This window comes from Lepidothrix coronata, unplaced genomic scaffold (genome assembly GCF_001604755.1).
Source record: "Lepidothrix coronata isolate B3197 unplaced genomic scaffold, Lepidothrix_coronata-1.0 Scaffold32, whole genome shotgun sequence".
Taxonomy (NCBI): domain Eukaryota; kingdom Metazoa; phylum Chordata; class Aves; order Passeriformes; family Pipridae; genus Lepidothrix; species Lepidothrix coronata.
In genome coordinates, this window is record NW_016690212.1 from 6,169,273 (window position 1) to 6,240,886 (window position 71,614).

Consider the following 71,614-nt stretch of genomic DNA (forward strand, 5'->3'; position numbering starts at 1 on the left):
AAAGTGAGAAAACTCACTTTTAAAAGTGATGAAGATAGTTTAATAGGTAAAGAAAAAGCCATCCATGCAAGCAAAGGAAAACAAGGAATTCATTCACCACTTCCCATGGGCAGGCAGGTGGTCAGCCGTCCCCTGGAAAGCAGGGCTCCATCCTGCGTAACAGTTACTTGGGAAGACAAACACCCTCACTCTGAACATCCGGCTTCCTTGTTCTTCCTCCAGCGTTATGTACTGAGCATGATGCAATATGGTATGGAATCTTCCTTCAGTCAGCTGGGGGCAGCTGTCCTGGCTGTGTTCTCTTCTTAACTTCTTGTGCACTCCCAGCCCATTTGCTGAAAAGGCACTGACTCAGTGTAAGTACTGCTCAGCAAAATCAAAAATATCCCTGAATTATCAACACTGTTTCCAGCATAAATCCAAAACACAGCCCATACCAGCTACTATGAAGAAAATTAACCTTATTCCAGCCAAAACAAGCACACCTAGTGCCACAGGCACACAGACACCAAGATTCAGTGGCCTTTCATCTAGGCTTGAAAACATGTTCCTGATCTAAGTTCTTCATTTCATAGAATCATAGAATGGCCTGGGTTGGAAGGGACCTTAAAGATCATCTAGTTCCGACTCCCCTGCCACAGGCGGAACATCTTCCACCAGTCCAGGTTGCTCAGAGCCCCATCCAATCTGGCCTTGAACACTCCCATGAATGAGGAGTCCACAGCTTCTCTGGGCAACCTATTCCAGTACCTCAACACCCCTGAAGTAAAGAATTTCTTCCTAATGTCTAATCTAAACCCACTCTTTCAGTTTGAAGCCATATTACCCCATATCCTGTCACTGCATGCTAATGTAAAAAGTCCCTCTCCATTTTTCCTGTGGGTCACCTTTAGGTACTGGAAGGTGCTCTAAGGTCTCCCTGGATCTTCTCTTTTCCAGGCTGAACAGCCCCAACTCCCTCAGCCTGTCTTCACAGGAGAGGTGCTCCAGCCCTGTGATCATCTTTGTGGCCTTCTCTGGACTCAATCCAGCATGTCCACACCCTTCTTACTTTGGGGACCCCAGACCTGCATGCACCCTTTAGGGTGAGAATCCCCTCCCCCTCAACTTGCTGCCCATGCTGCTTTTGATGCAGCCCAGGATACATTTGGCTTTCTGGGCTCTGAGTGCACATTGCTGGGTTGTGTTGGGCTGCTCTCAGTCCATCCCCTGCCCAGCCTGTACTTTGCTTGGGATTTCCCTGACCCATATGCAGGACCTTGCACTTGGCCTCATTGGAACTTCGTGAGGTTCACCTCACAGGGGTCACGCTGCTTTCAATATTGAAGAATGCTGAGGCCAGACTGACTTACTAATCCCAAAGTTAGACATTCAGTGTTTTCCAGCAGAAACTGGCAGCTGTGAGGATGTGGGTGGCAAAGTTCTAGATAAAGGAACCAGCAAGTGCTAGTACTGACAACATATCTAAAGCTGTTGAACCGGGAGACATATGACTGACAGTCAGTCACTTTATACTATAAAGGCCCAGTCTCACTTTTGAACAGCAGGGTCTTCTAACATACCCCTTCTGGAGTGTGTGTGGAGATTCCTCCCTCAAGTGGGGATGGCCTTCAAGGTTACTCCTTGAGGCTGAGCAAAAGAGATTTGCCCACAGTCATTGTATAGGTGAGTAACATCAATTTCCCTAATTATTTTAGTAGCTTTAATATTATTGCTTTAATTTTGATTCAATACATATGCACTAAACTAGTAGTTACAGCTACCTATACTGTGTAGTAAATAATTCTGATTAAGGTCTTTTGGTCTTATCATTATCATCATCAATTTAAATTAATAATTTATTTTATTCATATAAATATATTTGGGGTGCCATCCTTATTCCTGTGGGAAAGAGCTCAATTACACCTATATAATCCTTTAGACATAAACCATTGACCAAATCTGGGACTAGGACCCAATGCAGCTGCACCCAGACCCCTCTCTGAGACAAGTTTAGAAAGTAAACTTGTCATGTGGTCCTTACTGCACCTCATGACTCAGTGGGGCAGAGGGGTCTCCCCATAAACTTTGTCTGCAGCTCTCCTTTTGCCTGTGGTCCTCTTAATAACCATTATCTTTTATTAATTAACATCGTTATCTGATTCTAAAAGCATTTTCTATGGAAGAAGCTTACCACTGTGCAGCATTTTAATGTAAATGACTTAGCATAAATGCCTGTATCATTTATCATTATTAATTCTTTTAAGAAAAACCTATCTATAGCAGAATAGTTAAAGAAGCATCAGTCATTTCCCAAGTTTTAAATAATATATAAGATAATTACATTCCCTCTAAGAAAGACAATGGCACTTTTACACCTCTGTTACCTTCATAGAGTTTACATTGTCAATAAACCGCCAGCAGCAATTATTTATGCATTTTAAGTAACAGTTGTGCAGTTCTGCTCTGGTTTTGCTAAAACCAAAAGACTCGGTTCAGATGCATCTGTTTTCCAGTGACGTCTATGATTACATTCTTTCATTTATTCAGTGAACCAGCTGTGTTGACTGATGTCTGAGAAATCAAGTTCACTCCCAGAATAATTTCATTGTAGTCAATTTAGTTGCAGCAAGGACCAATTTGACCCATGGAGCTCAGTATATTGTAGAAGGTCACGCAGCTTGTCAGTAGTTCAGACAGGATTTAAATAGAGGATCCTCCTGAATCCCAATTCAAATGAGCCTCTTTTGACATTATCATAGTGCCTACACATTCAGAGTGACAATTTGTCACTCAGAGCACTGCTCATCTGTTGCCATACCAAGAAGTGACCATCGTGGGGCTTCAGTCACATGCCCTCATTCTTTATTTCCATTTATTTATAACTCTCTCCTCTATCCAGTGCCAGCTGTTAAAACCAAAGTGGATTTCCTTTCCCTCTCCCTCCTGGGAGCTGTGGATGAAGAAGAGGTTTCAGACACATTTCAGGAGGGCAGTAGCAGAGTGCTGAGGTCAGCCTGGGAACCCAGCAGTTTCATTAGTGCCAGAGCAGCAGCTTAACAGCTGAAAGCAGCTCCATGTGGCCCAGAGCATGCCTGCATGGGATGCTGACGGTTACAATAATACTCCAATTATGAAAGATTCCCATTGAATATAGTGGTTTGGACTATGGGATTTCTTGAAGCCCCTTCTACCCCTGTATTTCTATGATACTTATATGATAAATCTACAAAAACAGTTTATGGAGGCAAGGAAATGTGTCTATGAATCTGAATATCTAAAAGCAATCACAAGGAAGCTCTGACTTACCCCATTGTTACACACCTTCTTTCCCAACACTAATTTTATATGATTTAAAAAGTCATTATTTTTTTCTTGTTTTCCCTTTTCACAACGTATTTTTCACTGTAATCTAAAACCTAACTTATTTGAAATTATGCAGAAGGTCTCAGCTACAATACCATCATCGTGATCTGATTTTAGCCATGTTTCTTGTGAAACCATGCTCTGTGCCTTTGTGTGAACTAGTTGGCCAATTTCAATGCTATTTGAAAAAAGGAAAGAAATTTCAAGGGCTTTCTCTGGGTTGGGAAATCTTAGAGCAATCCCTGCTTTCTTAGTGAAGGTTGACAACTCAAGTGCATCCCAGTTCACACTGTGAAGAATCCTGGGTGTGCATTTGTCCTTTTCCCTGTAGCCCAGTTTTCATAGGAAGCAAAAATTAGAAATTTCTGTTTGATGGGGAAAAAATTATGCTCCCAAGGCATCTGTTCTGGTCAGTCAAGGGCTCAAGGCCTCAGAACATAGCAATGGTGCTACTTCCTTACTACTGTTCATATATTATAAATCCTGATTTACTAATAATAGGAATAGCAGGGGAAATAATAATACACCACTGAAGTAAGCCTAATACAGCCCAAAGTAATTAAGTCCTTATAACTTTCTTTAACACCAGCATCTAGATATAGGACAGAGATTTGAATTAGTTACATGAGTATGGGAAAAGTAGGCAGAACACAACAGCATGTGCTATCTGAGCATGAGCCAGTTGGCAGTGGGCACGAGTACTGGCTGGCCAGTCTGCCTGCACATATGACTAACTGGGGTAACCACAGCACACGCTGTCTCTTGCCCAAACAGATGCCATGGAAGGCATAGGAAGAAGAGGGCTTGGATTATTGCACTGAGAGGGTGAAACTACAGAGCAGTAAACAGACATGAAGATAGCAAGCTTGTTCAGTTCCGTTCTTTCTCAAGAGGTCTGTTTATATATGAATTTATGTTCCTGTATGGATTTGTGTCTCTACTCAAAGCATATGAGTAAATGGTAAGTAAAAGTTAAGACCTTCTCAATTGCCAAATTCACATTCAAGGCATAGCACTAAGGATAAGAAACATTCCCTTAAATAAAGAATAGTACAAACTCAACCAATTTTAGTATCAGTCTAAAATGATAGGAGGACGCTTTTCCATAATGCATTTATACACAAAGAAACAGTTTGTCCCCATCTTGCCTGCAATGAAAACAGCACAATGTTCTACAATTTCTAATTCACAATTAAAAGTCAAAATATCCATAACAAACTGTGTTAGGAGCTACCCTACATATTCTTATTTTTTGTCTGCTTTGTAAATCCAGAATGTTTTTTCTTGTTCACTAAACATGTTACTCTACCTTGTGCCCAATTACAAATTCAATTATAAAAGGGCAAGGAGTTTTCTTACTGAATAGTCCCACTCACAAAGGAATCTGGATCAGATCCAACCTTTTAGACACAGTAATTGGACTTCCTAAATAAATTTTAATGATAGCAATTTTGCAAAATGTTATGGAGTAACAATACATTATCAGGTACTGACTGTAACAGCATCATCTCATGCTTGTTCACAATGACACCACCAAGCTTCATCAGTTTTGAAAGAGACTTTCAACTTTAATTTCTTCTGAGGCACAAGGATAATCTCAAAATCAGGTGTTGTCTAAGGCTAGATGTGTTCCAGTAAACTACAACACTTGCCTGGATGCTACTGCACTTCAATAAGCATTAAATCACCAGCAAAGTTGCTACCTGAGTTTTGGCTCATGCCAACGAGCATTCTCCCAGAGAGTGCCCAGGCATGCTTCAGGGATTAGTGTGGGCCTTGTAAGAGTTTCAACAGCCATTCTGCTGCAGCCACCTGCTTTTCAGAAAGGTTTATCTGTACAAAAATACATGCATTGGAGACTTTGGCGTCAGGGCTGGAGAATGCTCCTGGCCCCCTTACTGGTATTGCACAAAATAAATGTCTCTGTTATGGTCCCAGTTGATTGTCTTCCCCAGTTTTGTTCCCTAAGCAGAAGTTAACAATACATCAGCTAGGCATCAGAGAATATTTCACATAAAACAAAACAAAATGTGCTTCTTAGTATTAACTGTAGCTCCTAAGTTCCTTCTCCATAGTCCCCAAAACTGTCGAATTCTTTATCATATAAGAGGTTTGGATTTGTAATGGTAAACATAACATTTACAGTCATTTAATTAAGTATTATATATTGATTATACATAAATTTTGTACCTAGGTCTATTTAATGTTTTGATTTAACATTCCTGGGAAGCATTTTATACCTATATGTATGTATATATATATATATATAATACACATATATTAGCTGGTTGTGTAACCCTCTTTCACTGGTTAACTTAACATCCAACATGATTTGAAACTCTGCTTGCCTCTGTCTGCAACAGGTGCCAAGTAACTTTTCTCCCTTCACTTCTCTCCAAAACAGGGTGGATACCATAAGGATGGTTACTCCTCCAAACTGTAATTAGAAGGGCTAGGTTAGGTGTTTTGATTATGTCCCAGTATTGGCCAGTTTTGCCAGAGAGTATTTTACTAGCCTAGTAGAATTTTGTTTGGTGCAAAATTTCAAGGCTAGTAAAAATTCCAGTATAGCCAATATTAGAGGGATGAAAGGCTTTTTTTTGCTAGGATAGCTTATTTCACTCAGATATCCAGCACAAACTGTCCAAACCAAGTGTGTTTTTTTGCTGCAATAAACTGCATCTGCACTGTAATAGTAAACATTGCCTAGTATATAGCAAGCCTCGGCCTAAAGGGATTTTGGATTATTACTTGATGTTCTAGGATGGAGCGAGAGATGGTACAACATTTTTATTTTGGTATCTGAGAGGATTTTCAATCAAGACAGCTCAGTTATAAAGCTACAAAAATTTTAACTATAAGAATTTCTACTTGTTCTTGCTTTAGACTGTGCTTCAGTTATTGCTGAATATGAGTACCAATGGTTTTCAATGAGTATCTTGCTCTGACACAGTTTATGTCAAACAACTAAATTAAACTTTGTGAAAAAGACATTACACTTGGAGATCTAAACAAAATACTGATAAACTTCAGTTGCATAGAAGGTTAAACCTTTCATTGAGAGAAATTTTATAATCAACTTAGTTGAGCTGTCCTGCCCATGATTAATGCAAACACTATCTCCAAGGGAAAGACACCACTGCAGATACAATTCATGAAACACTAACTGTGAGATTCTAATTAAGATACAGGTTGCTGCATTAAGCAGATTAACCTATCTTAAGGAACTTACCCTTCCAAGTAGTTAATGAAATGGTATATTCCAAAACCTTCTTCAACAAAAAATTATTCTGTTTCAGGTGCTAAATTTCACTGTGAGAAAAATAAAATGCACTGACCCCAAAATAACCCCACTTTGCTACACCTCAGTATCTGTGCCTCTCTGCAGTACAAAGAAGCTCCCATAACTTTTTTATTTCCATATATATTGGACAATATATAGGGCCAGTCTGAGCAGTAAAAATGCCAGGAGTGCATGCCACTGATGGAAATAAAATTATTAAAACTCTCTTTCTTAAGACTAGTGCCAAGCAAAAACTCTTACCTCATGCACAGATGGCTGTATCCTTCCCATCTGTTAGTAACTGCTGGCCTCCAACTCCTGCAGGATCCTAACATCAGTCCTCTAAGCATATTAGTCTGGGGTATATTAAGAGTCAGAGAGATCTGTTCTGGGTTTACACAACTTGAGCACAGATTGGGACTCTTCCTCAGTTTAGATGTGTTTGTGCACATAAGAGATTGAAAGATCAAAACGTGCCAAAGCAGCAGGACTAGACTGAGATTGTAGTTGGCTCCTGGGAATACTGAAAATAGTTTAAAATCCTTGTTCTGCTGAACAGCACCTATGAAGTCGAATTTTCTCATGTTGTGCAAGCTGGCATGTCACAGTTGGTAAAAGGAGCTGATATACACTTCTAGTAGTGTCACAAATTACTTGAACAACCATATAATTCTTCACCAGTTGTTATACTAGAAGAGAGATGTTTCCTTTTCAAACTGAAAATTGCATGCAGCACAGACACCAGGTGTCTTTACTTACAGCCTCCAAGTGTTGACATCTCTATTTGAAGTACAGACAAAACACATTTACTGAAGCAGAGCGTCCTGAACTTTGTTTTTTGCAGCACTCCACACGTGGAGGCAGGGCTGCCTACCAGGAGATACTCAGGTGAAGTGTAGGATGAGCATCCCAAATCTGCTACTGTTGACAATCAGTTACTACCAGCACTTACCTAGTGGCTTACACAGATTTCTATACATAGGCGCTAATTATTACTGTGAATGGTCATTGATCAGAACAGCTTTATCATCTAACTCATTTAGTAAATCTTAGATTCGATACAGTAACAGTAGAAATAACTTTAATCAATACAGATTTGTATTTAATAATTTTGAGTGAAAGTCATTGCTACTACAAGGCTGGCTTAACAGTAGACATAGTGACAGGAGATGAAATGATCAGGAAATGTCAGACAAGAAGGACCGAAAGTAAGAAATAAGTCGGCAATTTCCACTGGCAAAGATCAGCAAATCTGCCTGACCATACGCAAAGAATACATACCTGTATCGGTATGTACACAACAGAGATAACAGATAACTTGTACAAAACAAGATAACTTGTTAATAACATTTTTCTTTTACCTTAAGGAAACTAAGAGAATGATAGACTAATCAGAACAGTAAGGGTCACATTTCTAATCTCCCAAGGCCTACCATGAGAACTTTGGCCTCTAAACATAAGTAAGATTTCTTCACCAATGAACCTTCATTCCTTCATGAGCTTTAAGATAAAATGTACATAAGTGTATTATCAGAGCTCCAGAGAGTCTTAGATTTCATATTACTGCTATATATGGGGGGAGAGGTGGTGTTTTCATATCACACCTGGATAGCTTTGTTCTTTTGCTTTCCAGTGTGCTTAAAGAGGTAAAGAAAGATTTAAAAAATACATATTTATTTCTGGGTTTATTTCTTTCTCTGGGTTGGGTGCCTCAAATGCCTCACTGCTTGGCCCATCATCTGGAGCTGCCTGCGAACTCCTCACAGGTGCAGAGACGGGATGAAGGGGATGGTTGTCATCCAGCACGTAAAGTGACTTGGCCATGAATTTTACTTTCCTAAGGTGGGGAAATGACAGTGGGGATACAGGGCCCTGCGAGGTGGGAGGCGGCCTCGCCCGTACACGGCACCTCCCGTGGGTGTCGGTACCCTCGGGGATAAGGCACTGCCTGGGTTGTTGAGGAAACCGAGACCAGGAAACTTTTCACCGCAGCATAAACGGGACTGCGGGCAGCGTTTACCAACCACCGGAGCCGGCCAGGAGCACAGCGGAACGCTTCCCTTTTCCGGTGCCGACGAGCAGCCCGGCCTGCAGCGGCGGGACGAGCCGGCAGCCCTCACACTGTCCCGCCGTGGCTCCAGGACACCTCACCGCGGGCCCCCCCCGCCGCCATCTTGTGAAGGCGCTGCCGGGCCGAGCCCGGGAGCGGCGCCTCTCCACGGCGAGGGGCCGGGCTGTGTGGAGCCTCTGCCCGCCACAGTGAGGGGCTGGGCGCTGTGCAGCCCTGCCGGCCATGGTGAGGCGCAGGACGGTGTGGAGCTGGTCCCTGCAGCTCGCCGCGCTACCGGCGGCGGCGGGCTGGTCAGGTGGGACGCCGCAGCCGTTCAGCAGCTCCTGCTGGAGAGCCGCGGAGCCGCCACCGTGCAAGGGGTGGAGCGGCACCATGGAGGAGGAGGAGGAGGAGGAGGAGAAGAAGGGGGACGAGACTCCTCAGGGGCGGCAGCAGCAGCCGGGGAGGTGAGCGGCGCTCGAGCGGCAGCAGCGCTCCGGGGGCGGGGGTCGCTGCCCCGCGCCTTGCTGTGGGCAGGGAGGGACCGGACCGAGCCGAGCGGCGCCTCCCGCCCCGTGCCCGTCCGGAGGGGAGCCACTGCTGGACTTGCCGCCGTCAGAGCCCCGCAGGCGGCCGGGAGGAGCGGAGCACCTGCTCCGAGCGCAGCAGCGGGGCTCGCCAGACACACACACGGTACCGGGGTCCCGCCGGTGAGTGTGGGCGGGATCGGGCTGAGCCCCTGTGGGAGGCGGGGGGAGCGGGGCAGAGCCGCAAAAGTTGGTGGGTGGGTGCGCGGGGTAGTGAGCCCCTCTCCCGGCCGGGCAGCAGCAGCAGCACAGCCCGGCGGCCCCGGAGCTCGGCGTGTCCCTCTGCCCAGCCCCTGCCGCGCCGCCCTGGCTGGGCACAGACGCCGACGGGCACCAGTTTAGACGGGTGGCCCCCATCCTTTCGCACCGGTGAGCGAAACCTTGGAAGAAAAAGTGTTGCGTTCGTCGCCCACCTCCCAGCGGCGAGCTTTCGGTTTCCGTCAATTGACAGTAACACATGCTGCAGCAGCGCTCCGAAAGAAACAAGTTATATAATCGCTTAGCAAAAATCCGCTTCATGGTATCGGCGGTTTACTGGATGTTTTCATTCGGAGAGGAGACACGGACAGATGTTTATCGCAAGGGCGGAGGGGGGGGCGGAGAGAGGGTTCGCGTTGCATAGTGCGAAGTGGAAGATGTTAACGAAGTCATTTAATGTAATTAGTGCCGTCAAATAATCTCAATGATCGTCAATTATCTCTAGTAAGGATCTGGGGAAAGCGTTTGTATGTCTTGACGGCAGGCAGTGAAGTTCATATTGGACTTATGCAGAAATGGTTCTTCTAGTGACGATTATGATTTCTTATATTTGCTAAATGGCAATTATGAAGCAAGTTTTCAGTTTTAAAGAAAAGTACTATTTATGCTTAAATATTTTTTCTTTCATTTTCAAACTGCACCAACTAAAGTAGCATCAAAATTAAAGGGAGTGACAGGGAAATCACTTCTGTTTTCCGGCAAAAGACCCTTGAAAAGACTAATGTATTTTTTAAATTCATAGTAGCAGCTGTATCAGTCAAGAAAGAAGGAAGTCTGATTCATTTTGTAGGTAAGATTTTGGGAAAGACAATAAGATTTTTTTTTTCTTCTTAATTCAAGAATTATTGCAACAGTTGCTTTAAAAATGGCCCAAATTATCTGAAATTGAAATGCCTAATATAGAAAGTAATGGCAATTTTTAATGCCTGGAGATTGGAAAGCCCTGTCTTGGTTCAGTTGTTGTGATGGAAGAGGATGTGTTCAGGAGAGGAAGAAGAAAGAGATGACAGTGAAACAGTTGAAATATAAACACAGTTAATTTGACTTCAGCTTGGCCCAAATCAAAAGATATGTGCAACCTTTTTAGGAGGAAGCAACCATTATTATTATTATTTTCTTCACTTGAATTAACTAAGTAGATTTGAAGAAAAACCTCAGGAGAAATCTGCTATTTTCTCAGCCTTTATATGCTCAAGATTGAATAAAAATGGCTAAATCTTCATTCAAAAACAGCTTTTAAGGGTTTTTTTCAGCAGATAGGAAAGCAATTATTTTGTCTGTGATGAGAAAAACAGAAATGCTGCCATATTAATTAGTGTCCTTTCACCTGCTGTGAAATTAGTTTCACTTTTTGTCACATCTACAAATCCCTTACTGATTTCACTTGCATTATTTTCCAGTCAGTTGCTTTAACTTTATAGCTTGCTGTGTGTTGGCTAGGTAATCAGAATCCTACTTCTAATATTCTGAGAGCCAGGACCATGGAAAATCACTTGATCATCTTGTATCTAAATGCAGATTTGAGTAAAAAGGATTTTTGTGTAAACCATATGTTGCACTTGGTTTGAACATTCTTAGAAATGTAGGAAAGAAGGTGCATATTATATGCTCTTTGCATGTAACATCTTGGTGTTTAGCAGCTGTACAAGGAAGGGTTTGAGTAGCCAACAACTGTGCCCAAGCAGATAAACCTTATGAAGCAGTTCAAGAAAGAGAATGGGCATTGCCAAGTGACACAACACTGCTGCCATTGTGTTCCTACTGTGAAAAACAAGATTTGGTAAGATGATGTGTGAGTGAAAAATCAGGTGGTAAAAACTGTATCAAGAGTTACTTCTTCTCTAAGACCTGTTACCAGGTTGGAGCTGGTAGTGCTACTGTCTGGTAAGTAAGGTTTGCCATAACATTTCAGGTTTTATTGCTCAAAATATTTGGAAATAGGTCATTTGTTAAGGCAGAAATCTCCCATGCTGTGGAGTGGTTTATGAGGGTTGAACCTCACTGGTTTCAGTGAGGTTCACCTGTTTCCTGTAATGAGATTGTGTCAATAACAAGTTGTTTATGTGTGCCTATGCAGTTGGGTTTAGGTGAAACACTTTGTCTCCTTAAAACACCTACATATTTAGGATGGTGCCTTGAAAATTAGTAGATGGCTCACATTTGTGTTGGAACTATGCCTTGACTCTGTAATAAGGGTAAAAAAAAAAGGAACCAACAAACCAAACAACTTCTCATATTAACACTTTTGTTGTTGACTAACAACCAAAGCACTTCGCCTTTCATTTAGAGTACATGAAGAGACAGTGTAATCTAAAGTTGTGGGGATGGAGTTGAAGGCTCTTTATAAGGAAAAAGTGTTGTAGTGAAAAGCATAAGCATATTGTGACATTTCCAGTTTGCTTGACTATTGATGTTTTGCTGTGTCTAGTGTACTGCCCCTTGGAATTTCTTTTTTAATGGGTGTGTTTCAGTTGAAGAACTATAAGGGTGCTGTGTATTTTCTGGCTTTCCAGTATGAAGTTTTGAATATTCAAAACTTTTATTATTTGGAAAGGCTGATGACCTTTTGGCTTAACTCATGTGAAAGATGGTCTTTGAACAGTTGCATTCAAGAATAGCATATATTTCCACAGAGAAAAATTTGTAATTTCTTAGCTGACTTAGAAATTATTTGCTTGGATTTCAATAAATTTGAATTCCAATATTATAAATAGTTCTGTAAAATCCATATATCCATGGGGTGCTTGTAGATACATACACAGGCAGAGGGAGAGGGAATGTTGTTGGGACAAGCAAAAGTAGAGTTTATGTTGAAATTTAAGTAGATTTAGAAAGAATTTGGGAAAGTATTTTCATGTTGCAGAGAAATTACATTGGGCCTTATGTGCTTGGACTTTGAACTCAAAAGAGGGAATCAAATAGACAAGCATTTAAATGAATATAAACAAAATTTTAAGACTGTCTATTAACTTGAAAATAAAATTGAGTTTAGTACTTGGGTGTTGCTGCACTTCCTGGACAACTGAGGTTTTATAATGTTTTAAAGGCTTATTCTTGGTGTGAGTCTAGAGAAAGTTTGCATAGGAGTTTGTTCCTTCCTGGCATGAAGGAAAAGGAAAAAGAAAATTAAAAGGCTTAGTAAATGAGGTGGAGATAACAATTACACAGTTGCAGACATAAAAGTTCCAGAGTTGATGATAAATGGACTTCAGATCCTGCTTTGCCGTGTAGATCCTCTGGATCAAAGTCTTAACGTGATTTCTGTGCACTTTCACGGAAACAGTTCTTACACCAACCACGTGCTACAAAGGAAATCAGTTTTATCCCATTGCATGTTCAAGTGGAGCCTTAATTTCATTACATGTAATAGTACTTGGTTTTAGTCATATCTAATTGACATTAAGATGTTAGATATAATAATAATATTTTAAAAACTTTATTTTAGTTAAGAAAAACCTGTGCTAACAGCTTCAAGAGCATAGTAACTTAAAGTACCAAAGCCAAGATCCATAGGCTGTTATCACACAGGAGGGGCTAAAGTGTGTTTTTAAATGCTCGACTTCAAAGTTTGGCAGTTTTTTCTAACAGTAAACCCCATCCTGGCAAGCTGTGCCTGTGTCATTAACTGTAGTCACATCAGTAAACCAGTTGAAGCTAATGAGCTACTCATTTGCATAAATAGTTACAGGAGTGGAGCTGGTGCCAGAACGCCTAAGCTGGGGACTGGTTCGTAGCTGGGCTGGTAGGAGTTTCATGTTTGCTCTTTTAGAAAAGCATTATTGAAATTCTATATAAGTGTGAAGGGCCATCCATAGAGATTATAGTTATTGTTGGAATCCATGGCTTACCTGGGCAGCTGTGTGCATGTGCCATCTTCACTTATTTTACCGTTGATTTAAAAATTGTCTGTTTGATTTACGATCTATTGTCTTGCACACCATCACAGCTGTAATACACAAGCCTTGCTTCTGTGTGTGTCAGCCTGAGTCCTGCAGAGCAGGTAAGAAAACTTTCATTCCAGTTCTTGTGCTTTCAGCATTCTTCCCTGTACATTAAGTAGTCATATGAAATTAGTTGTTTAGGGAGAGCAAAGGAAAGCAATTTCCGTTCTGGTGTAGGGAAATTTGACTCTGCCTTCCCTTTGGTGGCTGCTTCAGCAATAGCATGGAATTACACTGCCTTAATCATAATGATAGTCTAGGCTGCTCTTTTAAATGTGATGGCCACATGCCAACTTTTGGATTCTTTTATTCAAGACTGCAGTAAAAGATGAGGGTAAAGAGGAAAATAACTTATTGCAATAGGACTGTATTGCTAAAGAAATTGGCTCCTAGATCTGTCATCTCTGTTAAACTGTGTCCCCCCATGGACAGCTACTGTCGTATCAGGGATCATAACCTACACAGAATGTGCATGTAACAGAAAACTTCTGTCATATTAAATACAGTCCATAAACATGTTTGGGGACTACAAAATGATCGTATTGGGCAGGGACAATCAGCTGAGGCACCTGAAAGCAAAGGGAGAATAGTTACGTGTTGTCCCAGATCCAGGAAGAGACACCTTTATGCAGTTTATACAATGCCTATAGCTGGTCAGATTTAACCCAGGGTTGAGAAATAACTGGCTCTAGGGACTACTGATGGGCCTGACTTTAAAGCCTATTTGCATTTGTATCCAGAGGCATGTAAGGGTGTAGCTGATAGGCATGAATAATTTTCTGTTGGTTTGGTTGCCCTAATGAATACCAGCAAAGCAGAGGTGGAATGTGCAGTAACGGGAGTGGGCTGCCTTGTAGGTGGTAGGTAGCTATTGAATTTGCTCAGTTATAATATTAAACATTACTGTCTGAGGAGGCAGCCAGAGACTCTCAGCAGCATCAGTACTGAATGTGAATGAAACCTCGGATAGGAATTAGATTGAAAATGAAGCATATTAAGGGTAGGTGGAATTGTTGAACCTCACTTGGTGGAGTATGTAACTGAGCTACACTGGAGAGTATAAATGGAGAGTATTTAATTAATTAGTTTTTTAATACCAGCACTGGCATAAGTAGTTTTTGTTTACAACAGTATATACCTGTTCTCACCCTTTCCTGTCCTAGCCAGTTTGTTGGTATAAACACTTGCGTGGATGCACAGTGATGCAGGTGAAAATTAAGTGCTTCTCAAGGGATGGTAAGGTAAGAAGTGACTATCATCTAGATTAGTTTCTTAAGTAAATTCACCGTGTGTACAAAAGTGTTTGTTTTGGCAGGTCTGGGGGAGTAATGAGGGCAGAAATGGATTGGCTCACGGTAGTGGCTGCTTAAGTACTACAGCTGCTGTAAGAATAAGCCCAACAGCAGATGATCATGGGTGGATGCTTCACATTTGGTTTTTTGGTAACTAATTTTTTTTCCCTTCATGATGTCTAAATAAAACTTTGCTTTGTTTTACTGTTGATCCTCAAAACTAGATAAGAATTATTAAGAAAGATGCCTTCTAATTCTTGAGGCTGTTTATGGAGAGAGCTATTCTTTTTTTTTTGTTATCAATGCTGTTATTAATCTTTCAGATCTGTTGAATGAAATTTTTGGCAATGCTTATTCTTGCTAGGGATTTTTAATGTGAAATTTCAAATAATAAAAGTATTTACAGATCAGCTAGTTGCAAGCTTGAGAGATCTTATTTGTGTGAAATCTTAAAACCAAGAGCAACTGGAATAATTGATGATGCAACTGCTGTTGCAGCCATAAAAAATAAGCATAGTGAAAGAAAACTTCCAAGATGTGTAGCAGTGTACAGTTTGCAGAAGGCTCAGCTTCTTGCTTTGCAAAATCTGCAGTGGTATGATGGAACAGCCTGAAGTACTGCACAATAAAAGTTTAAATGCATTCAGAATTTTCCAGTTTCAAACTGTTCATTAATTAAAGCAGCCAATTTCAGACCTGAAGGAAAAATAAAAGCACAGCCAAAACTTAGCTGGCAGTCATTTGATAGTAGAGCTTGCGGGAGCCAATTACTGACATGCTCCCTAGTGTTTGCAAATAGCTTTCCTTTTAGCTGAAATAATTCTTTTTGTTTCAAGCCAAAAGGCATGGGTTTTTTGCAGTTAGTAAAAATATGTATATTGAAAGAAAATTTCTGAGTTGTGTAGCTGTATATGGCTTGCAGAAAGCTCAGTCTTGTGCTGGTAAGGCTACAGTGGTGTGAGTTTGCTGGGAATTGTGTGCTGTCCCCTTTAGGTGATGTGTAGTGCAGCTCAGTTCTGGATGTGGTCTACACAGAGAGACAGTGATTAAAAAATGAACCAAGCCTTTTGCTTCAAAAATGGCAAAAAATTAAAGATATTTGCAAAGCTATGGAATGTTTGCAAGGCAATTGTAAAGTTTTGGGGATATTGTTGGATTCCAGTAAATCAGAGCTTCATAGTAACTCTTTGACTTTCTGGTTTATGGATTTATTAAATAAGGACCACATTTCTGTGTAGAAAAGAATGATAAATCTGTTTTGGCAGACTTCATGCTTAGTAGCATGTCTGTGCTTGGCTATATAGTTAACAGGGGAAACTACATCCATTTCATTTATGGAGTAGCAGATGTTAGAGGAGACTGGATGGAAAAGGTGAAAATACAATAGATTTTATGCCGATGCGTTTTGTATTCAAATAAAGTTCAAGTAATTTGGCTTGAAGCTCTGCTCTGTTCAGAAGACCGTTTGAAAAGAAAAATTTCAATGGCAGAGTGCTTCTTGTAATGTTATTGTGCCGTTTCCAACTTTCTCTTGGAACAGAAAGTATTAAAATGTTTCGTTAAATTTTTATTATTTTTCTAAATAAACAGAAGGCTTGGGGCTAAAATATTTGTTTCCAAGTTTTCAGTTATATCAGAAATGCTGAAATAACCATTTTACCCCAGACCTGTTGTCCTAAGCGCTATATCCTGTTTTCAGGTGTAAGCTGGTTTAGTGGGGCATGAGACATGGGTTTTCCATGCCATGTCCTGCCTGATCTACAACTTCTCTTTTGCTTTGTGGATTACCAGGGGTGCCTTGGTGTTTTGAAAACATAACTGGGAAACCAGTTATGTGAGCTCTGCATTTTGATTCATGTTGGGCTTCGTCCGATTCATCAGCCTGTGGTGCTGTTCGTGTCTAGAAAATCTCCTGGCCTTGTGGATTTGGCATGACTAAGGGTCTCCTTTAGGAGTTTGTATGTCTTGGTCCATTTTCTTTTCTGAATTCAGTTGAAAGAGCAAAGAATCTCTAAGCACAGAGAGGGTGGTGGCCTTGTGTCTTGCCTGAGCCCCTCTTACAAATGATGTCAATCCACCTGCCCTTGGTTGGGGGTAAGTCACCTCATCCTGAAGGATGGGCTCCGTTTGTTAGGAAAGCAGTTTAATGCCTTTAAATAGATCAGGAGTTTTTCTTTCTTTTTAAAAGTATGGAAAATAGAAGATTTCTTGTAGAACTTTGTGTAACAATAAATATTCACCAAGGATGTGACCTCTTCCCTCTGTCCCTCCCAAGTGAACGTGATTCTATTCTAGTTTGATTTTGTTGTTTCTATAGGTCATAATTTTTGCTGCCATTCAAGTTCTTGAATTAGTTTCTCAAGTGCCAAACTATTATTTTTGGGGGAGGAGAATTTAGGAAAGCTGGCAGAAAAATAATTTCTGATTGCATATTTTCTAATATTTAAAATATACCTGCCAGATCTCCTTATCTGTAGAGGCTTCTTTGTACAGAAGTGTAAGAGTCTCCTTGGACTAAAAGTTGGTTTTATTTTAAACTAATGACTTCTGGTTTTCAAGAAATTATCATCTATTTTTTTTTAATAAGAAAACTTAGATTTCTTTTACTGTATGTCATGAATATTCTAGGATATATTTTAGCAGTTTAAACTGAACAGAAATGAACTGGCAAGATTGATACTTCAAAGGAATCTACAGTTCATCAGGGATACTTCTAGTTAATTGTTTGTAAATGTGTCCCTTTCTTATACATGTAAAAGTTTTAAAGTATTCTGTGAGCACTGAGGTCTTTTATCCCTCGAGTGGCTTATGGAATACTAATGAAAGTAATGTATGTGCATCATGTGGAAAATATGTTGGCAGACACATAGATACCTGCAGAGCCTTAAATGCTTTGGCATTGTCTTTGTTTAATCAGCATGGTTGATCCCTGCTTCCCCTAGAGGTTTATACTTTCAGAATAAGATCAAAGGTTTATATGAAAATTTAAGCAAAAGTAGAATTCACTTATTTTAGAGATAAATGAATAGATAAACAGAAGCTTAAAAATAAAACCTTAGGCACTCCGGTCTATAATATAAAATGTCTTGTAGCAACAATAATTACAGTAGTTATATATATTTAAAAAATCAAACATCTGAGATGTTAACAGATGAATGTCCTGGAATTAAGTACCTACATGATTAAACTTCTGTGATTTGTTTTCATGATGCTTTCTGGAAGAGTGGATGTTTTATGCTATGTCTGCGTGCTTTGCTAAATTAATAAGCTGACTTGGCATTGAGAATGCTCTTTGAGGAATGCCAAACAAAATACCCAAACCCAACCCTCTTTAGTTAAAGTAACAGTTAAAATATCCATTAGAATTTTTTGAGGTATTTTGTCTGCCTTTTTGTGGCACTGATTGTTTTTAATACCCTTTATATCTGATTAAAATGCTATAGAGCAAGTTGAGTGTCACTTTCATTGGAGGCTGATTCCAGTAAATGTTTAGTGGAATAGAGGAAAAAAAGCCTTAAACTATAAACAGTTACATTTAAATTATGAGGCAGATGTGGTATCTTAATGCTTTATATATATATATATGATATATATATGTGGTATCTTAATGCTATATAGAAAATACATAAATGGAGTAGTTTCAGTAAAACTACAGGGAAACTGGAGTACAAAGCAATTACGTAAAACAAGATTATCACCAGGGGTATCAAAAATTCTGTCAGCAGTGTTTTCTGAATGTTGTTCGTGCTTCTTTATCAGAAGTGAATTTTGATGTGTTAATATTTTATCTCTGCTGTCCGGTGAAATAATGGTAATTTTGTTAAGAAAATTTCACCGTATTTATCAATTGTCATATCTTTGCAACTGCAGCTGTACTTAGTGTTGCAGTTCAGTTGCTGCTGAAATAGCGGGAACAGACTGCATTTGAAGTTGGAGCATCACCAGTAAATGCATTTGGGTTCAATTTGGTAATGCTTCTTACATGTGTGGAATATCTTAGCTGAAAGGTTGTAGTGAACAATATATTTCATTTTCCTTGTAATTATAAGCTTGTGGAGGGCACAGTGAGTTATGTGATTCCTGAGAAAACTGTGGGCTTTAATTCTGTTCTCTGACAACGTTGTTTGAGTGGACTGGCTTTGATGCATCAGCCCAGTGCTTCTGAGTGTACAGCTGCAGTTTGAGTATCTGAATTAGTGAAACCGTAGATAGACTAAACCATGTGGTGGAGAGCTTTCCACAGGACAAACATCACAATTTTTTATTAAAAATTATTCCTGCACCGCAGCCGTAAATCGTGCTGTCTCTTCAACTGCTGATCATCTTCTAGTTTTTACCAGGTAGAGTTTGTAAGTACTGAAAAGCTGTGCACTCTTTAAAACAGCAACTGTTTTTTGGTTTTGTTTGTTTGTTTTATTGTTTTGTTTGGTTGAGTTTTGTGGGGGTTTTGTTTGTTTGTGTGTTTGTTTTAGGCAGTCAGAGCAGTGTATTTACTTTCCACATTTCAGTTGAAAGTAAATAGAGAAATTGAAGCATTTAGTTTCAACTGACTTGCTTCAGCAACTTTTAAAATAAGATAGGGATATTTGTTTTTTCTACCTTGGATACAAAGAGATTATATTCCTAAACTCTGCAACACTTAAGTGCAGTTTGGAATAAGAGATTCTGACTACTGAGTTCACAGTTTTCTAAGGAATGTGCCAGAATTGTGACTTCATAGAAATAAGCTTTTCTCAGTTATTTTCTTTTTTTATATTTCACGATGGAATTAAGAATAAACATTGCAGCCCTGATTTGAGATGTTTCAATTTCCTGTGGCCTTTCACCAGTCTGATGTGTATCAGAATTGTATTTGAAATTGTTACATTTACCTACAATAAGCTTTTCCTTTGTTTTAGACAAAATAGGAACTAGTGCCAAATATCTTTTGTGTTCTGACTTTCCTGCATGTATGTGCCTCTTGTTGGTATAAGTAAAGTTTTGGTAATGCTACATGAGGCTGCTGCTCTTACTACAAAATAAAGCCACTATATTGGCAAATCCCAAGGTACTGTATAGTTCCAGTGTCTCCTGGACAGACCTGCAGGATCGTATTACATCAGGCACTGAATGTCATAAGTTTCAGTAGGAATTACTATTCTTCCAAAATGTAAATTAAGGAACCCTTCCCCCTCCCTTTTGCAGTTGGTAGATAATAGTGTTAGTATCTGAAGCTGTGCATTCCAGGGAGTAAAATTCAGCCTGAACTACAAAGAGATCTCATGTCTGCTTGCCACAGCATGTTTTTGAAGGCTTCTGTGTAATAGTGACTGTTTTAAAGGCATATTTTGTTGATTAAAAAAATAGAGTAGATCATAAAACGAGAGGCTTGTTTCTAATGTGTGTGAGAACACTTAGTCTTACGAATGTTGATGCTAGTCCAAGAAAATATTGATTAATTAAAAATTTATTTTAGTTCTTCTGAAAAAGATATGGATAAGAACACAGATGAAGAGCAGCCTTCAACTGCGTGTAACCAGTACCCTAAAGAAGCAGTGAAGAAACGCCAGAACTCAGGCCGTGGTTCCGGGAGCAGTGATTCTTCCAGGACCTTCAGGAAAAGCTTCAGGCTGGACTACAGGTTAGAAGAGGATGTAACTAAATCAAAGAGAGGCAAAGATGGGAGATTTGCCAACCCATGGCCAACGTGGAAATCGCCAACCTTGCCGAATGTTTTGAAATGGTCCCTCATGGAAAAAAATAACAGCAATGTGCCAGGCTCAGAGGTAAATACTTGCATGTTTTCTTTTCATGATTTTGGCTACTTTTACCTCTGCTCTAATCAATAAAATAGGACAGTTAGGCATCTTTTGGAGATTTTTCTAAATTTTACTTTTCTGATTTCAAAAGATGGGTTAATACTTTCTACCTCTTTAATTTTTGTCTCCTTTCTGTTAGTTCTGCTGCCTTTGATTTATCCAACTCAGTTTATATTTCTAAAAACAACAAAAAAGGCCTCCTAGCTCAGTCATAAACCACAGTTATGGCCTTTCCTTTCTAATAGGTGTTGCCTTAGGAAGCATAACATGATCCTTGTTGCATGAAATAGCTGTGGCATATCTAATTTTAAAAGTTTTGCCTTTTTATTCCAGACTGCCATTTAATACATACATTACACCTTTTTCATGAAAATTTAATAAATAGTTGCTGTCACCTATGAAAGTGTTGACAAATCTCTGTTTTTTCTGTTTCAGTACACCAGGAGAAAAAATTGCATATGTTAAAACTAACCTTAGGAAATATTTGTACTGAAACACTTCAAAGTGCACTGCCAGTTTACTGTGAAACATCGTTATTTGTTCTTGGTGTGTTGCTTTTGTCAGATATTGTGTATAAAGGAGGAGACAGGAGAAGTGACCTCTGAGAGAAGCTTCTTTTCCATGAAGAGTAATGGATACTGGAAAGCCATGGTTCTCTTTGTGGCCACAGGAAGTCTGAAGATGACTACAGTTTTGACAGGATTACTTCTTAGTGTATTTCTGATGTGTTGGCTGCACTTCAGAAAAGCTGTGCTGAAAGGTGCACAACCAGAGACAGCATTTGTTAACAGGCAGATGTTAATGCTTTTAAGAAGGTATGCGTAGGCTATAAATCTCAGTCAGTATTTAGTAAAGAACTTTCAATTTTATCTTATGTGAGTTACCTGTGAAGGAAGGAATTCAGTCAGTTTTATGGACAGAAAAGCTGTGTTACTCATTAACACACGATGGTCAGAGGTTTGGGGATGTCTTTAAGGATATGTGGCATGGAACATATTTAAGGAAGAAATAATCTTGGCTGTTATTGTTCTATAATAATAATAACAACAAATAATTTGACTTCAGAAACAAGCACAGCAAACCTGTGTCAGTCTTGGGATCCCTTCAGCACTTTACTTTTTTAAAATTTGATGATCTGCACCTTGTAATGGTGAGAGCAGTTCCTCAGTGTGTACAGCTTTCTAGAGAGTGCCGGCAACTTTTACATAAAATTCACACCTTGACATTCTCAGTTGCATTGACCTCTGCCCTACTTGATACGTGTACAAGGCTTCGTGTCTTCCCAGCACCAGCCAGAAACCTGGTTTGTGACTGACATCCCCAGAAGGCAATGCTGAGGTGTACTGTGGAGTGCAGGACACACAGCACTCTGATGGCACTGGAGAACTGCAGCACTTCCCTTTAGTTTACAGTTTGTCCTTACAATAAAGGATGATCACAAAGAAATCTGCAAAGCACCAGTTGAAAAACTGTCTCTGACCCAGCTGAGATTAATTTTGGACTAATTTTATTGTTTGCATATGACAATTTTTAATTAAGTCCCTGCTATTATTCAGGAGCTCAGTAAATCAGAAATAGGAAGATCCCTTGATAGGGATCAATGAAATGCACTTCTGGAGTCCTCAGCCATTTTGATGCTTGTTCCAACCAGTTTTGTTCTACACCTAAATCAGCCTGTAAAGCACATCTGAGCTTGTTTGAAATTCAAACTAAGGGCTCCAAACTTTATTTAGCACTGCTAGATGGTATGTCCTTCGAGCAGACTCCTGCTTCAGTTTCCACATTGAGTTCCTATGCTGTGCAGGTTCAGTTTATCTGTACCAAGTAGTTTGCATATGTAAAAAAAAAAGCACATTATCCAGGATATATACTTGTACTTCACTGTGGAAAAGCTATATGTATTATAATCATGCCTTCAGAAGGAGCCTATATCATTATCCAGAATGCACAGACTTCTTGTATTTTCATTACAGGTTTTATTAATAACTTTGTTCAGTGCTATTGGAGGTTCTTTAATTATTAGTTGTTGGATCAACAATTTAGATTGTTCTCATTTCTGCAAAAATCCCGTGGTATTCCAGTATGCACTAAGCACCAAAAATCCTAAGCTAATCAGCTAGTCTTACCAAAGCCTGTCATGTGTTTCTTCTTGCTTTGCATTAGGAAGGAAAGAAGAACGTGGGAGGGGGAAGGGACACAGCAAGAAGAGTTTCTGTATTACTTCAGTGATGAAGATAAGACAGTATTAAGCACACTTTGCTTCTGTCGGTAGCTGATTTGACATTAATGCCATGTTTCAAAGATCTGTTATAATTCTTCTAGTATTGCTATGTTTCTGGTTAGTCTGACATAAAACAAAGTGAACCTGTAGCAGGTTAAAAGTTCCCTAAGATTCTGTATTTTATTCATTGTGTTGTTTTATCTTGTTGTGTAAGTTTTAAGAATTTCACGTTAAGTATACTGATAATAGGACTTGTGTTTTAGTATGAAATCTTATGAGTTGAGTAACGAGTCCTTATTGCTTTGAAAGGTGATTTTAGTGCACTTCTGTAAAATACCAAAAAACCCCAAACAACCCCAAACACAAACCCCATGCGCTGAGAATTAAGTTTTTTGGCTATTTCCTGGTGTGATTTACTATGGTAGCTCAACAACTTGCCTAATTTCTGATCTCATCCTCTGAGGAATCATTGATTTGGATCAGAGGCCTGGAAAGCACAAGCTCTGTATGAGATCTGCAAGTTACACTGCCTTTGTGTTCTTGGTTTGTCTTAAACTTTTGTTCACAGAATTTCATGTGAATAGGCCAAGAAAGCAGTCATTAGAACTGTGTTCCTCTCTATTTATCAATCTTCCTGTCTGTGTGACCTTTATAAATGCCTTTTATAGCAATTAGTTCTACCTTTAATGAACCATTTGAAATACTTAATAGCATCAATCCTAGTGACATCCCTGTAAAGCCTTTAATTGACAGTGTAGAGATGTTCTGGGTGCCTACCCCAGCAGGTAGTTAATAGTGCAGGGGTGTTGTGGTTTTACCCCAGTAGGCAGCCAAGCCCCAGTCAGCTGCTCACTTACACCCCCTCACACCACTTGCACCCCAGAGGAATTGGAAGGGCAAAAATGAAAGAACTTGTGGGTTGAGATAAAGACAGTTTAATAGGTAAAGCAAAAACTGCATGTACAAGCCAAGTAAGAAATTAATTCACTTCCCATGGGCAGGCAGGTGTTCAGCCATCCCCAGGAAAGCAGGGCTGTGTCCCATGTAACAGTTAGTTGCAAAGACAAATGCCATCAGTCTGAATGTCCCCCTCACTCCTTTTTCCCCCAGATTTTATTGCTGAGTGCAATGTCCTATGGTCTGGGATATCTCTCTGAGCTGGGGTCAGTTGTCCCTTCAAGCTTCTTGTGCACCCCCAGTCAACTGGCTTTGCTGCTGTGTAAACGCTGTTCAGCAATAGTAAAACATCACTCTGCTCTCAACACTGTTTTCAGCACAAATCCAAAACATAGCACCATAGGAGATACTGGAAGAAAATTAACTCTATGCCAGTCAAAACTAGTACAATATGTTTGACTCCTAGTTAAGAACTAACTGTTCATGTCTGCTAATTGGCCAGTTCTTCATCCATGTAGGATGTATGTTTATTAATATTCCACAATGCTAATTTTAAAAACTAATTTGTATCAAATGTCAGCAAAAATAAGGTGAATTAATTTAGTTCTCAGAAAACAGTCTAACTCTAAAACCTGCTACGTAAAAAGAATATTTTCCATAAAAAATGTACTTACTGACCTAAATTGCATTATGACGATTAATTACTAAATTCTACATCTGAGTTTAATTTCTTTGATATATTCTGATTTGTTGGCTTAACCCCATTTAATTTGTTGGTTTTTCCGAATTTCCATTTTTGAGTATTGTGTTAGTTTTGTGCATCTTCCACTTGTTTTTTTTTAAATTGAAGTGTCACAATATAACACTCTGTGGTTCAAATTTCTGTGGCCAGTGTCATTCCCATGTGCTTAGAATGAAATAGAGATAAGAAAGTGATGCTTCTTTCTTGGAGAAGCAGCCATTTATCTCAGTCTAAGCCCACTACTTTTCTTGTATGATTTAGTGGTTGTATTGTACTAACCTTATATTCGGCTTTAGAGAAGGTTATGTATTTCTCATTCCTGTAGACAGTAATGAAACTTTTTCAGTAGACATGTCTCGTCCATTAGCTCTCAGAAAAAGCAATTTCATGAATATTTTATTATTTACAGTAGAATTGCAGGGGAGTGGAGATGTGTGTGCTTTGTTTTTCCCAACATATGCCTTTCAAATCAATAAAATATTGTGGAGAAAGTAACTCCCCTGAAGGTGTCAAGACTGTTTTAGCAAGGCAACTCCTGGAGTCCTAAACTGTCACAGCATCAGCTGGACTTTTAAGACAGCACAAGGTCAGCTCTGTCTAAACTCACTGATAGTGCTAATCTGTGCTAGGCTTAGAGCATAAGAGCAGCAACCATCACAGGGAGAACTTGACTAGGAACCAGAAGTGCTGGGACATCTGTGATTACCAGGGAAAGGAGTGCCAGCAGTCTGTAGAAGATGCCTAACACACAAAATTTCTTCTAAAGCAACATGAGGAGTTCAGAACTGTTTGGGAGGAGAGCCATAGCCACATTGTGGGCAAGCTGGAGATGATCAGAAACTCTGAGAAGACTCTTTAGGGTTTTTAATAAGAAAACTATTGTTATTACACGTAAAACTTATGCATAAACATCTCAACCAAACTGCAGTGAAGAGAGTAACTCGGTTTCAGAATGAGAGAATGGGTGGTGGTTGGGCGATGGGTTTCAATAGGTGATGTACAGCCATGGCCTCCTTTGTGCCAACTTGAGGCTACACACAGAGCCAAATCTGAGCCAACTGAGATGAAAGCTGTCTATTTTTCGCCTCTCCATTAGTGTTCAGCCAGATCAGTTCTCTGACCTGTCAGACTTGAGTGGAGACTGCATAATTGTTCATGCTGGAACAAGAGAGGAGAATGTTACACAGGAGAATGGATTTAGGCTGATTTCAAGTCAGTCACTGGGCTGCGTCCTGAACATGCAGGGAGGATGCATGTATATAGTGATATATTCAGTATATATATAGTGATTTATTCAGTAATAATTAAACTTTAATTACTTTAAAGGCTTCCGTAAACCATCAGAAGCAGCATAGCTAAGTATCTCAAGGTTTTCCTTAAAAATGATTTTGTGTTTTATGAATGTTCACTGAATTATTGGCAGCATGGGAAGACGGAATTGTAAAAGGTGACATTAGCCAGGTGAGGTTAACCTCCATGTGCTGCTACTGGACCTAATGGGGAGAGAGAGAGGGTCTGATAAAGGCTAACAGAGCTTTTGTGGAGTGCTGTTTGTTGGGAACATGGCATTCTCTTTCATCTGTGACTTATTTGTGCTAGGACTTGGAGGATGCATCGTTTAGTTGCACAAGCTAAACTTCAGCATTTGTTAAGACACTGCGTGTTTATATCGCAAAGCCCTTCTCAGGATGCTGTTAGTGCCTTGCAGTGCTTTCACTGCAATGTTAGACTCTCTCAGTAGGTCTGATAGGATATTCTCTCTCAACAGAGAAGCGTAAATGTTGCAAAAACCTAAAATGAAATTAGGAGGCAGTAGCTGGGAAAATGGCCATTAAAAAGGCATCTATTTTGTGCTGCAGTTCTCTGATTGCATAAAAACATAATCAAAGTACAAGTCTTGACTGTATTGATTTGTGCCTTGTATGCAGTTTTTGTTCCGTGGCCAAGCACATTCTGAAATTTCTCACGCATATTGTGCTCTTTTTTGCTAGGAACTCGATAAAGAGCTTCCAGTGTTGGAACCTTACTTTGTTCAAAAGCCAGAACTTGCTGGGAAGACAGGAGCTGGTATGCGAGTCACATGGCTGGGACATGCCACAGTTATGGTGGAAATGGACGAACTTGTACTTCTTACTGACCCAATCTTCAGCCAGCGAGCATCCCCCAGTCAGCTGGTGGGTCCCAAGCGCTTCCGAAGGCCTCCGTGCACAGTGGCACAGCTCCCCAAAATAGATGCAGTGTTGATCAGCCACACCCACTACGATCACTTGGACTACAACACTGTGACGAGTCTGAACGAACGCTTTGGGAGCGAGCTGCGCTGGTTTGTGCCACTGGGGCTCCTGCAGTGGATGCAGAGATGTGGCTGTGAGAATGTCATTGAACTGGACTGGTGGGAAGAGAACTGTGTCCCTGGTCATGACGCCGTGACTTTTGTCTTCACCCCTTCGCAACACTGGTGCAAAAGGACTGTGCGAGATGATAACAAGGTTCTCTGGGGCAGCTGGTCTGTCTTGGGTCCTTGGAATAGGTTTTTCTTTGCAGGAGATACCGGATATTGTTTAGCTTTTGAACAGATAGGTAAAAGGTTTGGACCTTTCGATCTTGCAGCCATCCCCATTGGAGCTTATGAGCCAAGGTATGAAAATCAAAGTTTGATCAAAATACGTAAATGAAATTATTTACTGATGGCAAAAAATACACTCAGAAGTTAAAACTGTAGGTGTGCTTTATTAAGAATATACAGTAGAATATAGAGGCAAAAGAAGGAAATTGCTGAGGCCAAGGGATGTTGCTGAATGAAAAAAAAGAAAAAAGCAGGCAATTAGAAGATGGAACTGAAATGTCCAGGATGCCTGTCTGTGTATGTGTGATGTTTTTGGAGAGTTTTTCCTTCCATGTTAAGCACAGCCGGGATGAATTGGCAGTCTTTCTTCCATGAAAGATGTTGAGTAAAAATCTGGAATTGCTCTGTGATTTTTTTTTTTCTCCCAAAACAGCATAGTTTAATCCAGCCCATTCAGATGCATGCCATTTGCTGCATTTTTCTCTTGCTTCAGGCTTTATGCTGGTTTTGCAACTTATCTGGAGATAGAGATGACTCACTTATAATGTGTGAAAGATCTGTTTGTTTAGGCATCTCTATTCTACTTATGATGGGTTATCTAAACTTCTAGATGATAGTGCTCTTATAATGCTGGAAGGGAAATGTGTATGGGCTGGGAAAGGAAGATAAGACTGAATAGAAAGGTAAAAATCTGGTATCTTTCAAGAAGTGCCAGGTTCTCCCTTCTCCCTTACCACCATTCCCTTGAGCTATTTCTGAAGCACACACTCCTTGGTGTGCGCTGCTAGCATGAAATTTTGTCAGGGATGGATTTAAATTTTTGGCCTTAATGCCTCAAGGCACCAGTAATATGTCCTTGTACTATTGAAAATACAGGTAAGAAAAAACCCTTTGAAAAGGGGAGTGCAATACATGAACAGCTGTTTCATGGGCATGTTGGTATATGTTAGTTTCTTGCTTCTGAGTGTTCTGTATGTTCTTGAGGTCTACATGCTCATGATTTTTTGATTAGGTGACTATATATTTTTTTTTTTTCTCTTTGCAACTTACCCAATGACAGTAAAGAAGAAATCTTGCACTTGATTAGGTGACACAAAAAAAATGTTACTTTCTGTTTTGGTAGGTGGTTTATGAAATACCAGCATGTGGATCCTGAAGAAGCAGTAAGAATCCATATTGATGTTCAAGCAAAGAAGTCAGTAGCAATTCATTGGGGGACCTTTGCTTTAGCAAATGAGGTAAATTTCAACACTATTACGTGAGTTCAGATTTTCAAGTACTACATGGTCATTAGTGAAGCTTTGCTTGTGCAATTAAACCTACATATCTGTAAAGGTAAACTTCAGTTGTGACCTTTGTAAGAGTGACAAGTTGTTACTCCATATACTGTTGTTCAAAACAATGCTTAGCTTTTCATAACTAATTACATAAAATACTTCCACTGTTAAGAAAGTACAGAGTTATTGAAACAAATGTGGAGGATTTCTGATATCCAAAAGCTGAGGAACATAATAGGCAGGGACTCATATACAGTAATAAAAGCAGACTCAGCAGTGCATCACTTGGAGATAGTAAGAACTTCATGCCTGTAGGTCAGTATGGTATTTATAATCATACCTGTCTAGTAAATAAATTGAATAGTATTTTTAATAGTTGATTCAGAGTTAAATATCAGCAAGGATATGAAAAATTGAGTTACTGAGTTACTGATTTTTTTATAATTTTTTTTTTTTATTATTATTCCCTCCTTCCCCTCTTTAAGTCTGCAGTTCTAATAAGAAGATTACCCAGGTACTTTCACAGCAACTAAAAATGCAGTGAATGGGAAGTATCTACTTCTGCTTTGATACTATCTGGTAGCCAGTTTTCAACTTTGTCCTTGTATCAGTTACACCGCTTTATCTTCTGATTCCTTCCTGATACTGTGATCTGCTGATATGTCACATGTTCTGTCCCTTCCAACTCCTTGTGCACCTCCTCCCTGGCAGAGCAAAGAGTTGCCAGGCAGGGAACATAGCGAGGAGGCTTGGACAGAACCTTTCCTGTCCACAGTGTTTCCAATAAACCGTGTCACTAGTGCCCACGGTACAAATGTTACTGTGTCTTTAGAAGCGCAAAAAGTAGGTGATTTCTCCCTGATGGTGCCTTTTCTGAAATGTAGCAAATACAACGCGGTAACTTGAGGGGGCCGCAGTGGCAGCACCCAAGAGTTCAGACAGGACCGCTGACACCTTGGGTTTACTGAGTGAGAGAAAGCGCCAGCTGCTGGCCGGACAGCGCTTCCTCCGAAGGGATCTGTTAATACACTGAAGGCGACCGAACTGTGGAGGACGGGCTGTGCTTTGCTAGTTACTCTGCAGCTATAAATCGGCATTCTTAGCATTTAAAAACTTAAAATGAACCCAAACGTTTTGACAAATATCCTCATCCTCCTTCTCCCTCCATTTTTAAAGCAGGATTTCTGCCCCCAAAATGTTGCAGTGGTATCTTTTCCCTCATATTATTCTCATTTTTTCCAGTATTACTTAGATCCTCCGGTTAAACTGAATGAAGCTCTTGAAAGATACGGCTTGAAAAAAGATGACTTCTTCCTCTTAAACCATGGAGAATCACGGGACCTGGGTACAAATGACATGTTTGAAAACTGAAACCGTAGCAGTTCCTTGTAAGCCCAGTTTGATCTGAACTAGCAATTAACAGTACAAATACTAATATGATGTATTTACACAGTGCATTTTTTAGATTGAATTGGATTTCTAGGTGCCAGGTTTTAGAACTAAAACTTGCATACCAATTTCATGGTAAGTTTTTCAGTCTCAGCACTAAAGCTTGCATACCAATTTCATGACAAATTTACTAGTTATATCATTTATAAATTTTGAGAGGTCATCTAAAACTGGTTAATATAAAAGGTGTTGTCTGGGATTAACTTGCAGTTTCAACTCTGATGTGTACCACTGATAAAAATTTTTATTTTTACACTCTCCATTTTACCTGCAACAGCAATAATAACCTCAGCACAGGACATATTCTTAGGATTAATGGCTGACTTGAATTAATCATTGTTAGACTGTCATCTCCCACTTGTTAGTCTTCAGGTTCTGCCCTGTACCTTGATAGCTTCACTGTATGTTTTGTGGGGTGGAGTCTTCCATTACAGCTGTGTTGTTAAAGCACAAGCACAGTACAATTGTTTTACTGAGTGCTTCTTCATTTTCATATATCGATGAACCACAAAAACTGAATTTTACAGTGATCAAAGAAATGTGCCTTTTAAAGAGAGAGATAATTTAATATTGCACCATGGATGTGTAAAACTAACTGCTGGCCAGAGTTATCTGCACACTTTCATTGTTTGGTCGATGTTTTAAGTTAGGTCGAATGTGTCAAATGAAGCGCATGAAATGGAACAATCCCTTAATGGCGCTTGTCTTTGCATTGACTCAGCCTTTTTCTAAGTTGTTTTTTTTTTTTCTTTTTAAGTGAAAAGTCTGAAGCAAGGGCTGTGGTATTTTTTCTTATAGCTTCCCTATAATTTTAAAGTTGAATGAGAGATTACAACATTGTTCAGTATTATAAAACTTGGCTAAATGTGTCTGTATCAAATTGCCGTGCTAATTTACAGAATTAAAGCCTATTGTTGCCAATAAAAAGTGTTGTTATTCTCCTTCATAATTCATTGGCAAATTGGTTTTTGTTTATGATTTGTTGTGGTCTATGGGATATGTTTATTGGTTGGGTGGTTTGTTTTTTTTTCCTCTTGCTGTGCATTACATTTTATTTTCATATTCCATGAAGATAAAAACAATTTTTAAAAAAGACACATTATTTGAAGACATGAACTTCTGGCAACTAATTAAAACCAGCTAATGAGATTTCATGCTATGAACAACCTGAAGTAATCTTTTAACTGTAGACAGTTATCTCTTTTAGGACTTCCCAATATAAATATTTTAAGTCTTACAGATCTTCATATCAACAAAGAACAGCAAAAGGAGGCAAAGATGAGTTAGTCCAAGTTCATGCTGAGGAAGGGTTCTGGAATAGAGATTACACTTATATGTAGGAAAAAGCAGCTTATTTGCTTTGGTGGGGTTCATCTTTGACAAACATGAAGATTTCTTTATTTAAAACGGTAATTCTAGTGTCATGTAGATGTATTCACCAGAATTTGTTCAAAAAGGGGTTTAAAACTACTCTGTTGTTCAGTGTTGATTTTGGGAGGGTATTTCAGATGAAGTCTCTATTGAGCCTTTTATTTACACAACAGCTTTGATTACAATTTGAGTCATATAATGCATATTACATGTTCATAATTTTGTGGAGGACACCAAGCTGCAGGAATTTTTGAGTTCTTTGGAGGACAAGGTTAAAATTAAGGCTGGTTTTGTTGTAGGTTGGGTTTTTTTCCTGTTTGCAAAATCATCAATAGATTATTCTGGAAAATTATGTACTTTAGAAAGAGTGAAACTAAAATATAGAATACCCAGATAAGCAGCCACATAGTAGAGAAATACTGACTTACACGGATCAGAGACATATTTTGTTTTGAATCTATTAATTCACAACATTTTTAGGTAGAATGGTGACTGTTACGTTTTGCTTGGTGTTGATAAGATTCCATCCAGGGTGTGGGGTAGGGAATAAAAAAATTAGACATCCTTGCACGAAGGCACTTTGGAGAGTCTTGCATGATTTTAGAACATCTCAACAGCATTGTTCTATGAAGAAAGCGTTTAAAAATAGGTCTTTCTAGACCAGAAAAAGACAACTGAGAAAACACTGTAACAACTTTTCGTGTATTTTTAGAAAATGTCACTTGTTTCTGTCAGCTGTCAAAGCAAAGGATAAAAGGTCAACTCTACCAAAAAGATATTTAAAAAATTTCTTTTTAGGTTGGAGAACATGAAAAGGGACATCTAGACATCTCTGTTGCTCAGCTAAAGTAAACATATATATCAGCTATACCTAGAACAGTCTAGTCTTAAGGTCTCATCAGGAGAGGAGAGTGGGATTGGTAAATTCTTAGTGTCTGGCCTAGCTTTTATTTTTCTTTGTTAAATTCAGCAGCAGAACACATTAAGTCTACAAAAAGTGGCAAAACATTAAGTGATTGTAATGTAACTTGCTTATTAAAAACTGTGCAGTGTTTTAGGAGCAGTGGGAAGGAGAAAGGGAAGTTCACTGTCAATGCAGCAATTGTCAAAGTTCTGACTGGGAATCATGCCAACTTCTATTTCTGCCTTGACTGTATTCCTGGTGAGTTAAAACTACCTATGTGGTTAAATTAGATACATGTAGCTTTACCCCTGTATTGATCAGGGCATACCTATGTTGCAGTTTCAAGGTCATCTTTTTCTTGCAGTTTTAGCTAATTACAAAGTCACCTTCTGAAAATAACATCTATTGCATTACAGAAAGAGAAGATAGGAATGTTTTATTAAGAGCAGAGTGGGTATATTAACTTAGAAAGATGAAGCACCTGGTAACAGTTTAGGTGATACAGTTCTCTTAAAAATGGTACAAAGTGGAAAACCGATGCTTTTTTTACTTTCTCTATAATACAAGTGTTAGGAAGTTTTTTAGCAGTCTGGTTTGAGAAGTCTTTTCCAGTATGTTTTCTGTTCATCAATGAAACTCCATTCAGGTTCTTTTACAGTGATGTTTATATGTATTCCACTTCATTTTGAATTAATGCTCAACTGATGACTTAAACTTTATGGAGGGTAATTCAGCAGAAGCACTTATTCCAATGATGTTCCAGTTGCAGAAAAATGGAGTAAAGTTCTCCAAGGAAAGCAGGCTCAAGGGCTGCTACAGAATAGGAAGCTTTTGTAAAAATGTGTATGATACTGCTCTCATAGACTTTTTTATAAAGACGAGAATACTAAATTGCAGTTGCAGATAATGTTTGACTCTTAATAAAATATTTTTAAAAATATGCCTGCTTTCCTTAAAGTGACGATTTTAAAGCAAAATAAAATCCTTCCAATTTTTGTTCAAGTGTAGAAACTTTGCACAGTTGTGGTTAACTGCACTGTAGTTAATTAAGCTATTGCTTTTCTCTTGCTTGTAAAAAAAATCTGTTATGCTCTCTATATTAAATACTCTTTTGCACTAACTGATTTGTGCCTGGTAATATGGTAGTATTCAGGGTTTATTTGTCATTGTTGTTTTATTGTTTGCTTGTTGCAGGTTTTTTTAGCATAGCATTCCCAAGATTAAATATTTTCATCAGGTCAGTCTGTTTTTAGAAAACAACACTATTGTGTTAATATTCTCACAACTTGTTCTTTCACTTCTATGTCGGGGTGATGCAGCAAAAACGCCAGTTTCTGAGCAAATGGGGCAGAGTCCCTGCAGAGTGTAAAGAAAATTGAGTCTTCACTGTATTGGTCCTCAGTTACGGTGCCATCTTCATTGTTCATGTTCTTTTTCAAGTTTGCTGCAAATGCCAGGGCTCTGAGCAGAATATCTCTGTTTATATAGTTGTCAAAAAGTAACAGCAATGATGGCACCTAGGACATTCAAGAAATATTCCATACTTAATCACCAGCAGTAAGTACATGTAACCAAATCTAACTTTAGAAAATGAAAAAAAAATTTGCACCTAAACCAGAAACTGTATGAAATCCCAGAACTTTGTATGTTGTGAAAGCATATCAGAAACTTGCACAGTATGCACATACTTCCTCTTTAGAAAAGACTGGCTTGTGCATCAACATCCTAATAAATACTTTGTATTTTCAATCTCCAAAATGTGGCTGGCTGGAAAATTCCCATTTGGAAGAGAGGGTCTGCTTTCCTTCTCAGTAATGTTGATTTTGCTCTCTGCAGTGATCTGAATATTTTTATGTTAGCACTTCTGATAAATGAGAAGAGGATGCACTTTTAACATAACTGAATATTTAGCTACCCTGGTCTTGTTTGGATAATGAAAAGACAGTAATATCTAGACTAGCTCTGCTGATGGCAGATAGCTCACAAATAAAGGCCACTACATGTTTTAAGAAAGTTACTTTGGGGAAGAGGATGCAGCACCATTCCAACTCTGACTCTTTGTTTTTGTGTGAGGGAATGAAACTGAAACAAACCCGTGTGCCAAGGCCAGCACAGCAAATGTCCCAAAGTTCTCCATGAAGATGTAAGTAGATGCACAGGGAAAGTTCACTTAGAGACAATAACTTTATGACTGCATTTGAGTAAAGGGGTGGGGATTTCAGTGGAATTGGGTTGGGTTTGGTACAGTATATTGGCTGTAGAAACACCTATTGAGAAGGATCATTTACACTACTGGTTCTATTTGATGTCTGCTCCTGGTCTTCAATCTATATACTGACTGTGTGCCTGGAAATGAGGTTTTGGGTTCCTCATACATATTACAAACTGAAGTTCTCAGTACTACCCCTTTAGTGGAAAGGCTTCTGCATGTTATCATTGATTATCAGGAATGGTGCACCAGAAGTACAACCCAGTGTCTCCAAGGCCGTAGGGCTCTGTGCCTGTCTCTCTGCAAGTACTGCATCTGTATTCCATTACCCTCTGGAAGAAAGCAGCCTGTGAAAGAATGTGCACTTCTCACTACTGCTTTTAACCAAGTACTGCCTAGAATTTTACTCTGGAATTGCACATATATTTCTAATACATTAAAATTCTTCTAGTGCATGCACATATCTAAACAGGTACACGTGTATATATTCTAAAAATAAAATGAAGCAGCAAGAACCTTACTTGAGCTCTGAGAAGATGTCTTGTTATGGCTGGGTTTGCAGATAAGTTCACAAGTACTTTCAAAACTTGAATCTGAAATGAGGAGCATACAAGTTCATTACAAGCTCCAAAACAGTAAGTACAGCAGTAATAGGCATCAATAATGTCAATGTTGACTTGTACAGGAAAAGGTAGAATGGGTCAACTAACACCTTGAGTTGTGCACTTCTTTGATATAGGGGAAAACCAAGGTTAGAAGCAAATTCAGTTTGACTTTAACATCAAAATAAGGCAAGATCTATAGACAACTCCCAGTAGGCAAACTGCAGAATATTTTTAAAATACAGAGAGGATGGTTAAGTGCTATATTTAAAATGATAAGAAGCATAAACAAATGTACCTTTGTACTTTCTTGGACCTTGTGACACTAGTCTTTAAACACTGGGGAAAGGCCAAGTTCCTTATTGTACTTAAGTAAAATAGGTGTGCTATGTTTAGTGGAAATCTGTGTTTCAGAAAACTGGCTTTGATCTGAGAGAGCAACCACGTACACTGATGGTACCATAACATCTTGAATAAATGCTGTTTGGTCCCTGACTGAAGCTCTTGTTTCAATATTACAGTAATTCAGGGGGCCTCTGGTGGTCTAGTGGTTAGGGTGCAGGACTCTCACCGCTGCGACCCGGGTTCGATTCCCGGCCCCCCGGGCAGATGGAGCTCGTTAGCCCTGTGAGGCAATCCATCTAAGAGAAGGTCACTCTAAACAAACCTACGTTCTGAGACCCTCGCTGCCACTGTCCGAGTTTCACTCGGCCCCGGCAGATGAACCTCAGGATTAAAGGGTGGGCTCAGTTCAGCGCACGCTGTGTCTCACCTAAAAAATCCACTGCGCAGGCTCGAAGGGTTAATGACCTTTCCCAAATCTTCGCTCGCGAAGACTGGCCATTAACAGTAATTCACAAGTAAGCACGATTTCCCACTGCAGTCACGAGGGTTGCAAGAGGTAATAGGCATAAGGGAACAGAAGTCCATAACTTAGGATCACTGCTCAGCATGTTTCCCTAGAGATTCATGCATCAGTGAACCCTTTCACATGCAGATTCTCTTTGCTCTGTGGTGCAGTAGCAATGTTGAGAGCAGGAGAGAATTCTGGAGTTATAGCAAAGGCACAGGACACCCTGCATCCTGCACTGCTTTAGTAGAGCTAAAGCCCAATGGTTCCACTACCAAGATTCCCTTCCCCCCTCCTTTTTGAATTTATATTGTGGAAGTAATACAGATCCATATTTTAGTGCACAAAATCTGTATCTGCTATCATTCATGAATATTTGGTTTTGGTTTTCCTTAGCACAGTCTCAACTCTTTTACAAAAACAGTAAAAAAGGAGGCAAGTAAAGCAGCTTCATAAATGGCTTGTAACAATAACACCTCTCAGTACCTGTGTCCTTTCAGTTCCTTCTGAAAGCAAATGAAGAAAGCATGGAATTGAGTTTATCATCTTTTGATGGTAGTCATTGGTAACAGACATATTTGTCAACAGCCTGAGTCCAGCTAGCTGCAGATCAGAGTTGAGGGGAGCTGACTCAACGATCCTACAAACTTGTGTAATATATACCTGGGGAAAAGGGGAAGGAGATGCAGAAAAGACAGTTTTTGATATAAGCATATTTTCTGTTCACAAACAGTATCCATGGCCTAGCTACAGTTGCATAAATACCTCCTGAACTTTGCTGGCTGAATATGTAGCATGGTGAAGGATCTTATAAACAAGTAGTTTTTAGGTTTAAATACATTCAAACATTCTGTTGGCACGACAGAAGCAGACAGAGCCCACTAACCTTTCTGAAGCATAAATTGCTCTGAAAACCTAAATTGCTTTCACTCCATCTCAGAAGTGGCACAGCTGCTTTAATGAGTTATAAAAAAAATCACTTATAGCGACTAATATCTTCAATGTTGAGAACAAGCTAAGGATAAGCCTTGGAATGAAATCCTTTCTTCCAATCATGTGGCTCATTTACTGGAGCACTCTGTAGGAACAGTGATGACAACTGACATTAACAACTATTTTTACTAAATTTTCTTTTGGATGACAATATACAATAAATCTCGGAGTCCTAACTAAGAAAAAAGTTACTTTGCCTTTACCAAAGGAGTTATTTTCTACCTATACAAATATTGGCAAGCACTATGTCTATAAAATGTATGTAATAAAAGTTGTCCATTGCTAAAGATCCTGCAAACTACCACACACAGTCACGCTGCCTTTTTTTCAAGCTACTGAAAAAAAAAACAGTGAAAGTCTTCAAATCTGCCTCAGCTCTCTGCCTGGACACTTCTTGATCTATTGATTAATCTGATACTGACAAAAAGTAGGGTTTTTTCTTGATGCTTAGTCCCTTTATTTCCACGGCATCCACTATATTTACCAGTGGAACTTGGCATTCATGTATACACACTGTTCTTTAAAGATGAAAATATCACCTGAAAAACTGGTCTCACACAAACCCAGGGGCTCAATTGCTGTTTTCTTCTCCCTTGCCTGAGTCCTGCCAAGTTCAGTCTGCAATCCATTGTATTAAACAACCACTGCTGCTGTTCTTGGGATGTTTGGAAATCATCTTGCCTCACATAATTCCACTACAAATTTAGCAGATTTATAAATTATTTATTAAACAATCTCTGTTTAATAACATTTGGTGAAAGCTGAACACGAGCTGCCTAGTTTCCTGTCTTTTAAACTAAAAGTAAGTGCCAGTGAAGGAATTAATTTCAAAGTTATCTTTTCACTCTTGGGATGCACAGATCATCCAACCTGCTGACTCGTATGCCTCTCATCAAAACATTTTGGCATCCTGGCTTGTCTTTAACAAACATGCTGAAAGTCCTGTACTATCTCCTGTGCCTTGGTTACTTTGTTTTTTCCTTTTAAGAAACTTACCTGTATCTTTTCCTGATTTTTAATATTCATACTCAAATTATTAAGCGCATTTAGTGCTTTTTCTTTAACTTTGGGAACGCAATCAGAGAGCATCCCTCCAATAACAGAAAGGCCATCCAAACTTCGGATTATATCCTGAAATATAAAAGATATTTAATACAGTTTTTGAAACTTTAAATTAAATGCTGAAGGCTTTTCTCAAAGTTTCCATTTTAACAAAAATTATATGTGTGAATGAAGACTTCCAGAACAGACTGGTGGTCTGTTTAAAGAGAGACGGTTGGCAGATACTGTTTTATTGCCTCCCCTGAAATTAGGAATGGTCCTGCTTAGGGACAAAGTATTATTTAATGTTACTAGACAATGACACAACGCCTTTACTTTTAAAATCTGGCCTGCAAAGCATGCTTAAAGTATTTTAGATTATAAAGAATCAAAGAAAGTTATTGCATAATGACTTTATAGAACAGCTGAGCCAGGTCACAGTACCTAAAAGTCTTGACTGAACAGAACAGAATTTCAAGATGCAGCTTCATATTATGATAGAAGTTCTGAAACTTTTTCATTTCCATTACACTTGATTTGATTACTGTTTTAATCTTTCTCACTTAGACTCTAACTGTCACTGAAAAAAAATATACTGTTTTCAAGAAAATGAAGAATGGGCCAATGGGCCTTGGGCTTCAGTTACAATCTGTTCTATCAGATTTATATTAAGAAAACAGTTTTGAGAAGCCAAAAGAAACAGCTGTCATAAGTACCATACAAAATAAAAAAAAAATAAGAGTGGGACCTTGGAGGTTAAACTTTTACAAAGACATGAAAATCTGCATCCAGCTCAAAGTTTTTCTGCATCCTATGTCCAATTGATTGGAAGATACCTGGATAGTTGGAAAATTACTAATATATAAACAGCATAAAACTTTGTGAGAATAAAAAATTAGTTTATCTCAGTAAATTGCAGATGTGAAACTGAAAGCAGTTAACCTCCAATTCAACCCTTTCACTAACATTACATAACTGTAAGCAAAAAAAAAGTATATTTACAGCACTTTCAAATAGAGAACTCTGTAAGGACTTTAGGTTGTCCAAACATTATGCTTTGATGAATTCTGTGAAGCTGGTAAATTATATTATTTGGGCTAGCAGAAATTAAGGCATAGACATAAAATGGATTTTAGAGCACAAGCTATCGTAGCTTTCTGTCCTGTGTCACTTCAGCAAAACAGCACCTCTCATCTGCCAGACTGGCTGGCATTGGACATGTTGTTTTCTACAGAACAATACTTACTTGATTTACAGAGAAGGCAGCACTGTTGCTGAGAGTGATTAAAGCTTGCTCTTGAATTAATGGATCATCTGTGGCCTGGAGCAAATGAATCAGTTTCTGTAGAGCATCTGCATCCATGCCATGGGTTGACACTGGAGGACTGCTGTCTGTCAGTGTTCAAAAATTAAATACTTGGTATCAAGTTTGAGACATTTCACTTAGTTACCCTTAGTGTTTTTTACAAAGCTGAAATTTAGCTCTCAGTTGCAGGACACATTTTTCTAGGTTTGACTGTACCCAAGCATAATGTCATGGTAAAAAGACTGTGTTTTACAACAGCAAGCTTTCCATCCTTTTTCACTGAGTCCTCTAATTACCTCTTTTCAAAGTAGAGAATAAAAGGAATGCACAGTTAGAGCCTTAGGTACGTTACTCTCTGGTTAATGAACAGCAAATCTCCCATTAAAAATTATTAGGAATATTCACCAAACATGTTTGGCGTTTTGTTTTCCTAGTGGCTTATGAAATGAAATGTGGAAAGCTGTCTGGGCACTGTAGGAAAACAAAACTTCTGATTTGCAGACTACTACTTCAAGAAATTATAATAATGACAATTTTGCTAGTACCCTGAGGTCCTTTGACAAAGTAACAGCCGCAATGTTAAGAATACTGCTGGTCATGGCATCACTTAAACAACTGAGGAAGGCTGTTTCTGAGTCAGGAAGATGTGACACAAATGCCATCAAAGGCCATTTTCACCCAGTAGGAGGCAGAACTATTTAGCTAAGCTGAAGAGCCTGGAGACCCGATCTATGACTGCTGGACTAGTCATAGCTGGCTTGAGATGTCTCCTGAGAAGCTAACCGGTCCTTCAAATTCCACCTGCTGCCACCATCTCACCAGGCAAACACCACAGTATTCTTTGGGGGTTTAAAAAAAAAAAAAAAGTCAAAGATAATGATGATAATCCAAGAGCTCACTTCAAAAACAAGATTGGTTTTCACCCTCATCCTCGTCTAAACACTTTAACTTTGAATTATAGGGGAAACACAAATAACTTTAATAACATAAGAGCAAATCAGCCCATTAAGTAAATACAGTGATCAGACGCACGCTTTAGGGGACTTGAAAAAAAAAACAAACAAAAAACCCCCCAAAAAACCAACCAACCAAAAACCAACACAAATTAGACTTTTCTAAAAATAAGCTACGCTCCAGAGTCCTCCAAAGCGCCGCACTGCTCTCGGAGGGCCGGCGAGCAGCACTGAGGCACCGCCTCCCGCAGGGCGCGGATCCGCCCCCGAGCAGCGGCCGCGGGCTGGGAACCCCCCGGGCCCGCGGAGCCTCCGCCGCCCTCACCGCACACCGCGGGGGGGAGGGACCGCCTGCCCTGCCCCGCCCTGCCCTGCCCCTGCCCTGCCCTGCCCCTCACCTGCCGGCGGCCCCCGCACGGCCCCCGCCCGCCGCCCGCCCGCCGTCAGCCGCCACAGGCAGTAGCAGGCGCCGGCCCCGAGCAGCGCGGCCGCCGCCGCCCTCAGCGCCGCGCCCCGCGGCTCCCCCATCGCCCCGGCCGCGGCTGCGCCGCCCGCGGAAGACACCGCCCCATCCGGCGCCGCTCCGCCGGCGATGTGCCCCGGATCTGCCCTTCTCTTCCCCCGGGCGCCCGGGGGGATGCTGAGCCGGCAGCTCCGCGTGCGGGACGCGGGGGAGGCTCGGCCCTCACAACGCTGCGATCCAGTTTTTGTTTCAGAGGAAGGAATCACCCGCGCCCCCAGGCCGGCCCGAGGCAAGGGCGGTCCTGCGCCATGGCAGCCCCCGCGGGGGTACATCGTCCCCAGAGGTGGGGCAGTCAGCGCCCTCCCCCGCCTCTGGACCCCACCACCCGCTGGTTGTCCAGCCTCATCCCCCATGGAGCCGATGGGACCACAAACTCCCCCGGTAGCATCTGTGGGAGGGAGGCGCCCGCCCCGCCGTCCCCATGGAAGGTCCCCTTGGCCCCTCAGCAGAGTCCTCGTTGCACCCCTCAGCGCTGGCCAGGGCATCTCACACCCCTTAACACCGCCCTCTGCTGGCCTAGGGCGTGTTTTTGTTCTGCTGCTTTTGTCGGTAGCCTGACTCGAACAATTTATGAGAACTTTAAAAATAGAAACAAGATGGAGCAAGGCCGTTCTGCTTTTTAGTACGTGTTTTAAACGTATTAAACGAGGATTGAAATTAAGGCAAACCCAGTGAACTGCATTGGCACCTTCCTTGATACGCTTAAGTTCTTCAGTGTTAATTACAGAAGCACCTCTAGGTTTCAAGCAGATAATTCCCTCCTCTTTGAGTGCTGTGGGTGCAATCCGTGGTTTTTGATGGCCTGTCAAAGATAAAGGTGGGGCTGGACCACGCTTCAGGTACTGGTGGATTAGGTATTTTTGTTGGCACAGGAGTAAATAACCTTCCATGAAATGTTAGAAACTGGCACAACATGAAGGACTGTGGGGGAAAGAGAGTTGATGGGTTTGCCCTTGGGATTCTTAAGGTGATTCTCTGTATTCCGTTGGTTTCCTCCTCATTTGACACGTTCATCTCTGCCTGTTTCCAAATCTGCAGCAGCTGTTTTTCAGTTTCCTTCAAACAAAGAAAAGCACAATGCACAAGTACAAGATTAAGAGACATCCTGATACTTTTAAGTTACCAAAATAGACCTCATTTGCAAGCAGCTATTACAGCCAAGATTTCCATGGAAACATTAATAAAGAAATCTTGAGCCAATTCGAATAATTAGAGAGCAGTACTACCATGCAGACCGAGTACCTCTCCTGAGAGTCTGTCTCTAGATAATTCTTTGTTTTTTAAGCACAGAAAAACAAAATATATGTCTGCATGAGGTGTAGTTCTTGATTCAGCACTTCAAAAATAGCTCATGTCTACCTTTCCAAGCAAAAGTTATAGCTATTATAGCTATACACAGCATTACAGCAGCAGTGGCATTAAGTTAATGAACTAAAAATGAAAGAGTTAAGGATAAGATTTAAGTGAGATTCTTAAAAGAAAGAACCAGTTAAAAATTACCCTGTGTAAGATTTTTTAATCTTTTTTTTTCTTGTTTCTTAGAGGTTGGTGCTTGCTGATATCCAGCCATGTTTCTGGTTTAATTTTATTATATTTTAATTTCTTTAGGAAGTTACAGTATGCATGGTGTGAAGATAAATGAGATGATACTGGTCCTTGTATTAAGGAACATGAAAGCCAGGATGAGACCTTTGAACATTTATACACATATTCTCAAAATTAAGGATATAGAGTTCTAAGATGGCCATTTGCTTAAGTCTTTTTATGAGGAGGTTGTGGTTTGGACATGATCCAAACACAATTGGAGTCCAAGTAATCTTGTCCAAATAATTTAGGATTCCCTACTGCATCTGAGCATTTCCTTCCTGCCTTTCAGTTCTACTCCAAAGTTACTTTTAAACAGTATTCATTAGAAGTCAGGCAAACTGTAATCCTGCAAACACTCTGTGTAAGACAACCTTCACTGTTGTAAGTAGACGTATTCTTAAAATGTTAGAATTAAATATGGATGCAGAGTTTTTTATTTTCTGCTATGTGATCCACATTAATTTTGCCATGAAGTGTGTAAATGGCTAAAGTTTTAGGAAGAAGAAAGGGTGAGAAATACTGATGATGGACTCTTTCACATCGTGTAGAGCCTTGTAGAAGTCTGATAGAAATAGCCAGACTTGTACAGGCATAACGGATATAGTTGTTCAAAATTTTACATGTTGTCCAAGCAACGCTGAAGAGTACCTGAATGAGGATTGCAAGATCAGGTGTTAAAATTCCTTCCTTAATCAAGTAATTAACACTCTAAAATGTTAAACAGAGGAATTGCAATCCAGTATATGGCTGTGTAGTTTGCATTTCTTGTGTTGGAAACCTTTCAGAACATCAAAAGGAGAAGAAGTTGTCTGTGTTTGTTTGAAAAAGAAGGAAAATAAAGGCAAAAACCCCTTGAATAAAAAAATTGCATAGGTATGGCAGACACGTTGTGGCTTAATCCAGCAGAGGGAGTAGCTGACCAACACTGGGATTGGCTTTGGGAAATCTGTCTATAGAAAATTTGTGATGAAAGCCATTTAGCTGTCCATTATTTAAAAAGATATTACATGTCAAGAACTACAACAATAAGGGATGGATTTATAATATTTTCTTAATGTAGTCAACCATCAAGACATACCTTGCAAATTACATTTTTGTTGAGAACATTGAAGAGATGCTAAAGCAGGAATCAGTGTGTTGGTCAGTATTGTAAATATTCAAGGTGTCTGAACTGAAGACAGTGGCCTTTCGCTTTGTCTGTGCACAAATGAATAATTTTCTTCACCTTTTCATATTGGTCTTAACTTGGGTGCATAGAATCATAGAATGGTTTGGGTTGGAAGAAACCTTCAAAGATCATCTAGTCCAACCACCTCGCTGTGGGCAGGAACACCTTTCACTCCATCAGTTTGCTCAAAGTCCCATCCAGCCCGATTTTGAACACTTCCAGTAGCAGGGCATCCACAACTTCTGTCCTCCCACCATGCTTCCTGAAAAGGATTCAAGCACATGCTCCAAATTAATTTAGTAATAGGAAGAGGCCATGTCTTGAAAGGGAAGTAGTATTGCATGTCATGTTTTGAAATTTTTACCAGGCACAAGAACTTCCAATTTTAGTTTCTTTTAAATATTCACTTAAATAACTGCAGTTTGTCCATATACTTTAAGCAATCAATATACTTTGGATTTTCTTGCTGTATGTGAGCTTGAAGTCCAAAAGTGAATGATCCATATTCTTTAGCTGAAGACAGCTAAAGGACAAATGAGAAAAATGGTTCATTGGTTATTTTGCATTATTACTAAAAGATAATGCAAAGTTGTATGATAACCCTGAAAAGCAAATAGTTTTTAAACTGCATTTTGTTTTCAATGCTGGTTCAATTTTTGCCCAGCTTCCCATTCAACATACTCTTTACTACTAAAGATGTCCTGTTTCTGGTGAGTATCAGGGCATTCTTAGGGAATAATAGTCTTAAATTGTTTTCATTCTTATATAGCAGTTGCAATGACTGGTTTGACTTCCATAATTAGATTAGAATGCATATAACTGAGTCATTTTTTAATTGTGTATGTTTGTATTGTGTACAATTCTGTAGACATTTTTGGTGCAAAAAGTCGCCTAAAAGATAGGTATCTGGTGTAATTCAGCATGCCCTGGGATATCTTGGGCAAGGCTAGACCAGAGAGGCCTCCAGCTTAAAGTTCAGGTAGTGCATGAATCCCCTGCCAGTATTTTCTGGAGATCTTGATAATATGGGGCAGATGAGATGGCATGGATTAATTTTAAAATGCAGAATCAAACCATCAATGACTATAATTCATAATAAGCCTAATGGGTCAGAAGAACTCACATTACTAATAAAGAGCAAATGAATTTTTACGATACAGAGGGTTAGGAACTGGTATCAACCAGAAGACAACAGCAATAGTGCAGGGTTTTGGAGAGGGGTGCATGGAAGTATTCAGGGCTGGGGAGTGCCTTCTGTAGGGTCTCCTTCAGGACACACAAAAAGAGAACAGGCTGAGCCAGCTGTGCTGAAAGTATTTTTGCAAGTATTTTGTCTGTGTGTGATAAATCATGCAAGTTAATACATTTGTGGGCTGGAAGCTAGATCTGTGGAACTTTGAGGCAAGCTAGAAAAAAATGGCTTTATTTATGTGTAAAGTACAGAGGGAACAAAAATTATTACAGAAAAGCAGAAAGCCTAATGAAATACTTCCATTTTGAATTTGAAAAGATTGCAGCTCCCTTGATCCAGAGAGAATTATGAATCTGTGTGGCTGTCACCTGGTTTCTTTTTCTTGAGCTGTCACTAATTTATTCAATATGGGAATTGCAGAAAGAGCTCTCCTGTTTAGAAGACTGACCAGAGGTTTCCTCTAGCTGAGCACCTAGCCATCTGCTGCAGAAAGGCAGAGCTCTTTCTTTCTTCCTTTTGCTCTTCCTTTCTCTCTTCCTTTCTCTCCCTCTGTGAATCTTAATGTTCTCTTTTTGGTGAATCCAGTATGTAGATACAGTCTCCTTCCACAGGGGATTTTTACTGGGTGTTGTCTCCTCCAGGCCAAATCCATGTTTGCTCTGAGCAAGACTGTGGAAAATAAAGCATGCCTGAACTTCTCAAAGTTCTAGAACCAACAATAGGGATCTTTTATTGTCTCTGGCACTGTGGATTGTATTTCATGGTGGTTCATTTCAAAATCACAGGGTATTTAGTAAATATAATTATTAGTATGCTATCATTTATTGCAGCTTTCTGTTCTTCTCTTGTGCAGAAAAAAATATCTGCCAGTTTGTATTTACAGCTGGATAAGATCTGTCCTCAGGGCCAGCTGGAAACCATTTGCTTTGGAAATTATAGTTTCCTAAAAAAAGTCATTGGTACCACAGTACTCTGATGTTGAGTTATTGACAGAAAATGATTGCTGTGTATTAGAGGTGGCTGCTGTGGTCTTGACACTGAGTTTTAAATTAGTTTGAGTTTTGAAGTTAAGGAAATAATCCACATGTCCAAATTAAACAGACTTTTGATTAGAGAAGTCTGTGATGGATCGAACTATAATGGTCATGGATGAAGGCATGTACAGGAAGAATTTGCTATTGAAGAGGGCCTACACATTTCTGCACCTTAAAAGGTCTTTGTAAGTCCCCAACTGCATTCTGAACCACCTAAATATCTTTAAAATGAGTATGGCTATAGCAAGCTCCCAAGATTCCAGAATAAGAACATAAAGCTAGAAAACCTGATTTTTTTAAGTTGTTTTGAGTAGTTTATATGAAATGAACAGAGACAGCTTGTTGGACAGCAGCATATTTTGGGAGCAGGCAAATTACCTGAATGTATTACCCATGTGCTTAAATGCTAGTGGGAAAAGACACATTATTAACTATTTCCCTCCCTGATTTGTCCTTTTCTAGCTAATGAATTATGGCCTTTCGATAGTTTCTATAGGTTGAAGCAGAAAATCGTTTTAAATCTCAGCAGAATACTCTTGATTTGTGCGTGTTTCGTTTAATTGAGCTCGATCTCTGTGATAGAAGTGGGTTCTAGATGACAATGTTTTTCAGTTCAGTTCATTTCAGTAGAACTGCACAGAATATAAATCAGAATAAAAAGTTTCTCTTAAAGAACACCCCTTTTTGATTCTAACAATTTTTAGTGACTCATTTACTTTGAAGCATATTTTGGTATAACCAATGTAATCTACACTTGAGTAATCCATGCACTCTACACTTAGACAGGTAGTCACTCTCTCTTTGCTTCTTAGCTATCTTGATTTCCAGAAGTGAAACAAAATTAGCAATTATTTCTTTACTTTCAGAAAGGCTTTATGTGTATTGTTTCTGTGTACAACACTCATTTGAGTCTCAAAGCTTCTATTTGACTCAAAATTGTACAGTTTGAGTGACCCCTGTACAGAGCATGCAATCATTTTTCTGGAGCATATTTCAAATCATACTTAATATACTGCTATAATGAAAACCAGGTTTTATTGTGTGCATTATTGTATGGAAGGTTGCGTAGCTAATATGGGAATACTCTTTTATAAACCACAGTGCAATTTTTCTCTGTTTTCATGCTGACATCTTACTATTAACATACATATCTTAAGTGAAAATTCTTTGAAAATGTATATTATTAAGAAAAAAATCTCTTCAGTGACAGGATATGAAATAAAATTATAAAGTTTTTTTGTATTTTTGCTATCAGCCGGTTACTATACCAAGTTTAAACTGTTGCCATTGATGTATTATTGTACTGTTACAAAAGTAATTACATTAGAAGCATAAAACTTCTCATATAAAAGTTGCTTTAGGAAAAATGACATGGGATTTTATTAACTGTGTTCTTTCTAGTTTCTTCTTCATACTTAGAACTGCACATCTCAAGTGTTACATATCAGATATTTATATTTCTGCATATGAAGTAATAATTCAGTACTGCAAATGGTTATGGACATGGGACATTTTAGTATATGAACATGTAGTAAATACTATGCAGAAATGTCATCCATATGTGTTATGTGTGAATCTTTGAGGTTGCTATTCTCTTCACTGGACTAGCTTTAAAGTATCAGTAAATATTACTTCTTTTTCTTTTTAATTGTAATTCTCTCTTCAAACTGTCTTCCCTCCATGCTTCTCCATTGTCTCATTTTGTTGCCTATATTTTTCTCTGTATGTCCAGCCATAATGAAGTGATGTGAGTATGAGATCTGTAAAACTACTTTAAATGCAGCCCTCTTTCCTTCATTCCAGTCTTCAGGCCCAGCCGTATCCATATGACTGAACATTGCTTGAATGCCATGGAATGGTTTATATTATGTGTGAAATGCTGTCATATGACAAATAAGATTGGATTGCAAACATGTGCTTTAATGTAAGAGAATGACAGAATCCAACTCTCCTGATAATTACCACAGAATCACAGAATGGTTGGGGTTGGCAGGGATCTCTGGAGGTATCTGGTCCAGCCCCTGGCTCAAGCAGGCACGCCTAGAATTGGTTGCCCAGGACCGTGGCCAGACAGCTTTCGAATATCTTCCAAGGACAGCGACTCCAACCTGTGCTCAGTCACCCTCATGGTATAAAAGTGTTCCCTGGTGTTTAGATGGCACCTTCTGTGTTTTCAGTGTGTGCCCATTGTCTTTTGTCTCCTCTGTCACTTGGCCCCACTGGAAGAGCCTGGCTCCATCTTTGCACCCATCCACCATGTATTTTTACACCTTGGTACAAGCCCCCCGAGCCTTCTCTGACTGAACAGGCTCTCTCAGCCTTTCCTTACAGGAAATACTCTCCAACTCCTTAGTCATATTTTTGCCCCCTGTTGGACTCTCTCCACTATGTCCATGCCTCTCATGTACTGGGAAGCCCAGAATTGGACACAGTACCCCAAGTGTGGCCTCACTAGTGCTGAGGGGAAAGATCACCTTTCTAGATCTCTTGGCAACACTCCTCCTAATGCAGCCCAGGACACAATCCACCTTCTTTGTGGCAAGGGCACATCACAGGCTCATGTTCAACCTGGTGGTGGTCAAGTTTTAGCACAAATAATTGGTACTTGATTCTACTGCCAAAACAGAGTCTTTCTGGATGTAAAAAAATCATCTCAGTCTTTCCTGATACTATGTGTGGAAGTACATGTGACTGTGTGATCAGCGGTTAATTCCCTTTGTGACAGCATTTTGCAATAGTTTCAGGTCAGTAATCTTTTTTTCAATGTGGTTGTATGCTCCACTAAGCAGAGAAGTAGGCAGGAAAACCAAAAGCCTCTATAATCAGTGTGAGAGGTTCAGTGCTAACTGTGAAGGTGTATTGATTCGTTAGGAATCACCTGCATCCTGACTGTTACTCAGCCATTTTATCATGAAGAGTGGGAAAACATCGAGGTAGTGTTTTCATGAGAAAAAACTCTTCTTCTACAGCTCGGCAAGATAGCAAGAAATGTTTTTGGTTCCTGGCACAGTTTTACTTCGGTATTTCTGTAGCAGGGAAATGTTGCTGATTGACTCTTTTCTAGCCTACACTTTAATTGAATGAAAATGCATAAAAAAGGAAAGGAAATATTTTTTTTATATTTGAAATGAAAAAGTGTATTTTGATGTTTTTAGACTATAATGCATGTATTATTTAAACAGATTGAAAACATGATTGAAATTGTTGATGCAGCCTATAACAATTTCAGTGTGATTTGTTTTGTTTTAGAAAGTGACTGTAATTATGGGTGAGAACAATTTGCTCTCTAGATTGGTGACAAAAAAGAACAATTGGCCAAGAATAAAAAGTATATTTGATCATGGTCTTGACTTTTAAATCACAGGCTAAAATAACATTCTCAATTATATCAGCATTGTTGTTTAGTGAAAGAATTTAATCCAATATCATAATGAACTTTGACAGCTAATAAAGCAAGCAAGCCAAAAATAAATCATACCCAACCACATCACATCCTTTATGGGTGATGTACTTAGAAATGTTAAATCCTTCTATGATCTTGTTTTCCTTATGTATTTTTGTACAAAACTAAAATTATAGTAACGTTTATTGTGTTTAGAGCTAAAAACATGTAAAGAACAGTTGTGATAGAATTTTATACACTAATGCCTTTTCTGTGAAATTATTTAACTGATTCATATCTAGTGTTGATTATATCTATTTGAACATCAGTATGTTGGTTGCCATCCATTTCCATTTCTCTCACATATCAAAGACATTAAATTCAATTTGTGTACATATTGACAATACATTTTCCAATTTTTGTTGATAATTAATGTTTTCTGTATGCTCAAAATCAAGATTATGTCCACTTGAATCTACTCAGTGCTATTTTAAACAAATTGTGATGAGTCAAATGTGACATCTACAGGGGCTTTTAGAAAACATTATTTATAAAGCTGTTTCCTTTAACTTTGAAGATACACAGTAATTCTTTTTAAGCATGGAACACATATAAATCAGTGCACTATTTCTATTTAGATTAATTGCATATGTTTTTATGTTAAAACTCACTGATATTTATCATACAGCCTACTTGTGCCATTCTTTTGAAGCTCCTGTGTATAGTTTAAGATTGCTGCAAAACTATTTTTCTATCTTTTTTTAGTTATTGAAAATCATACTGATATTCTCTTTTTTTGACATTTTTTCAGCTATCAAACTGAGTTGAACTGTCTGTTCAATTATAGGCTGCAGATGTGATGAACCTTTCCATTTGAACTTCCCCAAGCTACAGTTCTGACCTCATCTTTTCAAGTGAATCCAAAATTGCACAGATTTTGGCAACACAGATTTATTGTTAGTGTTAAAGCATCAGTTATATTAACTGTGGTTTAGGTATGTTCAGCTGGCTAATCATATTTTTTTTTTTGTAAATTAATTATCTGCAATTTTTAAAATTGTTTTTGTGTACTCTAACTGTGGTGTATTCATGAAATAATAGTCATTGTCTAATATCTGCATGTGAATGTTAATATGATTCCAACTCGGACTTTTTGGCAAATCAATGTGTTCCTGTGCCAAAGAAGAATCACTATATGAGATGCATGGATTATAGCTCAGCTGTCTGTGGTATTTCTCCGCCTACTCAGTGATCTTAGAGAATCGTTTGCCTTCTATGTGTGACTGGGAACTTCATCGAAATGCTGTCACCTTTATTCATAGTGCAGGAGCTAAAATTTCCTCAGAAGCTTTTGAAGTGTTTTAGTTCCAGTAGTGGTCATAGTGTTGATGGATCTATTCTTTTTTCCTGCACTCTGTCATGGCAAAATATGGTGCAAAATAATCTTTTCTGTGTTTCATGTGGCTGTGTAGAGTGTTGCCTTAAGAGACAGCAGAAAACAGGACTCCGAGCCAACTTAGTGTATAAGATAAGATAAAGTGGGTGGGTCCTTTAATTCCAGGCCTGAGGCCCACAGGAATACACATGCTATGCCTCTTGCATCCAGGGGGTTCCACAATTTAAGGTGTTAACCCATCCAATCCCAGGTTTATCCACCCTCCAGCACCTCCCCCTGGCATGCTCCTCTGGAAATTGCAGCAAGGGGCTCTGGGATGCCCTCTTCCTCATCCTCCTCGTCACAGCACATCCAGTCCTTGGAGCTTCTCCAAAGATCTGGGCTTGAAGGTCGCTGTGCCTGGGTGGTATCTTGTTGTCCAAGGCCAGGGTGCAGATGTTCTTAAATGGAATGAAGGCCTACCTTGAGGGAAGTCTAAACAAGCTAACAGAATTTTGAGGGAATGATGTGGAATGGGGTAACAGTGTTGGGAAAATGTGTAAACTACTGTGCTAAAGGGTGAGGGATATAATACAGCTACTTTAAAATCTACAAAAAGCTAAAAATCTAAAAATCCATAGGCATCAAGACAGAGAGGCACACTGTGGTTTATCCCTTAAGACAGCACTCCTGGTACATGTACTGCATGTCAGGAAGGCAAGGCAATTGTCTTCATGCAATTCTATCATGCAGTTTTTTCCTGGATATGGACAGAGAAAGAAAGGGAATCAAGCAAAAGATTTCTGAAAGGAGAGACTCAAAGAGCATATAAAGGAAGAAAAATGCCCATGATTTTCTTTTAGACATGGAAGTGCTTCTGGGACTTTGGTGAGTAGTACAGAAACATAGAGATGTCAACATTAAACTGTGGTTTGTGAATCTGGTGTTTGATGGAGGGTGTACTTTACAGTACATTTTTAAGAAGCTCAGAGAAATAGCAGTTAACCCCATAATGCTGAACCTTTTATCAATTGTTAGTCATTTCTCCCATATATGTGTTTTTAAAATATATTATTGTCTATTTCCTTGTGTTCCCTCCTTCTGCATCATCTTCCTAACTCCTATATGCTTTTCCTGTTCATACAATCTTTTCTCAAGGAATTTTCTACTAGTCACTGTCAGGAGAACATGCTAACCTATATTACCCTTGCCCCAATCTCATATTTCCATTGTTGTGTTCTTATACTATTTGCAGTTGCAATTACTGTCTATTCTGCCACATCCTCAGTGTGGGTATCTGCAAATGCCAACATGCAGAAAACCCTAACAGATTCCAGCTAGGTTTTCAAGGAGAGCTCCAACCAAGCACACACACCTTTTTTTAATTATAAGTGAATAGTTCTATATGTATTTCATAACAATTCTCTTGTATCATTGAAAAAACTGAAATGTGCGATTTTTTTTAGATAGTAAGGAATAAAATTACAGTGCATTGTAGTTAAAAGAACAGAACTTCCAGCTATTCCTTGAAAGCTCCAGAGGCCATCTAAGGAAAATAGTACCAAGGAGAATTCCAGCATTCAAAACTTCAGGCCATTTTTCTCTTCACTGCTAGAAGTCTTTCCATTTGTTGATTTCCAGATGCTTAATCAGATCTACTCTTGCATGGAGCTTTGGAGCTGATACTGATTTCACAAGCCCACATGGAAACTTTTATTTGCAGGGTAGTTGTTGAACAATGTTCCTTGTTGATATGTCCCTCCTTCACAGATTTCATACTTAATAGTGTCACCAAATATCTTCTGCTGTTAGATACAGGCAGGATGTTCAGCTCATTATCCCCCTTGAACCTTCAGCAGATGCAGCACTTTCTGGTGCCAGTGTCTGGGAACCCTGAATGATCACACCCCTCCCCTAACTCTGGCTTCTACTGAACAGTTGTCCTATTTGTCGCTGTGTACCACAGGTTTTAGCCTTGGTCCCAAGAGGGTCATTCATGATCTGTTTGGGGATCAGGGCCTTTGAACAATAGTGATTAGGCCACTGCTTTTGATCCTCTGTCTTACTCCACTGCTTTTCCAGTCGGTACCTTTTGCTGACCACAGAGATCACAGGTCTCTCACACAGATTTTATCCTGTATTCCTCTCCTAGATTGCCTTTTCTACCCAGACTTTAGCCTGCCTTAAGCTAGTATTTTTTTTCCTAATACTGACTCTTTGCAGAAATTAACTTATTATGGTTTATAAATGCATTCTTTCCTACTCAGCTTTTCTCCATTGACTGCGCTGCCAGTAACAGATGTTCTGCTGTGGTTTCATTGTCTGTCCTTTTCAATCAATCCCAGTACTTCTCTACTGAAATAATCCTTCAGAATCTGAGAGGAGGAGGACTACTTCACTCAATGCCCACTACTGCTTGTGCCAGATTTTTTTTTTACTTTCAGCACTTTCAAGTTTCCAGAATATACCCCATGTAGTGAATATAGCTGGCCAAATGGGATTTTCCTCTCTGCTCCATCTTTTCAGGATTAACCTTTAACAGTTGAGATAATACTTAAGATATTTCCAGGAACAGGGATGAGTCAGATACTGTTGTATTTTTGGTATAAAGTTTTTGAAATATGTTGTGGAAGAAATGGCTAAATTATTCAGTTTTATCAGTAAAGCACCATTAAATATATTCTTAATCTGAATAAAGGGGGACATGAAGGAATGCAGTTAATAATAGGATGTGTTTGCTTTGAGATTCTTTGGAATTCCTACCACCCATAATAACTCCTGAATTTTTCCTTTATGTTGTTCTTTTATTTCACGTTAGCACAAAAGCACTGAGTGCTTTGTATTGCACTTGAAAAACAAAATGTGTGACCTTTTGGGCTTGTGGTAAAAGCACCAGAGGAATGCACAAACACTGCAATTGTCTGCAGATCTTTAAAGGAGCAAATTTTCTCCCTGGAGTTTTCCAGAACTTCTTCCAAGGTAAATTTAAAGCCAAGAGAAATTTAAAGTTTTGGCCCTGAATATCTACCCTGCACTTATGCATTTCTTACTGTCCTAAGTATATTATGTAAGAAGGAATTTTATCTTTAGAGATATCATCTACCTAGCTGAGGCATTTGTACAGCTCCATTATTGTAGTATTAGGGTAACCACAGATTTTAATCAATGTGTATTCACATAGACAGTTGTGTGATAAGGAGGTGCTGTAACGTGCATTTTACAAATGAGCTGAGGAAAGGGTGAACTTTGAGAATGTCCTCACTTCTAGTGAGCTCTCAAAAGCATACTTACCTTCAGTTTGGATGGGCACTGGAGTGTTGGATGCAGACCACAGCATCCTTCACATGATCCTTGTCACCTGGAAGTGATGTCATGTAATCTGTGTCAAACTGATATGACAACCTAAAATTCTTCCTAGAAAGATTTCAGCTCTGCCTACCTCAAAAACCAAACAAGGCAATTATGAACATGTGGAACTGGAGTTTGGGAACCAACCATGTCTTGGCTACTCATGGCTTTAAGGCAACTCAGGTGCAGAAGAGGCTGAGTTATTCACTCGAGACTGAGCAGGAACACTGGTAAATCAGCAAGTAGAACCCACCTTCTGTGTTTGAATCTTAATCAGTTAACAACTGCCATTCCTGTTTTTCTAGAATTGTATTTAAGGTTAGTCTTCAGTTTGGTTTTTTTGGTATACAATGAAACAAGAGGAAGTCAATACAAAAATCTTAGAAATGCTTTCTGGGAATATTTCAGGAAACTGATAGATACAAAGAACTGTCGATACATTCGAGAAAAAGGTGTCTTGGTCACAATCCTGCAGCTGTTTCTGTGTGAACACATAAGATGTGTTCATACATAGGATAGCTCCTCCCCATCACATTATGTACATTTTTGTCTATCGATTTCTGCTGCATAGTTTCAAATATTTACCAAAAATGTTTCACAAGAGTGTCCAGAACAAATCGTCAGAAACAATTACTGGATTAAGGATGCTGGATAACTAATGCAATCATTCTGTAGTTATTATCTGCAATACACAGAAATCTTTGAAGGCAGATAGTCTTACAAACAATCAGTATAATTAGCAAAAAAATGTAAACAGCGTGTTTTTCTTTTTCAGAGTATCAGATATTTAAATGTACTAAAAAAAAAGAGTTCCCTTATTAGCCTATCACAGTGACAATTACACCGTGCTTCTTTACTGTTTGAACTGTTTGCTCTTTGTGTCGCTCCCATTCTTCGTCATCTTTGTCCAGATCAAAAGTTTCTGGATAAATGGGAAGCTTGTCTTTTGGGCACTCCTCATAATAACTTCGAACATATTTTCCAACAGACCATCCTTTATATTCCTCAGGCATTTTGCATTCCAGGCCATTGTAGTGAACATTGTAGTGATGCTTCAGCCAGTAAAAAAGATAATGAATGTTGTAATCACATCTCCAAGGATTCTCTCTCAGCCACAGTACTTTCAGAAAGTAAAGATCTTCCAGTACTCCATATTCAAAATTCTGCAAGCTGTTGTTTGATAGATCCAGCTCCTCTAAGTTGTTGAGGCCTGAGAAAGCAGCTAGTCAATAGAAAAATAGTTATTGGTACCTTATGAAGATAGCTTAGAAAAAAACATGCATATCTCTGATGGGAAAAACATGCATTATCTACAACAGGAAAACATTTTCATAATTACCCAGTTATTACTTTTTTTTGGCTTCTAGATTTTTAAATCTGTTTCCCCCCATGTTTATATCTGATAGAGACATGATCAAAGTTTATAATTAATAAAATAGAAATCACTTTTTAATGAATATTTAAAATTATTCTTACCAGGATCAATGTAAGCTATTCCATTGCTGTTTAGGTTTAATATCTTCAGTTCACTGACATCTTCAAACTCTTTGGCTCGTAGTTGTCTTATTTTGTTGTTGGACAAATCAAGTTTAGCTATATCTGGAGGTATGTTACCTGGAACTTTCTTTAAATCTTAGAAAATAAAAAAGACATAGCTTTTATCAGCTTTAGATTATTCTTACTGCATAGCTATCACAGTTGCATGCCAGACAGAGTTTTGTCAGTCTAGCATTGTTTTGTGTTTTCTTTCCCTTTTATTCCCTCTACTAGTGTCACCATATTTTTTCAACTTCTAAATTTAATTTTTGTTTACATGTGGAAATTGTTCTCTTATAGTGAAGGCAAGGTAAAGGCTCTTTCTGTGTTTTATGTCTTTATTTTAGTAGAACTAGACCATTCACATAGGGATAGAGTAGATACTGAAGATACTATACTAACAAAAAGTGTGTGTGAAGGGCTTGCTCATTTAAAGAAAAGAAACCAGAGTAACTATATAAAAATCCATCCAGGCAGCATAGTGGCATTCTGTCTACTTCTCTATCCTAATTGTATCATTTGTAGCCAAAGTAGCCATGGACCTCTTAGTCATCTGTGTTCATATCCTTACAGTGTTCCTTGCAAAAGAGTTCCAGAAAGAATAGCTCCTAGTCCAGTAGTCAGGGCACATGCTTGAGAAGTGCAGACTGTGGTTTGAATCCTCTCAGGGTAATGTTAATAAACCAAATCTCTAGGACTATATTTACTCAATGAGAGTTCTAATTCTGCACTGTCATTACAGAAAAATGAGCAGTATCTCTTATTTCACCATCTTTGAATGAAAGCAAGTAGTTTCTGATCTGTACTGAAATTTGTGTGGTCACAGTACTTCTGAAATTCTGGAGATGTCTGATGAATCAGGTATTTTTGAGACTAAAGCAACATATCAGAGTCTTCCTTTCTTTTATCTGATTATAAGCAGAGCTTTGGTATTATAAATACATAAATATTATAATTACTCCAGCCTGCTGTGGTTGGATGACTTCCTGCTTGTGCAGATGTCAAAGTTTCAGGGCCTATTTGTCACCAAATGAAGGCAAATAATGCTTAAATTTAGAGACTTGGAGGACTTGGCAGTACTAGAAAGCAGAGTTTTTTCAACTGTTCTTGTAAGTACAAATTCTTTGCAGAAAAGCAAACAGAAATTGCTTTTGCTTCCAAATGTTTTTATTTCTTTTTATTTGTAAAACAAAATCAAGGGCATAGGGTATTTCATTCTGGAGTACTGAAAGGTCTGGCATATCACTGATCTGGTGAGATATAAGCAAATAATTCAAAAAAGAGAACATACACATGGTTAAATGTATTTTTAAGATGATTCTTTCATAAGCTTTCTGGCATAAACTGAAAGCTCCTGACCTGTTGTCATACCACTTTAGAGATATTCATACTCTGGTTCACTGCTTGTCTTTGCATCCACTCCATAGTAAAGCAATAATGGATTGCAGCTTTTCATGTCATCTTACTGGTTTGGCAACGGATGCACCATTTTTTCTACTCTGAAATCTTGTCCATGCAGATTTAGAGAAATTTTTGTGTTTTTCTGGGATTTTGTGTGCATTATACTCCAATTTCTGATGAAAATGCCAATGAAATTGTGCATCTGCTGTACAGTAATCATATACAAAGACAGTAAGTACAATGCTTTCATCAAAGATTACCATATGTTCAGAAATGCCAAATATCCATGGGATATCTGCATCCAGCTGTTAAGCATATGCACAATAGATCTGGTACTTCCTAAAAAATATTGGAACATACTCACTGTGTCCATGCTAAACATTCAGGAAATTCTGAACTGATATATTTAGTTCTTGACCTGAAGGAGGGAGTCCCTGTACCCTCTAGTACACTCATGTAGAGTCTGAAGTAATTTTATTTCTCCATTATTAGGACCAAAGACAATAAACCATTTTTTAAATACCCTAAACCCCTGTGAAACTCCCACAAAGATCAGACTACATCAAATGAACTTAGAGAAAAAAAGTAATACTTTTTGTGCCAAAAGTTTTTGAGTATATTCATATATTCAGCTCCTCTCTTTGATACCACTAAATGGGGAGAGCTGTAAAGTCAGTCTTTTCTTATATTAAGATTATAATATATGCCTGGTTTTTGTTCACTGGCACAGTTTACTGAAGACATAAAGTAATAATGATATAATTAAGATCCTATGAATGATAATTAAGACCATACTCTTTAATCTAATAATTAAGATTCTACCTACAAAGAAAGATAAGGTAGATGAACATTAAAAAATTAATAAATATTAGCCAGTAAAGCAGCAAAATCCTTAACAAAAAAGATGTAGCAGCTGCATGGTAAAACAAAGAGGAAAGTGAGCCATAGGGAGAAGAAAGGAATTCAACAGCACGGAAAAAAGAAAAAACCGTGGACCATTTTTAACGGTAATCAAATACTGAAACTGTGAATTCCTGATTATCTCCTCATACTGCACTCTGAGCTTGTCCCTGGCATTAAGGTGCAAGAGTAAGGGCACACTGAGGTTTTTACATAAAATTAAGTCACTCTTAAAGCAAATAGAAGTTTAATTGTTCAAAACATACTGTGGTCATCTGGTATTGCAGGCTAAGCTTTGAAAAAGTTGGGAAAAAATCATCACAATGCTGGCTGCTTCCACTAATGCTTCTTATTTCAGAATTGTTATGTTAAAGAATGATTCTCTTCTGAATTGTTTTGTTGTTTGCTTTGTTTCACCATGGGATAAAATATGGGAAATATAAAGCACAGATAAATGTGCACTTTTGTGTTGATATATAGCCCATCTGGTTTACCCTTAAGGCTTAACTGTGGCTTTTAGGAGCCTGAGAAGGATTTAGGAATGGAATGGATCCAAGTGTCTGAAAAACATTTCTTGAAGGCCCTTCAACTTTGCATTGTTTGCTGCGTGTTGGGAAGAAGAACACAGGGGAGGTATTTCTTTGTGAACACAAGCACACAATTTCTTCACTTAGTAGAAGAAATCTTGCACAGCAAATGTGAGGATGCAATGGCTTTCCCTTGCAATCAGGTTCCTTTGGGCATTGCAAGCACAGCTGGCTGCCCCAGCCCTGCTTCACAGTTCACTTCTGTCAAAGTTATTGCTATCTTTGTGCTTGTACACTGGAAAGAAGAAAAGACTCCCTGTGCTTTTCTCTATCAGTTCAGCAGTTTCAGCACAGCTTTAATTTGTCTGATGAGTATGTTTATAGTTGTAAATCAGACTACTAAGGTGCTAGTCCTTCAGTAACTTAAGCAATATTCTTAGGTTTATTCTGGTTGATTTTTGTTAGCTGTCTTATACTAGAGCACTAAGGGATATCTGTGGAATTGGGGCTGCAGAGCAGAGATAAAATGCAGAAAGAATTCCTACTAATTGCTACTAATTATGAGAGAAAAACAATTGAAAGTATCAATTTAAGTAAAGCGAGTACTAGTTCTATATTCATTTGCAGTACATAGTATGTAACTAAATGTAGTAAGGGAACAAGAATATTAAAATCATTGATTCAGTTATAATGATAGATACAAACCTTTTCTTTTGCAGTTCAGAGTTGGTACAGGAAACACGTACATGTGGCACAAAGAGGAATCAAATTCTGGTTTGACAGGTTCGGGTTTCTCCCGTTTTATGTTTCTGGGGTCCTGCCTGTCCTCTTCACTACATAGCTGATCAGCTTTTATCTGCTTTAGCTTTTGATTTTTCAGTTCTATTGGATGCACACACTTGGCATAATTTCCCAAATTTCTGTTTGTTGGAACCTGTAGCATTGTAACAAGGGTTTCTAGTTCACAGTTGCAATGCCAGGGATTATCATAAAGGCGTAGGTAGTTTAGACTGGGTGTATAAATAAAAATCTCTTCAGATAAACTCTTAATTTGGTTATGCTGAAGTAAAAGTGTGGTAAGTTTATTCAAACCAAAAAAAGCCTCGCTCTCAATTTTTGATATATCATTCTGTTGTAAATCTAGACTTTTCAGTGCTTTATACTTGGAAAACATATTATTCTTCAATTTGCGAATCCTGTTTCTTGCTAGCAGCATGTGTTTTATATCCTCTGGCCAATCAGGTCCCACAAAAATCAATTTTCTCTCCTGACAATCTAAGTATTTCTCATGAAGGTGAGTGTAAATATCACATGTTAGACCTTGGGCATTGCGCTTAACAGTGCTAGATGCTCTCCTTAAGATGTTTTCCCTTTCATTGTTTTTCAAACTCCTGTTCCTTGTCCTTCTACACTCAGATGCCTTACAAAGAAAAAGTAGTACTACAATAGTAACTAGTTGCATCCTGACATTCAGCTGGCCCCAGTTTTTTTCTGTGACAGCTGGAACAGTTGAAATTTTTGAATAGTCTGAATCAGTGTTGTACAGATCTGAGGAGGCACAGCTGGGGTATGTGGGGTCCCTCTGTTGGAAGAAAAGTAAAACATTAGAACAGATGAAATGGGCATTTTCATGGAGGCTTGTACATAATATGCAGCATTCAGTCAAGTACTCAATCATCACATTACTTGGAGCTTCACAAATACTTTGAAGACTTAATGTCCTATCTTTGTTAGTTAGTTTGTTTGTTTGTTTGTTTGTTTTTACTGTCTCTGGTCTACTAGGTCTACTTGATAAAACATGGGAAACTATATGGACCAATTTCTAAACTACCTTTGTCAGGAGGTTCTCATGTATTCAGGAAAACGGCATCAGGTTGGATCTTCTTTACATTTAAGTTAATCTTGGAAGTTGGGTTTGAAAGAGGAGTTTGAAGCTGATATATTCCAAATTCCTTGGTGCTAAACAACTGGAACACATACACAGCCAGACCAGGGAAAGTCATCCAGTGACTGTCAAACTCACAGTTTTAGTCTGCACTTGAGTGTGGACTTGTTTTCAAGTCATTTTCTCAAGTCAGTTTACTCCAACTCTGTATTCTACTTTTGGGGTTTGTGCTTTCATCTCAGTAATCTACTGTGACCATGAGTTCAGGATATTGGCCTAGATGGACTGAATGTGTATGAGGAATTCATACACTTATGTCATATGCTGAGAATTTGAGCTGTTCACCTTTAATATAATGTGGGTTTGGTTGGGTTTGGGTTTTTTTATTTTGGTTTTGTGGGTTTTTTTAGGTGAATGTAAGAATTTGCAAGTCTTGAATATCTCTGAATGCCAGGGGTTAAATGTAAAGGCTATAGACTTTTCCTATGAACTCTAATTTATACCAAGAGGGAAGGTTTTTTCCTAGTGCTGTGGTTATTTGGGTACACAAATGTTCCTGATAAAAAATAAAGACTTGTGTTCTCAAGTACTTTGAAAATGGAATTTAGTAGGATTCAAAGATAATCAGTGAAGTTCTCTTTGGTTTTATATGGTGCCAGGGAATATCATATATTCCATTTCAATTAATTTTAATAAACAGGCTTCAAAACTTCAACAGTTTGGGAGGAGGGTTTTGTTATTATGAGCTTGGAGTTGTTCATAATGCATTTTAATACTATATTGTTTTCAGGTTCCTTTATTCCTTCCTTCAGTAGTACACTTGAGCTCTAAAGACATCTCACTAAATTTCTTGATATTTTTGGGAGCTTTTAAAAGGTGTCTAAGAATGCAATCACCATTATGTATTTGTCCATTTTTTTCCAGTTTAACATTTTCAGTTTTATCTTGCTTCCATTAATTCTCTTTAATGTTTTTTTCATTGCTGTCTCTGATGGAAAAACAATATTTCACTCTGCCTTAATTAACAATTTCTTAGAAAAGACACCGATTTGTGCAAATTTTTCTAGTAATAAAATCAATCTAAAGATACAATTAATATTTTGTTAAGAAATTATGGTTCTTAATAGGCAGATGATGTATACATCCATTTATAGGCTATTCTAGTGTTACGTATATAAACAAATAATTTGGTATAGTTTAGTTGTCTTTGTAGTGAAGTGTACATGCAAGGTTCTAGCCAAGAAACATGCCAGTATTTACACACAAGGTTTTAAAAATTATCACAGATGAACTACAGCTTATGTACCTGATGCAAAAATGGCTTATCATAGTCAAGTTAGAGAGGCAAGAGCTGCAGAAGAATCATGAGATTCTAATTTATAATACTCTGTTTTAGTTCTGCTTTACATATATCTTCTTCTCTGTCCTATTTATTGCCAAGTGTCTTGTTCTCATAATTTTCACAGATTATGTAAAATTCTTTGCTATAGCAGCTACAAGGAATGGATAAAGAATTACTACGAAGTCCTTTGAGTAACACTGTGGAATCAGCTTGCTACATAACATAATACTTGCTATATGATGTTATAATTGCAGTGTAATATTTAGAGGTTGTGTGCCTCTCCAGGGTCATGTTGATTGTAGGTTCCTGCTTTTTGTCCAGTGTCTGGACTGGACTGGACTGCGTGGGCTTATTCCATCCCAGCTGTAGGACTTAGCGTTTGCCTTTGTTGAACTGAATGAGGTTTCTGTCAGCTCATTTTTCCAGACTGAATCTCTCAGAATAGCAGTTCTAGCCTCCAGTGTATTAACAGATCCCCCAGTTTGGAATAATTTGTGAATTTGCTGAGAATGTACTCTGTTCCGACCATCCAAACCATTTATAAGGACATTTAACAGTCCTGGCCTCCATAGTGACTCTTGAGGGATGCCAATTTCCACAGGACACCAGTGGGACTTTAGCACTATTGGTGACAACCCTTTGGGCTCACAGCCAAGACAAAGTTTCACTCATCTTGAAGTCCATTTACCCAGTCTTTATTTTACCAATTTGGCTATAAAGGATACTATGGCCTGTGCTGAAGGCCTTGCTGAAGTCAAGATGCACAACAGATGCTTTTATCCCCTTATCTGTAGATCCAGTAATTCCATCATAGAAAACTACCATCTTAGTGAGGAATTCTTTGCCCTTGGTAGATTCACACTGGCTGCTTGCTGTGACTTTTTAATCCCTCATGTTCTTGGATGGGGCTTCAAGGAGGATTTGCTGCATAACATTCCCAGGGACTCAGGTGGAGCCCACTGGCCTGTAATTTCTTGGATCTTCCATTTCCTGAAAATGGATGTGACATTTCCTATCTTCCAGTCATTAGGAATCTCCTCTGATTGTCGTGAACTTTCAAAACTGAGTGAGGCCTCTCAGTGACAAGAGCCAGCTTTCTCAGCTCCTGGATGCACCCTGTCTCACTCCATTTCCTCAGGTGCTCCCTGACATTAACTTCTTCTACCATGGGTATTGCTTCATTCCCAGAGACTCTCCTCATAGGCTCCAAGCAAGGCACCTGGGAAGCCTTCAGACAAGCCTCAGCAGTAAAAACTGAGGCAAAAAAGTAACCCCTTTTTAACCCTATCCATTATTCCACAGCCCTCCAGGGCTGTATTCCATGAGATCCTGTTAAGCAGATCCCTAAACAAGCCAAAATCTGCTATCAAGTTCAGGTTTTTTTCTGCTATGGTTTGTCCAGTTTTCTTCTCTCAGGATTTTGAACTTCTCTTTTTCATGATCACAGTAACAAAGCCAGTCTAGTTCTTCACGTTCCTTCACCCCTTGAAAAACGTATTTCCTAGACCACTTGTCAGTCAGCTGGATCAAGAAATTGTCTTCAACATACTGTGGAAGTCCCTGAATTTTTCATGCCCAGCCATATTGTTCTTCCAGCAGGTGTCACAGTGGTTAAAGTCTCTCATGAGTAACCAGGATAAGCAATAGTAAGGCTTCTTTCAGCTGCCCAGAGGTTTCATCTGCCTTCTTTACTTGATCAAGCAATTTGTAGCAGATACCTACCACAATGTAATCCTCAGAGATCTAGCCTCTAATCCTTAAAATAAGATCTTGATTGGCTTGTCATCCATTCCAAGGCAAAGCTCCGTGTGTTCAGGCATAACTTTGCATAGAGTGCAACCCGTCCTCACCTTTCTGGGCTGTCATTCCTAAATGTTCTGGAACCATTCACTGTACCCCTCCGCTTGTGCGTGCTACCCCTTTGCATCTCTGGAGTCCCAATGAAATCACAGCTCTGCATCTGTGTGTGGACTTTGGTCCCTGCTGGTTGATTCCTGTGCAGCAAGTGTTTGTGTTCAGACACTTGGGACAGACCCTTGGTTGTGCTGCTTTCATGTGGAAGGTTTTGGAGTTTTCCCTCATCGTGCTATTCCCCCCAGTGCTTTCTCATCACTGCCCGTGCCTTCAGTCCTCTTCAGGTTATGGTTATCTTCCATCAGCATACCTATTTTCACTGATATCTCCTCTCTCAAATCCTTCGTTACAGGAATATATTTCAAAAGCACAAACTGTCCTCTTTAGAGTTAGTTGACTGGTATTGAATTACCAGCTATCTGGATTGTCCTTTTGTCTGATAACTGAAATAGTGACAAGGTGACCACAATATGGCAAAAGGTACACACTCAACTACTACGTTTTCATGTACAAGTGCTGACTTTTTGCCTTTCTATTATATTGACATTTACTGTGAAATGTTCTTCATACTAGGAGATTTGTTCCCATTATATAATAATGGAATGATATATAGAACACTATAGGTAGTACCTCTTCTGCGGGTCAATAAAATGTAGAAGCACTATAATTATTCAAATCTAACATTCCACCTAGAAGTTAGAACTAAACAGGAAGAATTATGTAAATTATATTACGGGTTGGAGAAATGTGCCAGAGCTCATGGATAAAATTCACCAGTGGTTTTAGATTGGATAAGAGTAATCTTGATTTACCAAAATGTGTAAACATGTGCTAACTTTCAATCATATGAAAAGTTTTCATGCTCTATAGGTCTGTATATTGTATGTATCCTCGAATTGAAATGATAAAATGACCATACTTCAAGTGAGTAAGAGTAGCATCAGATGTCTCTCAGTATTCTACTCTGAGGATTCCAAAGAAAATGGCTAAGATGTATATAAAAATTATTATGATGATTTAAAAATATTTAATCATGGCTTTGTTCCCTTGAAACTCTGCATAAAAAGGTAAGATAAATTAATACAAATACAAATATAATTTTAATATACTTCTGGATTTTTTTCATTAGTCAGGGTGAATTGATGAGACACCAGAAGGCTGCAGAGCTCTTCTCTATTTAAGTCTGTTGTATAGAGATAATACTAATGGAATAGTCCTATGACTTTTGTCAAGGTCAAATTAATCAGAAATACGAAAGTGTATTTGTTTTAATCTTGTAGGAAATTTAGAGGCATATGTAACAGAAATACTCTTTTTGAGTGATTTGCAGGATTCTGTCTGCTATGAAAAATTAAAGAAATGCCCCATACATTTCACGTAGATAGCAGTTCTTTTATCTTTTTAGTGTATTTAAAAATATATGGTAGAGTCCCCTATATATTGCACAGAGTTTACAAAAATTTTTAAAAGAACATGCTATCCAAAAATTTCTTGTCCATGTCCAGTTCCTCACTGATGATGCAAGAAGTTTGCAAGTTAGATATGTTCTTAATAATTTGTTTTTGAAACAGAGGATTGTGGATAGGTGTATTGTGAGAGCCAAGGCCTTGTGTGACAACTGCAAAAGAAGGATTTATTCCAAACTCTTATTTGGAAGATCAGTGAGCTGAAAGTAGAGAATTTACAATCGTACAAAAGTCTGCCATTCCTGTTTTTAAATGTATCCCTTGAGACCTGAAGTCTGCCTGGCTGGTAGAATTGCTGCATTAAAAGCTGCCATGGAGGACAAGAGATGTGCTGGTCCATGACAGCAGCCATCACAAAGATGGATATAGATTTAAAGATAACTGTACATTGTTTCCCTTTTCTATGAGGAAAACAAATGTCTTTCTTTCAACAGCATCCCCACAAAGCTCAGAAACATGTTTTTCTTTGGCATTTGCATAATACATTTTGACTTTTGTTTTTCTTAGTCTGTAACACCATATCCTCATATAACTAACATTTATTTTGGCAAAGTTTTGTATTTTATGTCTCCAATCTTACCACTCATCTCCTCATTAGTATTATCCTTATTATAATCTCTGTTTTCTCCATGTTGGCTGGTACTTTTAAATTTCCATATATTTATGCTGAAGTTTGGAACATCATTTCTTTTGATGTGTAAATAGCACATACCAAAGAAAAACTATCCACTATTAAAATACCTTTTGCAATTAATTTGTACCTTGTTAATAAGAAACTCTCCCAGTCACACATGATGCTTCTGATTTAAAACCATAAGATTCCACTGTTGGTACTGACAATTTTTGGACAAAAAAGCAAAGCTCATTGTTTCTGAGATTATGTGGAGGTCCAGAAAGTTGCTGTCCTGTGAAGATTTTGATAGCAGACAGATTTCATAAACATTTTACATCATGTCAAAAGCATTAGCTCAGCCCAAGTCCTCTGTATATGGTAACTAATACAAAGTGCTTAGAGGTGGCAGTATTGCATTTCATAGTAGGGCACGTGAAGTTTGCTGTGGTATGTCAGACATCCTTTATTGGAACAAGGAGCTAGTGGAGTGTACTCATACTATTCCATACAAGCATTTTAACTTCCATATTTCACAACACAAATAATCAGCTACAATTTCCCTCTGAAAAGTTCTGTTGCATTTGGTAGACATGAATATTGTCCATCAAGAATAAATGTCAGAAGGGGATTTTGTCAGATTGCTTTAAAACAATGATCCTGAGATTGCAAAAGTCAAAATTAATTGAAGAACCAGTATGATTTAACTCTTGCAGAATTTAGCTCTAACACAAAACAAGAACTTTTAGTAGTCTGTGTGCTCAAGATTGTTTTAAAATGGAAAAGAAGGAATGTGTTAAAATTCCCAGATCATAAAAAATTAGTAATATGACCTATAAAGAAAATTAACATCCTTTCAAAAGTATTATAAGGTTTTGATCACAGCTTTCAATATGCAGTAAGAAAAGCTTACCTGTGTCTTAAGTTGTGCAACCTTGTAGCAACATATACTTTAAAAAGACTTAGAACTACCAGAGTATAAGATTCAGTCTCCTAATTTATTATCTATTTTATCAGATATGTTTGAAGTATGCTTCTCCAAGTTTGATTTTTGCTACTTATTTCTGTGGGATATGACCCTAAAACGCAAAAAGGCTTAGGCTTCTACAGAGAAGGATACTTTTATTTCTGTTCTTAATATGAACTAAATATTTCCATTTTTAAAAACAGACACCAGAAATAACACATGCCTTTATTTTCTAATATCTAGTTCTGATGCACATTGTCCATCTTGTTGGTTTTTTCATGAAATGTAATCTTATATTTAATTTCTTAATATTTTGTATTATTCTTTTTTTGACAGCATTCTTTTGTACTTCCTATCTCTTTGTCTTTGTGTTGAGTTCAAGTTAGCATGTTTTCCCACTCTATATTGAAAGAATAAAGTCAGCTCCAAAAGTCAGTATTGCCACTCCTTAAGCAGTCAGCTCCTCAGTGGGTGTTCCCATCTTTCTTCAAAATGCCTGCTTTGGCTGACTTGCAGAACTGCATTACTATATCCCTACAACTAAATGTCTACCAGAACAGAAGGTCCTAATTCTAGGTTTTGATTTTCTGCATGCTTTCATTTGTGGTGCTTGTGGCAATTGTTATTTATTCCAGTTAGAAATGTAGTTTAGTAAAATGAATAGTTTCCAGTATGATATAAACCAAAGCTGCAGATGGAAACTTAAGTAAATTCAGAGTATAGATTCTTGCTTTTACAGAGTGCTGTTAGTTAACATTTTCTACTTACACATTTTGGTCTCTCTTAACTAATGTTTAGTATAAAGAAATGCTTTCCAAAAGTACGGATCAAAATCTAAAATTGCGTGACTCACCTTAAGATAATTCCCTTTTGTAACTCTTTCAATTTTTCATATTCTTTTAATAGTACTCTTCTGCATAATTCTATTACTTGAGAAGCTTTAACTGCACATTTAAGCTTTTAACGTTCTTTGATGGAGATCTGGTTTTCATTTCCAGCAGGCACTGCTTGTAAAATTAATGGCAAAGGAAGTCCAGAAAACTTACACTGAAAAATCATACTTGCAATGTATGCACAAAAAAGTTCCAATTAATTTAAAAAGTATGCTTTTGCAGTTATTGGAGATAACTTTAAAATTATACTGGTTTCATATGGTGAAACATGTTGTATGATAGTGCTATTCCCCAGTAATTTGCAATACAAGGAGCAGAGAAAAAAGTGCAGCAGAAAGGATTTTCAAACATCAGCAAGAAGATAACTCAATTTCATATTCAACATCTTTTCTTTGCAGTAATTTTCAGAATACTTTAACAACGGTATTTTATGTTCTTTTGATTCTGTTACATGTCCTTGTAATAATTTTCTTTCTGTTGTTTTTTGTGGTTTTTTTTGTTTTGTTTTGTTTTATTTTTGTTTTTGTTTTTTTTTTTTTGCAAAGCAACTTCCCCACTTTACAGTATCTGAGTTTAGCTCACTGCAGAAAATTCACAGACAAAGGTTTACCATACCTGGACTCTGGAAGAAGCTGTCACAGGCTCATCTGTTTGGAAATGTCAGGTTGCATTCAGGTTTGTAGTTCACGTCTTTCTTTCATTCTGAGAAGCAAAGAATCCTTTATATGACTGGCTGCATCCTGCATTCATGGTATACTGGAGCTGAACGAGTACTGCAGCAGCCTTCCAGGGTTTTGAATTACATGACTACAGCTGTTTAAGTTTTACTCAGGAATAATAGCACTATAGGTTTGGATCCCTTCCAGCAAACTGTCAGATCTATAAACAGCTAGTGCTTACTGCATAATGAGAACAAGGCTTGCTTTTTGTAGCCATAAATAGACTAATTCTATGTCATGATTAGTTGGGGTTTAAAATCTGGAGCTTTGGAAATGCAGTTTTTACTACGATATCAAAAAAATAAAAGACACTCTGTGGTGGAAAAAAAAAGAAAAATTTACAATTGATTTCCTAAGAAGGAATTTAATTAAAAAGTTAATTTTTCTTACTATTTTAATTGCTTTAATATATAAATAGACATAGTATTTATAACTGCAATCAAAAATAGTTAATATTTTGGATTATTTTAGTATCCTACTAAACTGCTAAAGAAAACCGAAGTTTTAGAATGTGGTGCATTTTAGAAACTTTCAAATGTATACTGTATCTTGAAACATACTCCAAAAGCAATATGAAATGCCAGATTGTAAGACAATAAAGACTCCACATACATTTCTCTATACACTGAGTAGAATCTCCATATTACAAAATACCTGTGAAATGATAAAGAGGTGGAGTCTGAATAATATCATGGTTTAACTTTGCATCTAAAAAAACCTTTTCAGAACCAAGGATGAAGGCATATGGGGCAACATTCTTGTTCTAATTGATCTTTACTGAGTATCTGTTTCTTGTTTATAACAGTCATCCTGAGACTTGTGCAGTGATAGTGTGAAGTTTGAAATGAGGGCTGAGATTAGAGGAAAGTTAAGAACTACCTACCTCTGAGTTACTTTTTCAAAATGCCAGTAATTGGTTCTGTTTCCCAAAAGCATCATTCCTTCTTGTTCAGAAGTGTCATCATGAGCTGTAGGGATCTGCCTCTAGAAAGCATGATCTAATAGTACTCAGAGAAAAGGGATCATCATCAGACTGGGAAAACCACAGTCCTTCCCTTCCAGAGGAAAGTGGGCTTGCTTGCCAGTGTATTTGAGAGCTCTGAAAGGAATTCCACAGCTTGCTCCATTTTGGGTTTCCCCATGATTCTGGAGCAGTGCTTAATGATTATAACCAAGTGCTTAAGTAAACAGTTAAAACCAAAAAGAGCATCAAATTGCATCACAGTTACAGAAAGCATTTTAATAAGATAATTTTTTTCCCTCTCACTGGATGAACTAAACCAAAGGGAACTTCTGAAAGGCTAATATTTCAGATTTAGTTAGAAAAATGTAGGGAAGCTGTAGTACAAATATTTAAATTATACTAAAAATGTTCTATAGAACAGAATATATATTCTATAGAATATGTATTTTCCCTGTTTTTTCATTGTTCTTTTTTCTTTTATTTTAGTATTAGAGTTCTTTTTATATGAATTCTTCTATTACCATCATTACTGAAGGATTTGAACATCTATTTAGAAAGCCCATGTGTGAAATGGGTGATTATGCGAATGATTTTGTAAAGTGGCAACTTGAGGACCAGGGCATTTAAATAGCTTGTTAAAACATAGTTAGGCAGAAAACTGGGAATTCTATTTCGTTGTCATGAAACAGGGCAGTCTTTCCTTTGACTGTTACATTAATACTTGGCAATAACACTGGATGAATTGTAGGTAAGGGGTTTTTTTTGCATAAAACACAGTAATCAGGGTCGTGTCCTTATGACACAGGTGGTAAATATTTTCACTAATGAATTTCAACATATTTTCATAAAAATACAGAGATTCTCTTGTGTCTTGCTCAAAGGGTACCCTGTTACACCATTGATGTTCTCATAGCATTACGTAGAAAGTATAAGATTTCTTTGTCCTGCTTCTGAAGCTGAACAGCACAGGAGGAAAATTTTCTGCTGTTAGACACAAAACTGAAAAGACGGGAGGGTATAAAGCAATTGCATGTCATTTATCAACATATTAGGTGGGGATGATGCAACTAGAACAGTTTGATGAGAGATATTTCCAGTTAAATTAGAAAAATGAAGGTGTTCAAAGAAATTGACCTTTTTTTTTTTGGTGACATTTGTGGCTGATTTTCTGACTGAAACTATTCTGGCCCAAAATGTGTTGGAACAGTCTGTCACTTGCTGTGGTTTACAACAGCTGCATAAGCCACTGGGAAAAATAAATTTGACCCTTTCATTTCTTGACATCCTGCAGTGTTAGTGGGGATGTCAAGAAAGCTATTGGCAAATGTGTAGGCTTCACCAGTTTTCACCATCTCCAGTCCTCCTACTCCGGCTTCATTGGGAGAATTCTCATTTTGTCAAATTCTGGCTTCTTCGGACCTATCGAGGAACAAAAAGGGGCCATCACTTGGGGAGCAAGTCTGAGCCATGTTCTCTATTTATTGAAGAAGAGAACTGATTGTTTACATTTCCTGAGTACAAACTTGTGTAACTGAAGAATACTATAAGTTACACATGGACTGTTATTTATTTTTAGAAACATGCTAATTCAGGAGTATGTTAATATAAGCTTTTTCTTTTGTACAGTGGAAAACTAAAAGAAAAATAACATGTAGAGGCAAGCCATTAATGTAATGTGCTAAGCATCTGAAGGGATGCCACAATTCATTTTATGATTCTTGACAAAGAGAGGACACAAAAAAAAAAGATAGTCCCTTGTGCCCCAGAGAGTACTTCCTCGATCCTGAACATTGATTTTCAAGTTTCTACACTCAGAGTGCGTTGCCAATACTGGAATCATAGAATAATGTTTCTTCAAAATCCCTTCTGTACTGCAGACAGCATTCTGCCTTGCAGGATGGATTTCACAAATACAGTCAGTTCTGGAGAAAGACTGAATTTTAAAGTAGGAGATGTGTGGCAAAGAAGCCAAAACCTGAATAAAAAATCTGCATAGTCCTATTCTTTGGGATTAAGAAACTGTAAAAAGATTAAATTAAGTGAACTTTGAGATTCTTACAAGCATTTTATCATTTCACTAAATTTTTTTTCTAAATTTATGGGGACAGATCTTTAGCTGTGGTTTGCTCCATGTTTGTTTTGATGTACTTTCATTTCAGATCACAATATCCTAGCATACAATTTAGAAAAAACCCAAATCAGTCATTTACATATTAGACTGAAAACTCCTGCAGACACGGACTTATATTTTACTTGTTTACTTTGTTTTATTTATATTTATATTTTATCATTCCATTGACTTCTGATTTGTATGTGCAAGAAAAGTAAAACATTTATAGAATAATCTTACAGGTCATGCTGGAAAAGTCTATTTTGCAGAATTTTGTAGGAGTTAAGACTCAATAACCTTCAAAAGATCTTTCCTCACAATTGGTTTGAAGGAGAAGGTTTAAGTTGGTTTTTGCTCATCTGGGGCAAAGAATTCGGTATTAAACTCCATATGTATCCTAACACTGATTCTCTGGACAAACTCTTCACTCTTGAGGCAATCTATTAAACATAGCAATTTCAGGTGAGTTGAGAAAGCAATTGTTTTACTAAAATGTGCACAAAATTTCATATTTCTATACTTTATCTTCAAGAGTGCCTGAAGTTTCATAGATAGTCCATATGGGCTTTAGAGAAGAAGTTAAGGTTAAGATTTTATCATTCTGGGAATAAAGGAAAATAAGATAAATACATATGATATTGCAATAGCATCTAAATATTGACTAATTTTATTTAATCTTATCTGAATACATGTTTCACACTGGAACTTTCTCAGCCCGATGCCCGAGACTCATTATCCAGTTATTAAGTTAAAAAACTCTTCTAGTGAAAAAAAAAGTTTAAACAATCTGTGCAGGGGTATTATTAACTGCTTCAGTATAATTTGGTTTGGATTGCATGGAGGAAAACACCAGATTTCTGCTACTTGTGGTATCAAATGGCTATGTTAAGTGAACA

At 38.3% G+C, this 71,614-nt stretch overlaps 3 protein-coding genes across 6 annotated transcripts; 1 reads left to right on the forward strand and 2 right to left on the reverse strand.

The window, feature by feature from the left end:
- The first annotated feature begins 8,902 nt into the window (after positions 1–8,902).
- NAPEPLD (N-acyl phosphatidylethanolamine phospholipase D) lies at positions 8,903–30,655 on the forward strand. 4 transcript variants are annotated; one of them, XM_017811484.1, is made up of 5 exons: positions 8,903–9,145; positions 20,212–20,521; positions 26,406–27,052; positions 28,104–28,218; positions 29,500–30,655. In XM_017811484.1, exons 1-5 carry the CDS (start codon positions 8,922–8,924, stop codon positions 29,626–29,628), a joined length of 1,425 nt encoding a protein of 474 aa, XP_017666973.1. In that variant the 5' UTR covers positions 8,903–8,921; the 3' UTR covers positions 29,629–30,655. The 4 variants fall into 4 exon arrangements, with proteins under 4 accessions (XP_017666973.1, XP_017666975.1, XP_017666976.1 ...); XM_017811486.1 differs by having other exon boundaries at positions 9,143–9,388; XM_017811487.1 differs by lacking the exon at positions 8,903–9,145 and adding an exon at positions 9,555–9,634.
- Positions 30,656–32,386: 1,731 nt separating this feature from the next.
- ARMC10 (armadillo repeat containing 10) lies at positions 32,387–40,463 on the reverse strand. The gene is made up of 6 exons (XM_017811489.1): positions 40,334–40,463; positions 38,923–39,068; positions 37,632–37,766; positions 36,129–36,305; positions 34,712–34,783; positions 32,387–33,498 (listed from the first exon to the last, which is right to left on the reverse strand). Exons 1-6 carry the CDS (start codon positions 40,461–40,463, stop codon positions 33,244–33,246), a joined length of 915 nt encoding a protein of 304 aa, XP_017666978.1. The 3' UTR covers positions 32,387–33,243.
- A 13,371-nt stretch (positions 40,464–53,834) lies between these two features.
- LRRC17 (leucine rich repeat containing 17) lies at positions 53,835–68,588 on the reverse strand. The gene is made up of 5 exons (XM_017811387.1): positions 68,528–68,588; positions 67,541–67,627; positions 58,614–59,488; positions 55,021–55,176; positions 53,835–54,766 (listed from the first exon to the last, which is right to left on the reverse strand). Exons 3-5 carry the CDS (start codon positions 59,368–59,370, stop codon positions 54,363–54,365), a joined length of 1,317 nt encoding a protein of 438 aa, XP_017666876.1. The 5' UTR covers positions 59,371–59,488; positions 67,541–67,627; positions 68,528–68,588; the 3' UTR covers positions 53,835–54,362.
- Between the last annotated feature and the right edge of the window lie 3,026 nt (positions 68,589–71,614).

Coding starts and splice junctions, on each gene's coding strand:
- NAPEPLD (XM_017811484.1), top strand. CDS start 8,922: ATGGTGAGGCGCAGGACGGTGTGGAGCTGGTCCCTGCAGCTCGCCGCG. Junction 20,522..26,405: donor GCAATGTGCCAGGCTCAGAG/GTAAATACTTGC, acceptor CTTTTTTGCTAG/GAACTCGATAAAGAGCTTCC. Junction 28,219..29,499: donor CCTTTGCTTTAGCAAATGAG/GTAAATTTCAAC, acceptor CATTTTTTCCAG/TATTACTTAGATCCTCCGGT.
- ARMC10 (XM_017811489.1), bottom strand. CDS start 40,463: ATGGGGGAGCCGCGGGGCGCGGCGCTGAGGGCGGCGGCGGCCGCGCTG. Junction 34,784..36,128: donor AAGGAACTGAAAGGACACAG/GTACTGAGAGGT, acceptor TCCTCATTTCAG/ATTCAAGTTTTGAAAGTACT. Junction 33,499..34,711: donor GACATCTTCTCAGAGCTCAA/GTAAGGTTCTTG, acceptor TGAATGTCCTAG/GTGCCATCATTGCTGTTACT.
- LRRC17 (XM_017811387.1), bottom strand. CDS start 59,370: ATGCAACTAGTTACTATTGTAGTACTACTTTTTCTTTGTAAGGCATCT. Junction 55,177..58,613: donor TCTGAACTGCAAAAGAAAAG/GTTTGTATCTAT, acceptor TTATTTTCTAAG/ATTTAAAGAAAGTTCCAGGT. Junction 54,767..55,020: donor AATAGCTTACATTGATCCTG/GTAAGAATAATT, acceptor TCTATTGACTAG/CTGCTTTCTCAGGCCTCAAC.